Genomic DNA, 72089 nt, shown 5'->3' with positions numbered 1-72089 from the left:
ATTGTGGAGCTTGTTAACTCCGGCATTGAGGGTTCGTGTAATCCTACGCAATGGTGTTCATCATCCAACAAGAGAGTGTAGAGTATGCATTTATCTATTCTATTATGTGATCAATGTTGAGAGTGTCCACTAGTGAAAGTATGATCCCTAGGCCTTGTTCCTAAATACTGCTATCGCTGCTTGTTTACTGTTTTACTGCGTTACTACTGCTGCGTTACTACTGCTTGTTTACTGTCCTGGGCAAAGCACTTTTCTGGTGCCGTTGCTACTATTTATTCATACCACCTGTATTTCACTATCTCTTCGCCGAACTAGTGCACCTATTAGGTGTGTTGGGGACACAAGAGACTTCTTGCTTTGTGGTTGCAGGGTTGCATGAGAGGGATATCTTTGACCTCTTCCTCCCTGAGATCGATAAACCTTGGGTGATCCACTTAAGGGAAACTTGCTGCTGTTCTACAAACCTCTGCTCTTGGAGGCCCAACACTGTCTACAGGAAAAGGAGGGGGCGTAGACATCAATCCTCTACCGCGGTGAGTACGAGAATTTGGATGCATGTCCGGTGTGCACTGCATTGCGGTATAAGATCAGACGAGATGACCCTGGTGATGTTGAGGGCGAGTGCCTGATGGCGTGTAACTCACACGTTCGTTGGGAACCCCAAGAGGAAGGTATGATGCGCACAGCAGCAAGTTTTCCCTCAGAAAGAAACCAAGGTTTATCGAACCAGGAGGAGCCAAGAAGCACGTCGAAGGTTGATGGCGGCGGGATGTAGTGCGGCGCAACACCAGGGATTCCGGCGCCAACGTGGAACCTGCACAACACAACCAAAGTACTTTGCCCCAACGAAACAGTGAGGTTGTCAATCTCACCGGCTTGCTGTAACAAAGGATTAACCGTATTGTGTGGAAGATGATTGTTTGCAGAAAACAGTAGAACAAGTAATGCAGTAGATTGTATTTCAGTAAAGAGAATTGGATCGGGGTCCACAGTTCACTAGAGGTGTCTCTCCCATAAGACAAACAGCATGTTGGGTGAACAAATTACAGTTGGGCAATTGACAAATAAAGAGAGCATGACCATGCACATACATATCATGATGAGTATAGTGAGATTTAATTGGGCATTACGACAAAGTACATAGACCGCCATCCAACTGCATCTATGCCTAAAAGTCCACCTTCGGGTTATCATCCGAACCCTCCAGGTATTAAGTTGCAAAGCAACAGACAATTGCATTAAGTATGGTGCGTAATGTAATCAACAACTACATCCTTAGACATAGCATCAATGTTTTATCCCTAGTGGCAACAAGACAACACAACCTTAGAACTTTCTCACACGTCCCTGTGTCAATGCTGGAATGAACCCACTATCGAGCATAAATACTCCCTCTTGGATTTACAAGCATCTACTTGGCCAGAGCATCTACTAGTAACGGAAAGCATGCAAGATCATAAACAACACATAGATATAACTTTGATAATCAACATAACAAGTATTCTCTATTCATCGGATCCCAACAAACGCAACATATAGAATTACAGATAGATGATCTTGATCATGTTAGGCAGCTCACAAGATCCGACAATGATAGCACAATGGGGAGAAGACAACCATCTAGCTACTGCTATGGACCCATAGTCCAGGGGTAGACTACTCACACATCACACCGGAGGCGACCATGGCGGCGTAGAGTCCTCCGGGAGATGATTCCCCTCTCCGGCAGGGTGCCGGAGGCGATCTCCTGGATCCCCGAGATGGGATCGGCGTTGGCGGCGTCTCCGGGAAGGTTTTCCGTATCGTGGCTCTCTCGGTGCGGGGTTTCGTCACGGAGGCTTTAAGTAGGCGGAAGGGTAGGTCAAGAGGCGGCACGGGGGGCCCAAACCATAGGCCGGCGCGGCCAGGGGTGGGGCCGCGCCGCCCTAGGGTTTGGCCACCCCGTGGCCCCTCTTCGTTTCGTCTTCGGACTTCTGGAAGCTTCGTGGAAAAATAGGCCCCTGGGCGTTGATTTCGTCCAATTCCGAGAATATTTCCTTACTAGGATTTCTGAAACCAAAAACAGCAGAAAACAAAGAATCGGCACTTCGGCATCTTGTTAATAGGTTAGTTCCAGAAAATGCACGAATATGACATAAAGTGTGCATAAAACATGTAGATAACATCAATAATGTGGCATGGAACATAAGAAATTATCGATACGTCGGAGACGTATCAGCATCCCCAAGAAGAGGGTTCCTGCCAAGGTTATGTGGTATGCTCCTATAATACCACGGCTGAAACGCTTGTTCAGAAATAAAGAGCACGCTAGGTTGTTGCGATGGCACGAACAAGACCGTAAGAAAGACGTGATGTTGAGGCACCCTGCTGATGGATCCCAATGGAGAAAAATCGATAGAGAGTTCCCAAACTTTGCACAGGATGCAAGGAACTTAAGGTTTGGTCTAAGTACAGATGGCATGAATCCTTTTGGAGAGCAGAGCTGCAGCCATAGCACCTGGCCTGTGACTCTTTGTATATATAACCTTCCTCCTTGGTTGTGCATGAAGCGGAAGTTCATTATGATGCCAGTGCTCATACAATGCCCGAAGCAACCCGGGAACGACATTGATGTGTACCTAAAGCCATTGGTCGAAGAACTTCTACAGCTGTGGTCCCTAGCAGGTGTACGTGTGTGGGACGAGCACAAGCAGGAGGAATTTGACCTAAGAGCGCTGCTTTTCGTAACCATCAATGACTGGCCTCCTCTTGGTAACATTTCAGGACAGTCAAACAAGGGATACAATGCATGCACGCACTGTTTACATGAGCTCGAAGATGGTAAATCGATTGCTCCCGAGAAAAATGCAAAGTCATTTATAGCTCAATGCGGAGTGCTTGTTAGGGACCACGTCCCGATCACCGTTCGAGAATGGAACAAGCCGAAGGGACTAGTGCTGTCTGCAGAGGAAGAAGCTCAAGGTCTTTATATCGATGATGTAGCCAAAGACAACATTCTGACCAAGCTCATGGCACATTTCAACATAGTACCTCCAGAGGGGAATGCCGATGAAAAGGCAAAGATGGAGCAGGCCCTCCGCGACTTTGCCAAGAAGAAGATGGCCGAATTATTCAAGAACCACAAGAAAATATTGCGCGGCTTGATCAAGAAAGACAAGACTCCGGACAGTGAGAAGGTAAAAAATCACTGGGACGAATTCGTGAAGTACAGCATGGAGTCAGAAGAATTTAAGAAAAGGTCGGAAACAAATAAGGCAAATGCTGCGTTGAAGAAATATCACCAAGTTATGGGTCCAGGTGGATACAGGGCTAACCGTCCTAAGTGGCAGGCAGCTGAGGCGGAACTGACCAGGAAAGGGATCAGATTAGGGACACACGGTTGGACCGAACGGTCGAAGGAGTGGTTCTACGGGATTGGGGGAAAGTTGGATCCAGAAACAGGGAAGTGTATCTATAGGAAAGCTCATCTGAAGCAGCCCATTGAAGCCCTGGAAAAAGCAAATAAGGACGTGCAGGAGGGGAGGTTCCGGCCCGATAGAGAGGACGATGAGCTAACACGCGCCCTTGGGAACAAAGAACACGATGGATGAACACGTGGCACAGAAAGCTCCGTTCCGTGGAAGTATGGCTTTCCTCCGGAAAGAAAGAGATTTCCTGATAAAAGCCATGAGAGGAGAAAGGCAAGGGAAACAGACCGCATAGCGTGTGATGTCTACGCCCCCTCCTTTTCCTGTAGACAGTGTTGGGCCTCCAAGAGCAGAGGTTTGTAGAACTGCAGCAAGTTTCCCTTAAGTGGATCACCCAAGGTTTATCGAACTCAGGGAGGAAGAGGTCAAAGATATCCCTCTCATGCAACCCTGCAACCACAAAGCAAGAAGTCTCTTGTGTCCCCAACACACCTAATAGGTGCACTAGTTCGGCGAAGAGATAGTGAAATATAGGTGGTATGAATAAATAGTAGCAACGGCACCAGAAAAGTGCTTTGCCCAGGACAGTAAACAAGCAGTAGTAACGCAGCAGTAGTAACGCAAAGAAACAAGAAACAAGCAGCGATAGCAGTATTTAGGAACAAGGCCTAGGGATCATACTTTCACTAGTGGACACTCTCAACATTGATCACATAATAGAATAGATAAATGCATACTCTACACTCTCTTGTTGGATGATGAACACCATTGCGTAGGATTACACGAACCCTCAATGCCGGAGTTAACAAGCTCCACAATTCAATGTTCATATTTAAATAACCTTAGAGTGCATGACAGATAAACACGACTAAACCAAGTACTAACATAGCATGCACACTGTCACCTTCACACTATGTAGGAGGAATAGATCACATCAATACCATCATAGCAATAGTTAACTTCGTAATCTACAAGGGATCACAATCATAGCCTACGCCAAGTACTAACACGGATGCACACACTGTCACCATTACACCGTGCAGGAGGAATAAAACTACTTTAATAACATCACTAGAGTAGCACATAGATAAATTGTGATACAAAACACATTGCAATCATAAAGAGATATAAATAAGCACTTCACTATGCTACTCTGAATTACTCTCTGGCAAGATAACGAACACTAATTCATCATGTAGGCAAACCTTAAAGATGCATTCCCAAGTACTAATGAACACCCCACGCTGTCACTTTGAGCATTCACAGGAGGTACTAACACACCACAATTTCATAGAGACATCCAACTCAAATCATAACTTAGTGAATAAGTATTCTGTGAAATATAGCCTAAGAGACCCACACGGTGCACACACTGTCACCTTTACACACGTGGGACAAGGAGTCTCCGGAGATCACATAAGTAAAATCCACTTGACTAGCATAATGACATCTAGATTACAAGCATCATCATATGAATCTCAATCATGTAAGGCAGCTCATGAGATTATTGTATTGAAGCACATAGGAGAGAGATTAACCACATAGCTGTAGGATAACGTTGCATAGAAAACAAAAATTTTCCTACCGCAAACACGAAATCCAAGCCAAGATGCAATCTAGAAGACGGTAGCAACGAGGGGATTATCGAGTCTCACCCTTGAAGAGATTCCAAAGCCTACAAGATGAGGCTCTTGTTGCTGCGGTAGACGTTCACTTGCCGCTTGCAAAAGCGCGTAGAAGATCTTGATCACGATCGGTTCCGGCGCCACGAACGGGCAGCACCTCCGTACTCGGTCACACGTTCGGTTGTTGATGAAGACGACGTCCACCTCCCGTTCCAGCGGGCAGCGAAAGTAGTAGCTCCTCTTGAATCCGATAGCACGACGGCGTGGTGTCGGTGGCGGTGTAGAAGTCCGGCGGAGCTTCGCTAAGCTACGCGGGAGATATGGAGGAGAGGGGGGGCGGCTAGGGTTTGGGAGGGGGTGGCCGGCCACTTCAAGGGGGGCGGCCAGCTTGTGGTCTTGGGGTGACCGGTCCCCTCCCTTGGCCCCTCATTATATAGGTGGATCCCCAAGTGTTGGTGTCCAAGTCTTCGAATAAGACCCGAACCAAAAACCTTCCATAAGAGGGGGAAACCTAGCCCAACTAGGACTCCCACCAAAGGTGGGAGTTCCACCTCCCATGTGGGGGGGTGGCCGGCCCCCTAAGGGGGAGTCCACTTGGGACTCCTCCCCCACTAGGGTTGGCCGGCCATGGAGGTGGAGTCCCATGTGGACTCCACCTTCCTTGGTGGTTTCTTTCGGACTTTTCTAGAACCTTCTAGAACCTTCCATAGAACCTTCCGCGACATTTTATTTCACATAAAATGACATCCTATATATGAATCTTATTCTCCGGACCATTCCGGAACTCCTCGTGATGTCCGGGATCTCATCCGGGACTCCAAACAAATATTCGAACTCCATTCCATATTCAAGTACTACCATTTCAACATCCAACTTTAAGTGTGTCACCCTACGGTTCGTGAACTATGCGGACATGGTTGAGTACTTACTCCGACCAATAACCAATAGCGGGATCTGGAGATCCATAATGGCTCCCACATATTCAACGATGACTTTAGTGATCGAATGAACCATTCACATACTATACCAATTCCCTTTGTCTCGCGATATTTTACTTGTCCGAGGTTTGATCTTCGGTATCACTCTATACCTTGTTCAACCTCGTTTCCTGACAAGTACTCTTTACTCGTACTGTGGTATGTGGTCTCTTATGAACTCATTCATATGCTTGCAAGACATTAGACGACATTCCACCAAGAGGGCCCAGAGTATATCTATCCGTCATCGGGATGGACAAATCCCACTGTTGATCCATATGCCTCAACTCATACTTTCCGGATACTTAATCCCACCTTTATAGCCACCCATTTACGCAGTGGTGTTTGGTGTAATCAAAGTACCTTTCCGGTATAAGTGATTTACATGATCTCATGGTCATAAGGACTAGGTAACTATGTATCGAAAGCTTATAGCAAATAACTTAATGACGAGATCTTATGCTACGCTTAATTGGGTGTGTCCATTACATCATTCATACAATGACATAACCTTGTTATTAATAACATCCAATGTTCATGATTATGAAACTAATCATCCATTAATCAACAAGCTAGTTTAAGAGGCATACTAGGGACTTCTTGTTTGTCTACATATCACACATGTACTAATGTTTCGGTTAATACAATTCTAGCATGATATATAAACATTTATCATAAACATAAAGATATAAATAATAACCACTTTATTATTGCCTCTAGGGCATATCTCCTTCAGTCTCCCACTTGCACTAGAGTCAATAATCTAGATTACATTGTAATATACCTAACACCCATGGCATTCTGGTGTTGGTCATGCTTTGCCCTAGGGAGAGCTTTAGTCAACGGATCTGCTACATTCAGATCAGTGTGTACTTTGCAAATCTTTACTTCTCCATCTTCGATGTACTCGCGAATCGAGTGGTAACGCAGCTTGATATGCTTCAGCCTCTTGTGTGACCTAGGCTCTTGTACATTGGCGATGGCACCCATGTTATCACAGTAAATGATTAATGGGTCCAATGCACTAGGAACCACACCGAGCTCTACAATGAACCTCTTCATCCATACCGCTTCTGATGAAGCCTCTGAAGCCGCTATGTACTCGATTACGTTGAAGACTTCGCCACCGTGCACCGCTTCGAGCTTGCCCAGCTTCGCAGCACCATTCAATATAAACACGTACCCAGATTGTGACTTAGAGTCATCAGGATCAGTGTTCCAACTTGCATCGGTGTAACCGTTTACAACAAGCTCTTGGTCACCTCCATAACAAAGAAACATATCCTTAGTTCTTTTCAAGTACTTCAGGATATTCTTGACCGCTGTCCAGTGTTCCATTCCTGGATCACTTTGATATCTGCTAGTCAAACTAACAGCATGTGCTATATCCGGTCTAGTACATAGCATGGCATACATGATAGATCCTACTGCCGAGGCATAGGGGATATTACTCATCCTTTCTCTTTCTTCTGTCGTAGCCGGTCCTTGAGTCTTACTCAATACCTTGCCTGGTAACATAGGTAAAAACCCTTTCTTACTTTCGTCCATTCTAAACTTCTTTAGAATCTTGTCCAGGTATGTACTCTGTGATAGCCCTATTAGGCGTCTTGATCTATCTCTATAAATCTTGATGCCTAATATATACGATGCTTCACCAAGGTCTTTCATTGAAAAACTATTATTCAAATAACCTTTAACACTGCTTAATAGTTCTATATCATTCCCGATTAATAATATGTCATCTACATATAATATCAGGAATGCTACAGAGCTCCCACTCACTTTCTTGTAAATACAGGCCTCTCCATGACACTGTATAAACCCGAAGTCTTTGATCACCTTATCAAAGCGTCGGTTCCAACTTCTTGATGCTTGCTTCAGTCCATAGATTGAACGCTGAAGTTTGCATACTTTGTCAGCATTTTTAGGATCGACAAAACCTTTGGGTTGTACCATATACAACTCTTCCTCAATGTCTCCATTAAGGAACGCCGTTTTGACATCCATCTGCCAAATCTCATAATTGAAAAATGCAGCTATTGCTAACAAAATCCTCACAGATTTTAGCTTCGCTACAGGTGAGAAAGTCTCATCGTAGTCAACTCCTTGAATTTGTCGGAAACCCTTTGCGACAAGTCGAGCTTTATAGACAGTAATATTACCATCAGCATCTGTTTTTCTCTTGAAGATCCATTTATTTTCGACAGCCTTTCGGCTATCAGGTAAGTCTACCAAAGTCCATACTTTATTATCATACATGGATCCCATTTCGGATTTCATGGCTTCTTGCCATTTGTTGGAATCTGGGCTCATCATCGCTTCTTCATACGTCGCAGGGTCCTCATCGTTGTTATCCACAATCATGACATTTAGACAAGGATCATACCAATCAGCAGTGGCACGTTCCCTTGTCGATCTGCGAGGTTCAGTAGTTTCCTCGTTCGAAGTTTCATGATCATTATCATTAGCTTCCTCTGTTGCCGGTGTAGGCGGTACAGGTACAACTTCCGGTACTGCGCTACTCTGATCAACGAGTATAGATTCATCAATCTCATCGAGTTCTACTTTTCTTCCAGTCACTTCTTTAGTGAGACTCAAGAAAGGTTCCGTTCTTAGCAACAAAGATTTTGCCTTCGGATCTGTGATAGAAAGTGTACCCTATAGTTTCCTTAGGGTATCCTATGAAGACGCATTTCTCCGCTTTGGGTTCTAGCTTGTCCGGTTGTAACTTCTTTACATAGGCTTCGCATCCCCAAACTTTTAGGAACGACAGCTTAGGTTTCTTATTAAACCATAATTCATACGGTGTCGTTTCTACGGATTTTGATGGTGCTCTATTTAAAGTGAATGCGGCTGTCTCTAATGCATAACTCCAAAATGATAACGGCAAATCAGTAAGAGACATCATACTACGAACCATATCTAAGAGAGTTCGATTACGACGTTCGGACACACCGTTTCGTTGAGGTGTTCCCGGCGGTGTCAATTGTGAAAGTATTCCACATTTCTTTAAATGCATGCCAAACTCATAACTCAGATATTCACCTCCACGATCAGATCGTAGAAATTTAATCTTCTTGTTACGTTGATTTTCTACTTCACTTTGAAATTCCTTAAACTTCTCGAAAGTTTCGGATTTATGTTTCATGAAATAGATATACCCATATCTACTCAGATCATCTGTGAAGGTTAGAACATAACGATAACCACCGCGCGATGCTACACTCATTGGTCCACATACATCGGTATGTATGATTTCCAATAAGTCAGTAGCTCGCTCCATCATACCAGAAAATGGAGTCTTTGTCATTTTTCCCATTAGACATGCTTCGCATCTATCAAGTGACTCAAAGTCAAGTGATTCAAGTAATCCATCAGTATGGAGTTTCTTCATGCGTTTCACTCCAATATGACCAAGGCAGCGATTGCCACATATAAGTAGAATTATCATTTAATTTAATTCGCTTAGCATCAATGTTATGTATATGCGTATCACTACTATCGAGATCTAACAGAAATAAGCCATTCTTTTGTGGTGCTCGACCATAAAAGATATTATTCATAAAAATAGAACAACCATTATTCTCAGACTTGAATGAATAACCGTCTTGCATTAAACAAGATCCGAGATATAATGTTCATGCTCAACGGGTACAAAATAACAATTATTTAGGCTTAAAACTAATCCCGAAGGTAGATGTAGAGGAAGTGTGCCGACGGCGATCACATCGACTTTGGATCCATTTCCAACGCGCATTGTCACTTCATCTTTCGCAGTCTTCGTTTATTCTTTAGTTCCTGTTTCGAGTTACAGATATGAGCAACCGAACCAGTATCAAATACCCAGTGTACTAGAACGAGAACCGTTGAGATAAACATCTATAACATGTATATCGATATACCTTCTTTCTTCTTCTTGACAAGGCCGCTCTTCAGATCAGCCGGATACTTGGAGCAATTACGCTTCCAGTGTCCCTTCTCCTTGCGATAATAGCACTCAGCATCGTGCTTAGGGCCGTTCTTAGGTTTCATAGGAGGCGTGGCAGCTTTCTTGCCACCCTTCTTGAATTTTCCCTTAGACTTGCCCTGTTTCTTGAAACTGGTGGTCTTGTTGACCATCAACACTTGGTGCTCTTTCTTGATCTCAATCTCAGCAGCTTTTAGCATGCCAAAGAGTTCAGGTAACTCCTTGTTCATGTTCTGCATATTGTAGTTCATCACAAAGTTCTTGTAACTTGGTGGCGTTGATTGAAGGACACGATTAATCCCCGATCTATTAGGAATCACTATTCCCAAGTCACCGAGTTTCTTCGCATGCCCGGTCATGGCGAGCATGTGCTCACTAACGGAGCTGCCTTCTTCCATCATGCGGTGAAGAAATGTTTCGATGCTTCATAGCATTCCACGGCCGCATGAGTCTCGAATATAGCTTTCAGCTCATTCATCAACTCATGAGGATCATGGTGCTCAAAACATTTTTGAAGATCGGATTCCGCATCGCATAGGATGGCACACCGAACTTGAGAGTACCGAGTTTTCCGAGTCGCGTAAACAGCTTTTACTTCATCGGTTTCAGTTTCTGCAGGAGGGTCACCTAGCGGTGCATCAAGCACAAATTGCAGATTTCCGCCAGAGAGGAAGATCCTCACATGAAGGAACCAGTCGGTGAAGTTGCTACCGTTGCTCTTAAGTTTCTCTTTCTCTAGGAACTGATTAAAATTGATTGGGGACGCCATCTCTACAACATATATTTGCAATAGTTTAGACTAAGTTTATGACAAATTGAGTTCAAATTTTAATTCAACATAATTAAAAATCTAGGTGAACTCCCACTCAAAACAATATCCCTCGCATTGTCTTAGTGATCACACGAACCAAATCCACCGCACCTAAACCCGATCATCACGAGAAAAGGTGTGACTTCAATGGCGAACACTCAAAGTGTTCATCATATCAACCATATGATTCATGCTCTACCTTTCGGTATCACGTGTTCCGAGACCATGTCTGTACATGCTAGGCTCGTCAAGGCCACCTTAGTATCCGCATGTGCAAAAGCTGTCTTGCACCCGTTGTATGCACTTGTTGATTCTATCACACCCGATCATCACGAGATGCTTCAAACGACAAGTCTTGGCAACGGTGCTACTAAGGATGAACACTTTATTATCTTGAGATTTTAGTGAGGGATCATCTTATAATGCTACCGTCGCGATCTAAGCAAAATAAGATGCATAAAAGGATTAACATCACATGCAGTTCATATGTGATATGATATGGCCCTTTTGTCTTTGCGCCTTTGATCTTCATCTCCAAAGCACGGACATGATCTCCATCATCTTCGGGCATGATCTCCATCATCATCGGCGTAGCGTCAAGGTCAATGGCGCCGTCTTCATGATTGTCCTCCATGTAGCAACTATTACAACTACTTTGAAATACTACTCAACATGAAATTTAAAGACAACCATAAGGCTCCTGCCGGTTGCCACAATACAATAATGATCATCTCATACATATTCATCATCACATTATGGCCATATCACATCACCAAACCCTGCAAAAACAAGTTAGACGTCTCGAATTTGGTTTGCATATTTTACGTGGTTTAGGGTTTTCGAGAGAGATCTAATCTACCTACGAACATGAACCACAACGTTGATACTAATGTTTTCAATAGAAGAGTAAATTGAATCTTCACTATAGTAGGAGAGACAGACACCCGCAAAGCCTCTTATGCAATACAAGTTGCATGTCGAACGAGGAACAAGTCTCATGAACGCGGTCATGTAAAGTTAGTCCGAGCCGCTTCATCCCACTATGCCACAAAGATGCAAAGTACTCAAACTAAAGATAACAAGAGCATCAACGCCCACAAACCATTGTGTTCTACTCGTGCAACCATCTATGCATAGACACGGCTCTGATACCACTGTAGGATAACGTTGCATAGAAAACAAAAATTTTCCTACCGCAAACACGAAATCCAAGCCAAGATGCAATCTAGAAGACGGTAGCAACGAGGGGATTATCGAGTCTCACCCTTGAAGAGATTCCAAAGCCTACAATATGAGGCTCTTGTTGCTGCGGTAGACGTTCACTTGCCGCTTGCAAAAGCGCATAGAAGATCTTGATCACGATCGGTTCCGGCGCCACGAACGGGCAGCACCTCCGTACTCGGTCACACGTTCGGTTGTTGATGAAGACGACGTCCACCTCCCGTTCCAGCGGGCAGCGGAAGTAGTAGCTCCTCTTGAATCCGACAGCACGACGGCATGGTGTCGGTGGCGGTGTAGAAGTCCGGCGGAGCTTCGCTAAGCTACGCGGGAGATATGGAGGAGAGGGGGGGGCGGCTAGGGTTTGGGAGGGGGTGGCCGGCCACTTCAAGGGGGGCGGCCAGCTTGTGGTCTTGGGGTGACCGGCCCCCTCCCTTGGCCCCTCATTATATAGGTGGATCCCCAAGTGTTGGTGTCCAAGTCTTCGAATAAGACCCGAACCAAAAACCTTCCATAAGAGGGGGAAACCTAGCCCAACTAGGACTCCCACCAAAGGTGGGAGTTCCACCTCCCATGTGGGGGGGTGGCCGGCCCCCTAAGGGGGAGTCCACTTGGGACTCCTCCCCCACTAGGGTTGGCCGGCCATGGAGGTGGAGTCCCATGTGGACTCCACCTTCCTTGGTGGTTTCTTCCGGACTTTTCTAGAACCTTCTAGAACCTTCCATAGAACCTTCCGTGACATTTTATTTCACATAAAATGACATCCTATATATGAATCTTATTCTCCGGACCATTCCGGAACTCCTCGTGATGTCCGGGATCTCATCCGGGACTCCGAACAAATATTCGAACTCCATTCCATATTCAAGTACTACCATTTCAACATCCAACTTTAAGTGTGTCACCCTACGGTTCGTGAACTATGCGGACATGGTTGAGTACTTACTCCGACCAATAACCAATAGCGGGATCTGGAGATCCATAATGGCTCCCACATATTCAACGATGACTTTAGTGATCGAATGAACCATTCACATACTATACCAATTCCCTTTGTCTCGCGATATTTTACTTGTCCGAGGTTTGATCTTCGGTATCACTCTATACCTTGTTCAACCTCGTTTCCTGACAAGTACTCTTTACTCGTACTGTGGTATGTGGTCTCTTATGAACTCATTCATATGCTTGCAAGACATTAGACGACATTCCACCGAGAGGGCCCAGAGTATATCTATCCGTCATCGGGATGGACAAATCCCACTGTTGATCCATATGCCTCAACTCATACTTTCCGGATACTTAATCCCACCTTTATAGCCACCCATTTACGCAGTGGTGTTTGGTGTAATCAAAGTACCTTTCCGGTATAAGTGATTTACATGATCTCATGGTCATAAGGACTAGGTAACTATGTATCGAAAGCTTATAGCAAATAACTTAATGACGAGATCTTATGCTACGCTTAATTGGGTGTGTCCATTACATCATTCATACAATGACATAACCTTGTTATTAATAACATCCAATGTTCATGATTATGAAACTAATCATCCATTAATCAACAAGCTAGTTTAAGAGGCATACTAGGGACTTCTTGTTTGTCTACATATCACACATGTACTAATGTTTCGGTTAATACAATTCTAGCATGATATATAAACATTTATCATAAACATAAAGATATAAATAATAACCACTTTATTATTGCCTCTAGGGCATATCTCCTTCAATAGCTACCGGTACAGCCCCGAGCCTCGATGGAGAACTACTCCCTCCTCATGGGAGACAGCAGTGGTGATGAAGATGGCGGTGGTGTCGATGGAGAAGCCTTCCGGGGGCACTTCCCCATCCCGGCGGCGTGCCGGAACAGAGACTCCTGTCCCCCAGATCTTGGCTTCGCGATGGCGGCGGCTCTGGAAGGTTTTCTCTGGTTTCGTCGAACGTATCAGGGTTTTCGCGACGGAGGCTTTAAATAGGCGGAAGGGCAAGGTCGGTGGACTTCTGGAAGCTTCGTGTGAAAATAGGACCCTGGGTGTTGATTTCGTCCAATTCCGAGAATATTTCCTTACTAGGATTTCTGAAACCAAAAACAATGACAGCAAAGAATCGCCCTTCGGCATCTCGTCAATAGGTTAGTTCTGGAAAACGCATAATAATGACATAAAGTATGCATAAAACATGTAGATATCATCAATAATGTGGCATGGAACATAAGAAATTATCGATACATCGGAGACGTATCAGCATCCCCAAGCTTAGTTCCTGCTCGTCCCGAGCAGGTAAACGATAACAAAGATAATTTCTGGAGTGACATGCCATCATAACCTTGATCATACTATTGTAAGCATATGTAATGAATGCAGCGATCAAAACAATGGTAATGACATGAGTAAACAACTGAATCATAAAGCAAATACTTTTCATGAATAGTACTTCAAGACAAGCATCAATAAGTCTTGCATAGGAGTTAACTCATAAAGCAATAATTCAAAGTAAAAAGGTATTGAAGCAACATAAAGAAAGATTAAGTTTCAGCGGTTGCTTTCAACTTATAACATGTATATCTCATGGATAATTGTCAACATAGAGTAATATAACAAATGCAATATGCAAGTATGTAGGAATCAATGCACAGTTCACACAAGTGTTTGCTTCTTGAGGTGGAGAGAGATAGGTGAACTGACTCAACATAATAGTAAAAGAAATGTCCTTCAAAGAGGAAAGCATCGATTGCTATATTTGTGCTAGAGCTTTTATTTTGAAAACATGAAACAATTTTGTCAACGGTAGTAATAAAGCATATGTATCATGTAAATTATATCTTACAAGTTGCAAGCCTCATGCATAGTGTACTAATAGTGCCCGCACCTTGTCCTAATTAGCTTGGATTAACACTGATTATCATTGCATAACATATGTTTCAACCAAGTGTCACAAAGGGGTACCTCTATGCCGCCTGTACAAGGGTCTAAGGAGAAAGTTCGCATTGGATTTCTCGCTTTTGATCATTCTTCAACTTAGACACCCATACTGGGACAACATAGACAACAGATAATGGACTCCTCTTTTAATGCTTAAGCATTCAACAACAGTTAATATTCTCATAAAAGATTGAGGTTTTATGTCCAAACTGAAACTTCCACCATGATTCATGGCTTTAGTTAGCGGCCCAATGTTCTTCTCTAACAGTATGCATACTCAAACCATTTGATTGTGAAAACCGCCCTTACTTCAGACAAGACGAACATGCATAGCAACTCACATGATATTCAACAAAGAGTAGTTGATGGCGTCCCCCGGAGCATGGTTATCGCACAACAAGCAACTTAATATGAGATAAAGTGCATAAGTACATATTCAATACCACAATAGTTTTTAAGGCTATTTTGTCCCATGAGCTATATATTGCAAAGGCGAATGATGGAAATTTAAAGGTAGCACTCAAGCAATTTACTTTGGAATGGCGGAGAAATACCATGTAGTAGGTAGGTATGGTGGACACAAATGGCATAGTGGTTGGCTCAAGGATTTTGGATGCATGAGAAGTATTCCCTCTCGATACAAGGTTTAGGCTAGCAAGGTTATTTGAAACAAACACAAGGATGAACCGGTGCAGCAAAACTCACATAAAAGACATATTGTAAACATTATAAGACTCTACACCGTCTTCCTTGTTGTTCAAACTCTTTACTAGAAATTATCTAGACCTTAGAGAGACCAATTATGCAAACCAAATTTTAGCAAGCTCTATGTATTTCTTCATTAATGGGTGCAAAGTATATGATGCAAGAGCTTAAACATGAGCACAACAATTGCCAAGTATCAAATTATCCAAGACATTTTATCAATTACTACATGTAGCATTTCCCGTTTCCAACCATATAACAATTAACGAAGCAGTTTCAACCTTCGCCATGAACATTAAAAGCTAAGAACACATGTGTTCATATGAACCAGCGGAGCGTGTCTCTCTCCCACACAAGCATTTATTCAAACAAAAACAAAAACAAAAACAAACAGACGCTCCAAGTAAAGTACATAAGATGTGACCGAATAAAAATATAGTTTCAAGGGAGGAACCTGATAATTTGTCGATGAAGAAGGGGATGCCTTGGGCATCCCCAAGCTTAGACGCTTGAGTCTTCTTGAAATATGCAGGGATGAACCACCGGGGCATCCCCAAGCTTAGACTTTTCACTCTTCTTGATCATAGTATATCATCCTCCTCTCTTGACCCTTGAAAACTTCCTCCACACCAAACTCAAAGCAAACTCATTAGAGGGTTAGTGCATAATCAAAAATTCACATGTTCAGAGGTGACACAATCATTCTTAACACTTCTGGACATTGCCCAAAGCTATTGGAAGGTAATGGAACAAAGAAATCCACCCAACACAGCGAAAGAAGCAATGCGAAATAAAAGGCAGAATCTGTCAAAACAAAACAGTCCGTAAAGACGAATTTTAAAATGGCACCAGACTTGCTCAGATGAAAATTCTCAAATTGAATGAAAGTTGCGTACATATCTGAGGATCACGCACGTAAATTGGCAGATTTTTCTGAGTTACCTACAGAGAATTAGGCCCAGATTCGTGACAGCAAGAAATCTGTTTCTGCGCAGTAATCCAAATCTAGTATCAACCTTGCTATCAAAGACTTTACTTGGCACAACAATGCAATAAAATTAAGATAAGGAGAGGTTGCTACAGTAGTAACAACTTCCAAGACACAAATATAAAACAAAAGTACTGTAGTAAAATAAAAACATGGGTTATCTCCCAAGAAGTGCTTTCTTTATAGCCATTAAGATGGGCTCAGCAATTTCAATGATGCACTCCCAAGAAATAAGAGTTGAAGCAAAAAAAGAGCATCAAGAGGCAAATTCAAAACAAATTTAAGTCTAACATGCTTCCTATGCATAGGAGTTTTGTAAATAAACAAGTTCATGAAGAAAAAAGTAACAAGCATAGGAAGATAGAACAAGTGTAGCTTCAAAAATTTCAGCACATAGAGAGGTGTTTTAGTAACATGAAAATTTCTACAACCATATTTTCCTCTCTCATAATAACTTTCAGTAGCAACATGAGAAAACTCAACAATATAACTATCACATAAAGCATTCTTATCATGAGTCTCATGCATAAAATTATTACTCTCCACATAAGCATAATCAATTTTATTAGTTGTAGTGGGAGCAAATTCAACAAAGTAGCTATCATTATTATTCTCATCATCAAATATAGGAGGCATATTGTAATCATAATCAAATTTATTCTCCATAACATGCGGTACTAAAAGACCAATATCATTATAATCATCATAAATAGGAGGCAAAGTATCATCAAAGTAAATTTTCTCCTCAATGCTTGGGGGACTAAAAATATCATGCTCATCAAAGCCAGCTTCCCCAAGCTTAGAACTTTCCATATCATTAGCAACAATGGTGTTCAAAGCGTTCATACTAATATGTTCCATAGGTTTTTTAATTTTCGCATCAAACCATCCATGTCTTAAATCAGGAAATAGAATAAGAAGCTCATTGTTGTCCATTATGCCAAACTAGTGTAAACAAGAAACAAAAAGATGCAATTGCAGGATCTAAAGGAAATAGCTTCGAGCACATACACAACGGTAACAGAAAAGTACTTTACCTGGGACCGGAGTATGAGTGCCTTTTACCTTTCCTCCCCGGCAACGGCGCCAGAAAATAGCTTGATGTCTACGCCCCCTCCTTTTCCTGTAGACAGTGTTGGGCCTCCAAGAGCAGAGGTTTGTAGAACAGCAGCAAGTTTCCCTTAAGTGGATCACCCAAGGTTTATCGAACTCAGGGAGGAAGAGGTCAAAGATATCCCTCTCATGCAACCCTGCAACCACAAAGCAAGAAGTCTCTTGTGTCCCCAACACACCTAATAGGTGCACTAGTTCGGCGAAGAGATAGTGAAATACAGGTGGTATGAATAAATAGTAGCAACGGCACCAGAAAAGTGCTTTGCCCAGGACAGTAAACAAGCAGTAGTAACGCAGCAGTAGTAACGCAAAGAAACAAGAAACAAGCAGCGATAGCGATGTTTAGGAACAAGGCCTAGGGATCATACTTTCACTAGTGGACACTCTCAACATTGATCACATAATAGAATAGATAAATGCATACTCTACACTCTCTTGTTGGATGATGAACACCATTGCGTAGGATTACACGAACCCTCAATGCCGGAGTTAACAAGCTCCACAATTCAATGTTCATATTTAAATAACCTTAGAGTGCATGACAGATAAACACGACTAAACCAAGTACTAACATAGCATGCACACTGTCACCTTCACACTATGTAGGAGGAATAGATCACATCAATACCATCATAGCAATAGTTAACTTCGTAATCTACAAGGGATCACAATCATAGCCTACGCCAAGTACTAACACGGATGCACACACAGTCACCATTACACCGTGCAGGAGGAATAAAACTACTTTAATAACATCACTAGAGTAGCACATAGATAAATTGTGATACAAAACACATTGCAATCATAAAGAGATATAAATAAGCACTTCACTATGCTACTCTGAATTACTCTCTGGCAAGATAACGAACACTAATTCATCATGTAGGCAAACCTTAAAGATGCATTCCCAAGTACTAATGAACACCCCACGCTGTCACTTTGAGCATTCACAGGAGGTACTAACACACCACAATTTCATAGAGACATCCAACTCAAATCATAACTCAGTGAATAAGTATTCTGTGAAATATAGCCTAAGAGACCCACACGGTGCACACACTGTCACCTTTACACACGTGGGACAAGGAGTCTCCGGAGATCACATAAGTAAAATCCACTTGACTAGCATAATGACATCTAGATTACAAGCATCATCATATGAATCTCAATCATGTAAGGCAGCTCATGAGATTATTGTATTGAAGCACATAGGAGAGAGATTAACCACATAGCTACCGGTACAGCCCCGAGCCTCGATGGAGAACTACTCCCTCCTCATGGGAGACAGCAGCGGTGATGAAGATGGCGGTGGTGTCGATGGAGAAGCCTTCCGGGGGCACTTCCCCGTCCCGGCGGCGTGCCGGAACAGAGACTCCTGTCCCCCAGATCTTTGCTTCGCGATGGTGGCGGCTCTGGAAGGTTTTCTCTGGTTTCGTCGAACGTATCAGGGTTTTCACGACGGAGGCTTTAAATAGGCGGAAGGGCAAGGTCGGTGGACTTCTGGAAGCTTTGTGTGAAAATAGGACCCTGGGCGTTGATTTCGTCCAATTCCGAGAATATTTCCTTACTAGGATTTCTGAAACCAAAAACAGCAGAAAACAGCAACTGGCCCTTCGGCATCTCGTCAATAGGTTAGTTCCGGAAAACGCATAATAATGACATAAAGTATGCATAAAACATGTAGATATCATCAATAATGTGGCATGGAACATAAGAAATTATCGATACGTCGGAGACGTATCAGCGTGCTTAGAGAGTTCTTTTAGCGTCATGCAAACCCAATTGGCCAAAGTAACCGAAGTACTTACATCTCAGATGGCTCAGGGGCAGGCTATAGATCCTGCATTGCTCGATGCTATCGTCCCGCTGCAATCTCAACACCGGAAAAGCAGTGTGGCTTCCACTCAGCTGGATAATGATGATGATGACCAGGTGGTCAAGACTCCTCGCTACCCCCCCCCCCCCCCGTGGATGATCTCACTGAGAGACGTCCTTGTGAGCTGCATGTTAAAGTTTTCAACCTATCCTTCAAGGCGGCGGTCGGCATTTTCTTACCTACAAGGACTTACCATTGCCGTCCGGTCCAAGACGACTTTGCTGTTGTCATGGTGGATGAAGTGTTCAGAGATTATGAGGAGTTGGTCTTGAGCACCCTGCAGGTGAAGATGGGGAAATCAAAGAACTGGGAGAAGCCCGTAGAACCACCGTGCAATGGCGGAAAGAGAACATTGTGTTTCCAGGTGAGAAGCCACCAAGCAGGCCACCTCGTCCGCCTCCTCCGCCACCTGTGCAGTCTCCTCCGCGTGATGATTCTCCTATGCGCGATGATGATTCCCCTGTGCATGAGCAGTCTCCACAGGCGGCTCCCACGCGTGACAATACTAGTCCGCCGTCTCCTCCTCCTCGTCAGGAGACTCCGCCGCCTCCACCTAAGCAAAAGAGGAAGCTAACCGCAGCACCTCCTACAGCTCCGAAGAGATCATCAACTCCGATGAGGGCACAGACTCCAGAGTTGTTACCACATGAGCAGACTGATGAGCAAAAGGCGTTTCTTGCGCCGAAGAAGATGTTTATTCCACCGCATACAGTGAAGCACTTTGCCGAGACGAGAATGAAGAGAGCTGAGCTGAGAACTGATTATGACCGCTCTCTTGGACAGTCCTCTAGAGCGAGCAGAGCGAAAAATGTCGCCCAGCTTGGACAGCAGGACATTCAGTCTGCTCCCCACTTTGTCGTGCAGTCCTATGATGATCCAGAGACGGCATCTATGATCGAACGGGAGGCTAGAGGTCAGGGAGCAGATGTTCAGTACCAAGATTACTATCCAACGGCTCAAGTCGTAAACAAGTATAGATATGGATCTGATCTCGTCAAACCTGGCGAGCTCGCGCGTCTAGGGACTCAGATGCGAAGGTTGCATGAATGGTACCTGAGAGCCAATCGAAGAGGTGATCGCTACCTCACGGTGTATCTTAGATATGAGCATTACTTCCGGGGGCGGGAGGAGATAAACCTTGAGTTAGAAGAACTATTTCAGTTATTCAATCAAGACGCCCTCGACAAAGCTATCATCAGTTGCTACCGCCTGTAAGTGATTTATTTATGTAATTAAGTCTGTAGCTCAGCTCATTCATTTGCACTAACAATTATCCTCACTATATTCTTTGTGTACGCTATATATTAATTATGCAGAATGAAGAAGCTCGAATGCAAAAGAGGCAAGCTCCACAAGCTGGGGTTCATTGACCCAGACACAGTTCATGAAGTTACGGTTCGACAGTACCCCAAGGACACAGAGGACAACATGCTAATGTTTTTAGTGAAGCAAGCGGACAAAGAGGATATATTCTTTCCCTACAACTTCAAGTGAGTGTTATAACATACATTATGCTCGTGCAACTTCCACTTTATTCTCTTAATCATTGAGCTATGCTTGTGCAGATTCCACTTTATTCTCCTAATCATTGATCTTCACAAAGGAGACGTAATAGTCATGGACTCGAAATGTAAAGAACATGCGGAATGGGCGAACATGGCTGCCCTGCTCCAGAGGTAATTTCAATCAATTTCGTATCGGCATCTTTTCTAATTCGACGATATCATCAACTAATCAATAACTCATTTACTCATTTTTCCTTTGCCGGGCAGGGCTTGGAAACGGTTCATCAATACTGTTCTGGGTAAATGGAAACCAGAGCTTACATTTAACGATTACCCTGTAAGTAGTACTATATATATAGCTATGTCCGTGAAACTCTATGATATTTTCTTTCAATACGATACTTGATTATTAGTTTGATCTAACTATTTTTTCGTAAAGTGTATGAGGCACGAACCCGGGAATAACTTATGCGGATACTACGTCTGCGACTTCATTCGTGAGATGGCCTGTCACAGGGATGCGGAGGATGCTATACACCACACTCGTGTACGTGAACAATATTTCACAATTAATCTTATTACCATCAAGTGTATTGAGTTCCATTCATATATATTGATCTCCTTTTTAATATAGATGATACGCCTACGGGACACTCTCATAACGGAGGATCGCATACGAGCAATTCAAGAGGAAATCGCGGGATTCTTTCTTAACGAGGTCATTGCCCCAACTGGCGAGCACTATCGGAAGGTCGTAGCTATATGTTGAACAACTTCGTAAAGGCAAATAGATTTAGTAAAGAGATCCGACTTTATATTGTAAATATATATGCATTACGTGTACTGTTGACGATGTCTATATATATTCACGACGATATTTTGTGGTTTCTTGAATGATATATGCATTGCTGAAACTCTGTCGCGGCAGAGAAACGCCCTGTTTCTCTGTCGCGGCAGAGAAACGCTGCTCCACCCTAAACCTGTGCCGCGGCAGAGAAACGGCAATTTTCTGCCGCGGCAGAGACCCTCTAGTCCCGGTTCGTACCACGAACCGGGACCAAAGGTCCTCCACCACGAGCCCCCTGGCCGCACCACGTGGCGGTGCCTTTAGACCCGGTGCAACTTTAAACCGGGACTAAAGGGTGCCTCGTTGGTCCCGGTTTGGAAACCGGGACTGAAGGCCCAAATGAACCGGGCCTATAGCCCCATTTTCCACTAGTGTTGTTCCTTTTTTTTCTCCTTGTCAATGTAGATGACACCCTCCCTAAGAAGTGATCTTACTATCTAAGGGCATCTCCAGTGGCATGATCCAAAACAACGATCTATTTGATTCGATTCGGTCTGTTTGGGTCGCACCGTTAGCCTATCAGGTCAGTGCACTCAGCGGTGCGCCTCAGCTGGTCCACGATAGCCATTTTGGCATGTTGGCCGAAGACAACAAACTATTTAAATTCAAATAAAAGCTAAAGGTGTCCGAAATTTTGGAAAAAAATTCATTCATTCAAACATAATTTACATAGTGAATAACAAAATTACTAAACCTAGCTACGACTTCTGCCCTACAAGTGCGTCGACGGCGCCACCGCCTACTCGCCTTCATCATCCTCGATGGGGTCGATGAATAGGGGCGGTGTCCATGGCCCGTGTTGCGGCACGCAAGAACTCCGGTGGCCGTTGGCCGTCTTATTCAGACACGGCATCATCTTCATGGGTGTAGGTGGTGGAGGTGGTTTGCTGGCAATAGCGATGGTCGTGGGGACGAGAGACAGACACATGGCCAGTTTAAGTAGCCCTAGCCATCAATGCCTGCGTAGCTCCCAACGACATCAGCATCAATGCCAATCCAAGTTGAGGCGGCGGCAGAAGTGGTTAGCGACGACTTTGATGGCCATGGTTGCTGTCTCCGGTCAACCTTCTGTCATCGAGTCGCTGCCATGCCAGCCCGCGAGACGCGCTGGAGGTAACACGTGTTGTCTGCCGGCGCGTCCGCATAGACCCCAAATTTGGTGGACCGATGGGTCGCATCAGACGAGTTAGTTCGTTTGGGTCAGGCTGCTGGAGCGTGCGTGCATGGTCCTCCTGTTTGCGCGGACCGGTTTGGACGCGGCATGACCGTTTGGGTTGCCCCGCTGGAGATGCCCTTAGGGCATGTTCAATGGGTGACATCAGTCTTCCCTTAGGGCTGCCACATGAGGTATTTGCTAAGTTGGAGGAGAGAGAATAGATAAAGAGAAAGTTGTCTTTACTTAGCTAAGCTAAGGATGATTCTTAGAAAATAAGAGAAGACGATTTGCCCCATTGTATCCTGTGTCTTACTTTAGCAACATAATTTCCAACTAAAATTTAATTATTTTTCATTAATTGCAAGTGATAATAATCATAATAGATAAAACATAGTACATGTTATAGTCATTTCCTTTCCAGATGATGACGTGGAGGGCTAAGAAAGGCGTATCTTAGTTCTCCACCATTGTAAATTCCCTTAGACTTTTCATTCGACGAGGAGATTTCCTTCCCTACGTTAATGGTGGTGTAATGGTGTTGAAAGGTTAAATTTCTCAATTATGATTTTTCAGATTCGTCAAATCGGTTTTGAACTCTTTCTCATGGTACTTGTGGGAAGATTTTCTTCGCAATATTTTTGTCTCGGTTACTACATCCTGGACAGCGGTCATTCGTACTCTTAGCTTCCGACGACGTCAGTCAGGATTTTTGGTTGCGTTCCCTGAAATACTAGTGTTAGTTCTTTTCACGATGTTGGTTACTTCATTGTCACGATCCTGGACAGCGGTCATTCGTACTCTTAGCTTTTCCGACGACGTGTGCGCAGCCTTGCATTGCGTCTAAAAAATTATGAGAAAACTCTCATAGGTCTGTGGTTTCCTATTTATGTCCTTTTTATAGGGTTGCTTCTCAAAAATGAGTTTGTGCCTTGGAAGAGTTTAAAAACATTGAATATTACTTTTATATGACTTCAATTTATAATGGATGGGACGGCTAATTGTCAATAAAATCTCGAATGGACACTTAGACAAGATCTCAGCTGTGTTTTCGTGTCAAAATCAAGGAAAAACAGCAAGTAGTTTGGGGCTGCCGGCACGTATTTGGGGACTGTGTACGGCAATGTCATGCAGGAATACATAGCACAGTGGGAGTGTGACAATCCAAGGAATGGATGCAGCCTGCAGGAAGATACTACGACTCTACTAGTACGATGGGAAGGGTACAGACGTACAATATGGTGTAACACTGTACGCTTATACATGTCGGCAGGCTATACCTATATATACACGTGCAGTAAATGTTGACTCCTCGAGAGGTAACAAGCCTGCTGAAAGATTCATCGACCGATCGGGACACAGGCCAATCACTGGATCTCACAATCTCCCAGGAAAAGACAGATCGAGCAGGACTTCTGCCGAGGGGGAAAGGGTCCACACAAACTTGTCATGTGACTGAAGGGATATCAAGCAGATCAGTGACGAGTTGAATATCTCTGCATCATTGCGCTTCAGTGTATATAGCATTTGGCAACAGCAATAAAGTGCAGAATACATGGAACTTTCGCGAGTAAATCTAATGGCAAAAGCAGACCGCTAGACCAGACCGACTGCATTCTGTTTTGCCCCAGGGGATCTCCCAAGTGTTCTTGTTCACTGTGAGGGGCCCCCTTCAGGATTCCATATATGGATCACAGCTAGGTTTACAGTACTGACGGAGGCTCCGCTGAATCAAGAGAACTAAGAAACGCAAAAGGTATCGACAACTGCCTGCTTTTAGCTCCCTAATTGCAGCAAGATTCGAGAATCATAGTGATAACTTTTTCTTCTTTGATGTTTTGTTGAGCTTGGACTCTTTCGCAGCCTGCATGAGGAAATCATTCATCAGATATAGGAAGGCCTGTCTGTAGTACAGGTATGGTCCGTGTGACGACTAGAAAAAAAACATGGATATTCCATATGGGTGGTAGACGAAGATGTTGAAACACAATTTAGGTAACATAAATATATCATGTAAAAACACTGCAAGGAGATCATGGACCATTAATATCAGGTTTTATGCTGTGAACAAAGGTGGCTGTGCCTATATTGCATAACGGCTTTAGTTTTTAAAAAACTTTTAGGGATGAGGATTGCTGAACGCATTTCTGTCATATTATCTAGTATCTTACCCAATAATTCCTTTGGAAAAGGATAAACGGAACCAAGGCATCCACTACACTATAGTATTACCTATGTTTCAGTAATACTACTAAGATAGTATTACCTTTGTTTTTCTCTTGTTCTTCTTTTTCTTCTTTGCCTTCCTCTGCTCCTCTTGATCAGAAACCTCAGAGGAATCCTCAAATGATGGAACATGCCGTACTACTCTCCCAGAAGTCGAGGACTCACCTACATTGGCAGGACAATGTAGGTCAAATTTGGTCTGGTCTGGAAGAGATGTAGGTAAAAATAGGTTTCTAGGGGATGGGGATGTTGGTCGAATTTGCTAGTTCAAAGATATATAGAGTAAAATTGTCAACATCAACAAGCAAAGCTCAACCACAAAAATATATCTATAGCTAGTTCAGTAATCAGGCAAAGCCCAGACATTAATGGAATGAGTAGAATCAACCAGCATACAAAAAATCAACTACTAAAGTTATCATTAGTGCCTCAATCAATCTATAGCTAGAAACTGCATGGTCCTAAAACAGATGGCACTATCCTTCGAATTTTTTGACATGTTATATGGCAAAAACAGGCAAGACTTCAGAAATGAAATGGTATAAAATAGAAGTACCAAATGGCACCTATAAGGAAATCTATATCACTACTCATTTCGTTGCTAAAGAAGCTTTCATAAATGATAAAACTCATGCGGTACATGCATTTCAAGGACTACAGATGGGTGAAGTGACAACTCGTACCCTTGCTAGCCTTAATAGTTTCCTTCGCATTTTTCACAGCCAAATTTACAAGATCAGGATTCAGAGAATCCAACCCATCAGGTTGCTGAAGTTTTCTCTCGAGGAACTTCGCTAACGCGGCAGCCTTGTTTGTAGTTAGTGGTCCTCCAGGATGGGCCATCCTATTCGAAAGGAGATGAAAGCATTTCAAGATAATGTCGTGTGTGTAATCCAAAAACAGTACTCATGTAAACTGTATTTTCTTTAGCAAGCACGTGCAAACATTCAGAAGGAATTAACTCTACTGATAATTTGTGATGAGACAAAAAAAATACTGTGCTCTATCACAATTATATCATACCAAAGTAAAGCATTGCCTTACATTCTATGAAACACCCATCGGGCATGAACGTTATGTTTTTTATAGCATAGAACTAAGATTACACTGACACAAGCAAACATAGAAGCAATAACCCTACTTAATTCAAAATCAGAAACTCGCAACGCAGTGACTCACTCATGACCTCTGCAGCACGGATGCCTAGCCAGATGCTCGTGTGCGTGTCGGATACAGTATCCGATACCAATGCCTCCCTGATACCCCTTCAATATGTATTGGCAACGTATCGGAACATAAACCACTTAAAACAATTGGTGATACCTTTCCGATATGTATTGGCCCCAATTCGATACCAGCCAGCCCAGGTAGGCATGGATTACCTACATTGTTCCCCTCCTCTCCCGTTCTCGCTTCCCCCACCGTGTCCCTGACCTAGCCAGCAGCTCCCTCTTGAGCGGCCAGCCAGATCGAGCAGCCGGCGGTGGCGACCCAAGCAGCACATCGCAAGTCAGCCAGCTGCAGGCTAGCAAGATACAGTCCTTCCTCAGTTCCTCCTCTCCAGTTCTCTTTGGTTTTTTTTTTTTTTTTTGGTATTGCTACCTAATGGCACAGCAATCTACAAACCTTAAGGCTACACTATGGAATCATGTTACCATTTTAGAGAAATCAGCAGATGTGGGCAATACCAAAATTGAAATGCAATTTCGATGATCATGTTGGCACCTCTAGCTACTCGAGAGTGCAGGCCCATTTGTTGAAAACATCAGAGTATTAAAATGTATTCCCGTATTGGCGCTTTTTCAAAATGCTGTATTTCCATATCCGTATTGGCCCGGTACCCGTATCTGTATCGGTCCCGCATAGCTCATGACAACCACCAAAACTAAAGCACCCCATCGATATGAATTTTGAATCACATAGTAGACTCGGTCTTTTTTGGCTCATGCGAAGCAGAAGACGCACCGTGAACAAAACAAGTGTTGAATACACAATCCAAATCTGGGACAATTTTCTCATCCAGTACAGTGCTGCAAACCTGACCATTTAATCAGCAGCACTGCGGCACAGTAAAACGGCCAGAAACTACTAGAAATCAGTTTATCGTGAGACTTCAATCACACAATATGACTTCAATTAGAATTAATTTCCTTACGCTCCCATCAGGCAATCAAAGAGCAAAATGACGAAGCCCTAATCCACAGCCCCAGAGCGTGCTTCAGCTCGACCAATTCGTCTCTAAAGCCAATTAAGCAAACAGTCGCACGCATAATCGAAACGCAAGCCGTCCCACTAGAACGGCGAGGCTACAGACACGGTGCGCTTGAACCACCAAATCGTAAGCTACTTACATTAGTGCATCTGGAGGCAGGCACTGGAGAAGAGGCGAGGCGACGCTACCTTGGATTGGGGCGGGAGGAAGGTGGCGGCGCCGGGAGGGGCGCGAACTTGCTCCCGCGGAGCGCGCGGCGCTCCTCGTCGGTGAGGTCGCCGCCCGCCGCCATGTCTCCGCCGCGCCGTAGGCCGAGGAGGAAGATGACTTGTCTGTTGGGGTAGGTTGCTCTCTTGGGTCTGGCCCGGTTGAGTCGGACCAGGTCATCTGGGTTGGCCCGTACGCACTCGGTCGGACCAGGTTGGCAGCCCGACCGGACCGTGCAATCGAGTCAAAAGTGGCACGGTATGACATATGGGCCCGTGTGTACAGATGTTGAGTCATTCCAAGAACAACTCAAAGTGGTAAAAATAAAGAAATTATATCGCCATGAAAATCTCAAAATAGTCAGTAATTCGGAGAATATACTGCGAGGCTATGAACGTGTACGGTATGCTAGCATTTCACAGTTTTAGCTGGTGTTTCCGCGTCTATTTGCAACCACTTCGCAACGGTGGCAGGGGTTAGGATGGAAGGGGGTGGCGCATCATGTTCAGGCGAACCTTTGGCACGGCGGAGGTGGTAGAGTGGAAGAATCTATGCAGGATTTTTGACCTACACCCCCACTCCATGGGGAGGACCAGGTCCCTTGGGTCCTGGAGCCGTCCGGGATTTTCTGTACACACTCTTTGTACCTACGCGTGTCGCAAGGGGCGACAGACACATTCTTTAAGGAGGTGTGGGCTACTAGGGTTCCCCCGAAGATCAGAGTGTTTCTTTTGGCAGCTCATTAAGGGGAGGCTCCCGTCTGCTGAACAGGTGGCCAAGAGACACGTTTCCTCAGACGGGAGATGCGCGTTGTGTGGCATGTTGGAGGATTATGACCACATTTTCTTCAACTGCCACCTCGCGAGATTTTTGTAGGCGGGAGTTAGGGAACTCCTCTCATGTAACTGGAATCCGGCAGGGGTCGGTGACTTCATTTCCTTAGTTCAAGGCATGTCCGGCCCCATGCGTAGGCTAGCTAGCCTGGTTTGCCTTTGCGGTGTTAGGTTGGATGATTTGGAATACGCGCAACAAGCTAGCTTTAGAGGGGAAGGTGATCCCACATCCGGCTGACGCATTGTTCAAAATATCTATACACATGCAACTGGAGGGGTCTTCTGGACGGGACGCTAAGAGAGCTTAGGCGACTTCATGCGAGGACGAGAACCAAAGCGGGACAAGAGGCCTCGACTTAGATGCTTTTCCTTTTTATATTCCTGCTGAAGGTTGTCTGTGGGGCTTATGTATGGATTTCTATCTTAGTTGGTGTGGGTGTGATCGGTCTCAGACGTTACTAGTTTATGACTTATTCGTTGTCATGAGAGCTTTATATATAAAGTCGGGCCAAGGGCCTTATGTTTACAGTTTCAGCTGCATTCCAGTGCTCGTAAGAAAGATCACAGGGTGTACGCTGTATACACTATCCAATGTTCATCTCCAGCTGATATTTGCTCATAGAAAATTTGCTACAGGGCAAACAAAAACATTGCCACACAATCGGACTCTGTGTCCTATAGCAAATTTTCCCATGCTCAATCCTCATAAGGTGACAATGAACTTATTGACCCAAGCAAAGAATGTTCAAACTCCGATTGTAGATTGCAGTGATGCCTATCATGAACTGAAGTCTGAAGGTAATGTATTTACATGTTCACCCAAGCCCCGGAATTCAGAACGGTGGCAGCTAGCTTGTTCGGCCGGCCACCATCTTTACATCGCCTGATAACTCGGCGACACTAGCAGACATCCAAAAAGAACAGACAAAAATAAATTACACTAATGTGTTTCAGCGCATGGACCAGAACCACACGCTTACTCGCATCTGCTGCAAAACTCTGCAGTTCCTCCCTAGACATAGTAGATCATGCCGACCTCGATGAGGCTGATGTGGGGTATGTGCAGCGTCACCGACGGCCCCCTGCAGTTCTTCCTGAGGAAAGAGTAGGCGTAGTTGATGGCAAAAGACTTGAACAAGTTGGAGTTCTTCCTCGCCTTGACGTAGGAGTGGCCGATGATGTAGGCCACGCCAGCCTCCTTGGCCTCCAGGAGGTCTGATAGCTCGTCCCTCACCTGTGGGTTGATCTGCTCCTCCTGCTCGATCTGGAAGCGAACCCTGCGGCGGCTGATGCCGCCTGACTCCTGCTCGTAGATAGACTGCAGGCTCTGGAGGGTCTCTGACTTGCTGCTCCTGGTCAAGGAGGTGCCTGCTGCACTGTCGTTGGAATCTCTCATGATCAGCCCCGTTCCAGCTGCGTCAGTGGTGTGTATGACCGCCATTCTTCCTTCGTTCGATGACTCATAGCTTCCTGAAGAGGCTGATTCCTCCGCTTCCATCTGGATGAACTTGGCGATGCTCATCACCAGGTGGTTCTCAAAGTTCTCATCGTCCTTCTGCACATCTTTGTAACCATACCTCACAATGCACCGGTACATCCGGTACTGCCTAGGGCCAATGCGCCCGATGAGGTATCGCTCTTCAGCTGCAACATAAGGCACCGGCACTGACTTCACACAGACAAAGACCAAAACCTGGTGAAACGCAGGCAGGTTGGTGACGAAATGTGAGAAGATGGCAGGCACTCCGGTCACCAGCTCTGTGTATATGAGGCCAATCCCAGGCACGCGCATGATTCCGAGGCTTGGGCCAAGTGTAAGGATCCATTTCATCGAAACCTTGTTTTGAAGATCAAACAGGTACTTCCGCCTCGTGCCGTAGTGCCTCTGCCCGGGCGTTCGGTCTGTTCGGTTTGCTCGGTCCGGTCTTTTCGGTCTTAACAAATTTCGGTCATCCAGAAATGCTACCCAAAATACCTTCGGTCTTTTCGGTCTTTCTGTATTCGGTCTTCGGTCTTTTCGGTCCGGTCTTCGGTCATGACCATATAGACCAAATTAAAAAGTGCGACAGATGTATATAAGAAATGGAAGCACAACACATATTTTACGCATTTTACTTCACAATGTAGAGCACACGAAAAAACAAGCACAACATGGAAGCACACGTATATAAAAACTGGAGCACACAGGTGGGAAAACTAGCAGTAGTGTAGCACAACTGCACCACATGTTACGGTAGAGCAACAGAATATGGCAGTAGCTCACAGTCATCCGGAAATCAAATAGCAAGTCTCAATCTCATGGTTTCATACTCATCCTCATGAACATACTGGCTCAGCTCATCCTCGGATTCGGATGCCATCTACAAACAGAAACATGAAAAGTACATATCAGTAAAAGAATGCATAACTAACAGTAGAATTAAACAGAAATATTAGTCCAAACAGACACCAATGCTTCAAAAATCTGTAACTATATTTTGTAGTAGTAGATGCAGACCAGTCTCACACTATATTTTACAGCAGTCTAAATACATCAGTCTAACAGTAGCAGTATATTTTACAACAGCTAGTATAGTGGGCAGTACTGACATACGGAGATAAAGCCACAAATGATAATACCAGGATCTAATGTTTTATGGACGTGTTGGAGACCAAGCAATAGAAATAGAATACAGAGATCTGCAAATACTAGACACTAGCACTAGAAGATGCAGAGCTGTCTCACAGAGAAGATTAAAGAATATTAGACACATGGAGATGTTCTTTCTTACCGTGTCGCTCTCCGCGTCGCCGGATCCCAGAGGTCACGTGGTGCCGGCCGGTCGCGGAGTTGGAGATGGGGCGAGGAAGGAGATGCTGCTGGAGTGCTGGCCGGTCGGCCGGACTACCGGACGGTGGCGGCAAGGTGGCGTGGCGGCGGCGTTCGCAGTTCCAGGCGGCTGGGGTTGAGGATGAGGCGGCGGCGCGGCCTAGGGCAGGTCCGGCGTCCTGCTGTCGAGGGTCGAGAGGAGTGGAGAACGAGTGGCCGAATGGGGAAGGAAGCCAGAGTGAGAAGTTGGGCTGGCGTGGAGGGTGGAGCTAGCAAAATTCTAGATGGGCTGGGCCTGAAACTATCGGTCGCTTCGGTCGCTTCGGTTCCTCGCTGTCAACAACCGAACGGTACCAGATTATTTCGGTCACCTGGTTACTAAGACCGAAGTGATGACCGAAGACCGATTTAGCATGTATTTCGGTTTCGGTCTCGGTTATTTCGGCTTCGGTCTTCGGTTTCGGTTTTTTATGCCCGGGCAGAGTAGTGCCACACGTACATGATGAACATGAACACAAAAGCAAATGCAATCGAAGTCCATCCTCCCTGTGGAACCTTTATGAATGATGATGACAGATATGCGCCCTCGATTGACCCGAAGAATAGGAGGAACAACAAGGCAAGCAGGATATTCTTTTGCCACACAAAAATGATGATCAATGCCATCAGCCATGTCGTAATAAACATCACCGTGATGCACGCAAGACCTAAGATCATGCAGAGGAAGGGAGCAAAAGTTAGTCCTGGCATATAATGCATAAATAACTCATGAAAAAAGTCAGATAATCAACAGTATCACAGATAAATAAGGAAAGATGCTAGTGACCAACTGACTATACACCTCGGAAAATAACATCAACTTACAGCCTACCTAAGAAAGACTATTCACCTAAAATATGAGCATCACATTTACAGCCTATCGAAGAAAATTTGCAGCTGGTTGACAGAATTTGCCAACATCCAGGACATATGTATCATACATAATTTCGAAAATTTTAAATTCGTTTTTTATGTCACCCAATTATTAATTCATAGCTGCCATTTTGGTTGAACCAAAAACAGTAACTTTGAATGTGCATGATAGCAATTAATTATCAACAGGATGAAATTGCAGGTTCTGAAAGAAATGAAATACATGAGGAACCATCTGGTTCAAATAGATAACTCAAGTGTTCCACGGGAGGGCATAGTTTTGTATTGCTGAAGTGGCCAGACTTACCATAAGCATTTCCTATAACAGTTACATCACGGAAGCCAATTGTCACAGCTAAACAAAGGACCATCAGAATCCAATTTATCTCAGGTATGTAAATCTGGCCATAGATCCACCTTGATGTATGCACAACCTTCACTCGGGGAAAGCATCCCAAAGAAAGGCACTGCTTAACAATAGAGAAGGTTGCAGATATAATTGCTTGGCTTCCCACAATTGCAGCAAGTGATGCCAGGACAAACATGGGCCAAAACACAGTACCTGGAAATATGATGTGATATGATTTAATATTATTTTCAGCAATAAGTTAAGCAAGAATTCTCAAGCATACTTTGGTCTTCTTAAACTTACGTGGAATTGATAGGTAAAAACTTTCATGTACATCTGACATGTTTTTGGAAAGATATGCAGCTTGCCCCATGTATTGCAGAACAAGACACGGATATATGACACCAACAAAAGCCAACTAAAAAACAAGGTGAAGAATTGGAGTCAGTAAGCATGAATTTCTTCTATCAGTCTAGCCTTAATAACATAGGTCAGAACTCATATATGAAGTTCTGCATACCCTGATAGATGCAGCAGTGAAGTGGCCAAGATCAGCAAACATAGCTTCAGTGCCTGCATGTGCTCACAAATTCTTAACACAAACTCCTTATTTAAAATAGAACAAATAATCTTAGCTACTTCCTCCGATCCAAAATAAGTGTGGGTGACTTAAATAAGTGTGGGTGACTTAGTACAAACTTTACACTAGATTAGTACAAAATTCCTGACACTTATTATGGATCTGAGGGAGTAGATAACATATCTACTTGAATTCACCTGTCACAGCAAGAAGTACGCCTCCTAGAGCAATCCAACCGTCTTTTCCTGTTGTCTTAAAAAACTTCACAATATAATGTGGGGAAAGAGCAAGACATATTCTGGGATTCCAGTGGATGATATTATAGAGACCAATGATACCAATGCTCAAGAGCCATAGTACAACAATCGGGGCAAACATGAATGCCACCCTATGAGTACCTCGGTGTTGTAGCGCAAAGAGGCCAACAAGCACTACACATGCAATAAATACCACCCAACCTGTAAACCAGCAAGTTAGTCAATATGATGAAATCCATTGCTAACAGAAACTACAGTAATGCAAGATATGTTTCTTAAGGAAGAAATCAATGGCATATTTCCAATGAAAGGGAACAAAAACCATGTACTCTTCAAAAGATATACCAGGTTGTGAAGTCATAAAAGGAGCTGATGGAGATTTAAGACCGGATCATAAATTCATAATGCAAACAGAGGGCCTTGAAATTTATCTACTTTTCAGTCACATCAAGTCGAAATACAATACTAGCAAACAGCACAATGTATGTGTGACTGCAAACTGAGTGGACCTCAAGTTATAGGGCCTTAGGGTAGTGCTGCCAGACTTGGGATGTACACTAGTTCTCTATCATGTAACCGTGGTCTCTTAGGAGGATTGTAACAAACTTATACCTTCAATGAAAAAGAAACGAAAAGTCCCTTTGCATTGTCTCGAAAAATAGATGTTCCCTGCAATGTGTTCAGACACCTAAGTTCTAAAAAATTCACATAAACGAATCACGTTTTTTATTCATTCAAATTTTGATTCGCTTGCAGGTAAGTTTAGCTACAACTTAGATAGGTTTTTCCTCTCATTTTAAAAATCACACATGACAGATAGATATTAAACATTGAAGTGGATAAGATTTCAGCATATTAGCAGATTAAGAACAACCAAAAGTGTATTATAACAGATAGCTTAACTGGCACTTGGAAAACAGGAAAGCTGCTAAATAGAATTTGAGTGTACTCAACACAATACCCAAATATAAGAGATTAATCAAGAGATGTATGGAGATGCTTGTTATTTAATTCGATCCCAACAAATGAAACTGCAGCTACCCCAAGTGAAGCTATGAAGTAAGACTAGATAAAATATATATGTAATGATCCGATGATTAGAGCTTATTTGTGGTACATAAAAAACCATTATGCGGTAGAGGGAAAATAAGGAAGATGTTTCACATACCATTTCCTAATCCACCTGTTCCTGGGTCTTGTAATCCAGATAAGGCTGACAAAACTGCAACAAGCACAGCATGATATGTGACAATTGACAGGAGCAAACGCATGTGTTCCATAATTAAAGAAAGAAAGAGAGAGCAAAACAAGGACATGCCATACATACCAGAGATGGTGGGTGTAAGGACGCCATCACCTATCACCATACATGCCCCAAAAAGAACAAAGAGAAGCAAACATGTCCGCAGCTTCTTGTGCTTCTCCAGAAACCTTTTGAATGGAGAAGAAACAGCAGCCCGATCAGTCCCAGGCTGATAGTATGTTGACAGCTCTTCATCTGCCGCTTGCTGGTTTGGAAGCAGACTCAACTTTGCATGTCTGCAGAGTAGTGAATACAAAGCAAATGTCCCACCTGGAAAACACATTTACTTTATTCAGTAACCATGTGCAGTAAACCATGTGCAGTAAAAAAATCTACTCCCTCCGTCCCAAAATATAAGGCACCTAAGGATTAGTCAAAAGTCAACGTTTTTTAAATTTGACCAAGTTTATACACAAAAATATAAACATTTACAATACTAAACCAACATCAATAGATTCTCCATCAAGTATATTTTCTTAATATGTCCATTCGATATTGTAGATGTAAATATATTTTCCTAAATATTTGGTCAAAGTTTGTAATGTTTGACTTTTGACCCATCCTTAGACGCCTTATATTTTGGGACGGAGGGAGTACTACCTGAAAAACAGCAACTAGATAGCTCAAATCACCACTCTGCTGTAAAGGAGAAGGAACACAAGTTCATCTACTGGAGAAAGAAGAAATATCTATGGCCATAATATCTGTTGCTTGGCATGCTTACAATCTTATTAGTAAAAAATGTAGCTAAAAACAGCAACTGGATAGCTCAAATCACCACTCTGCTGTAAAACATCAGTTGCTTGGTATGCTTACAATCATATTTTTAAACTTCATATTTTCTACTACCTCTATCTATAAATAGATGTCTAAATTTGGATGTGTGTAGACACTATTTAGTGCATAGATACATCTAAATTTTGACAGATCAAAGACATCTATTTATAGATGGAGGGAGTATATTCCTCTTGGCCTAGCAGAATTAATGTGTGATCTAAGCTAGGCTAACACTTGCTCAAAACTGAACTAACCAAAATTAGAACATTGGGAGAATATTTGTACTCCCTCCATCCCATGGAACATGTCGAAAATTTATCTAAATTTAGATGTACCTAGGCACTAAATAGTATATAGATACATCCAAATTTTTGATGAATCAAAGACATTTTTCGTGGGACGGAGGGAGTAGTTCAATTAGGAAAACGGTACCACAATCTAGTAGAAGCAAATTACTCACCCTCGCCATTATCGTCAGCAGCCAAGACGATTATGACGTACTTGAGCAATGGGACGAGTGTCAAGGTCCAAAATATCAACGAAAGCAACCCAAAGATGGTGGTCTCATCTTCGTAATTGTGCAGGTTTCCAGACATGGCGCTTTTGAAGACATAGAGAGGCGACGTGCTGAGGTCCCCGTACACCACGCCGAAGCTCTGGAACGCTAGCAGGGAGAGAGCCTTGTACTGGTGTTTCCACTGGCCCTGCGAAACAACGACCATCAGCAAAGAGCAAGGCTGAACAGCAACTACAGGGAACTGGTCGCTGAGTCAATGAGCATCTCTCTGCCTAAACCAGTACCCAAAACAAAGGGCCAATGGAGTGGTAAGCAATGACGTTGGCCGAAAATGGATAAACCAACAGCTGAAACAGCAGCTTTTGTTGTACTTGTACCAAGAGTTGCCAATACTATGACCTCTGGTGGTTTGGAATTTCGAGAGTGAAAACTGTACTAGTAGAGAACTGCGAGGAGGATGAATCATGGGTGGTTCATGGACAGCCGTGAACATTGAGCAGGCACAGCCGGAACAGTTGACCAGATTCAGTTACATGATACTGATGTTTAAAAAAAAAATCAATCACATGACACTACGGATGAGTTTAATTTTGTAGAAGGGAGCAAAATTGGACCTAACGAGTCAAACTATAAGCAATCGACGAGGAAAACTGCGCCGCCGCACATGTCGTGTCTGGTAATTTTCCGCCTCCGCAAGGAATCGCGAGATCGAAATCGAACTGAAGGCAATTCGCCCGAGTACTATCAAGTAAAACCCAAACACAGCCACCATCTAGATCACTCGTTGAAATCGGAGCGCCCGAGGAGAAGGTAGTACGGAGCAAGTTACCTGGCGCGCGGCGGCGCTTGCGATCTCCTCGTCCATTGGGGCCAGTTCCCGCCCACCACCACCGGAATCTCGCGGCGGCGGCAGCACCAGGCGGAAGCTAAAAGCGAAGTGGAACCGCCAGCACGCACGCTAGTGGCGCAACGGGCCCTGGGCTGCCTCGCCGGGGCAGGAGGCCCTGGGAAAACGACGGGGGTGTGGTGGGGTTTGGGTAGGAGGAGGAGGAGAGACGCTTCCCTTCCTCTCGTCTGGAGTAGTAGTTTTGTAGGCGCGGACGACGACGAGAGGGAGAGGAGAGCTCGCGACCGGGGGAGGGGAGAGCCGGGAGAGCTTGGCGCTTGCTCACGTCGCCGTCGCCGTCTCGGCTGGATGAGGACGCGTAGGAGCAGCGTGGGCGCGGCGGCGGGCCTTGGGGCGGGAGGTCGCTGGCGGGGTGGGCCGGGGTGCCAGCGGAGGCGGGTTTGCACGTGGGATCCGGGGCGTGCGCGGCGTGGTGGAGAATGGAGGGCCGGCGATTTGCACAAAAATAACCCAAAAGTGAAAGAAAAGCACAGACTGACCCTCCGGCGAACTATTTCACCAATCTAACCCTTTTGTGTGGCGCCCCTCTCATCGGCGCCACACATGCCAGTGTGGCGCCCCTCCTGCCGGCGCCACTCTCCCAGCCGACGTGGCGCCCTCGACGCTGAGCTGGTCTGCCGATCCGACGTGGCAGCATGTGTGGCGCTCCTCCCAACGGCGCCACACATGCACTTGTAATTGCCCAAACCATATTGTGAGACAATTCGTCTGGGACTTAGCCGTTTTGCGAGGCTCTATGTGTGGCGCCGATGCCACGGGCGCCATACTAGCACGTGTGGCGCCGATGCCGCGGGCGCCACACAAAGAACCTTGCCAAAACGGCTAAGGACTTATCGTCCGGAGCCCCTGGATGTTTTCGACCCAATAGTTGATATAGGCTGGCATGTGTGGCGCCGATGCCACGGCGCCACAGCATGCGGTGTGACGCCACTGTGGAGGGCGCCACACATTGACTTGTGTTAAAAACCTGAAAAATCATACCAAACTCCAACAGTTTTGAGTACAACATTGGACACAACAAGTAGCAATTTCAGAACATACACATATAACACTTCATAGCTCACATCGTAGCAAGTAGATTCAAACAACAAGTAGCATTACAGACATGGTTCGAAATGACATAGGGTTCACAACTCGATACTTATCAAGATATAGTTCACAACAACACGGAGCACATCCTAGTGTCGTCCTCGACGTGTCGTCCTCACGGGCTGCTTCCGGACGGCCATCCTCTTCGCCCGCTGCCGTGGCTCTTGTTGCTGCTGCTCCTCCTGCTCCTCCTCCTCTGAAGATAAGGGCTCGTCGTACCTCATCCTCCTCAAAGATGATCTCCGCGGCGGCGCCTCATCCTCCTCAATGACAACATTTTTTCCTCGGTTGACATAATCTTCCAGAGTGTACCGGTTTGGAGCATTGCCCCTTGGCTTGAACTGGTAAGCAGACCGTGGGGCTTGCTTGGAGGTATGCTTTGAAGGTATGCTTTGACTCAGAATTTCGTCGTCGTCAGGAATCTTCACAAACAAGAACACATGAGATTACAAAACTTGAAATTAGTAAGAACATGTTTGATAGCAACAAAATAGTCCATACCTCCCGCTCTTCAGAAGAGGAGGATGTAGGAATTTCGCCTTCGCGGCAACCTAGCAAGCTGGCTAACCGCCGCATCTTTCGTGCAGTGTTCTGCGTCATGGAACTCATGGTTACAAAGCCACCACAACATAATAGCGTACATTCAAAGTTGGTGATCATACCTTAATGAAATTCCGCAACGGTCCGACAGGCTTTTCATCTCTCCCGCTCTGCTCCCACACAATCTCGCACTCGTGAGCTGTTTTTTGGATCTCCTCCCGCTGTGACAAACATAGCATACACAATTGAAGCGAGCACATGGCAATCTAGATGATGTACTAGTTAGTGAGAGAATCCATTACCACGAAGTTCAGCTCCGAAGCAATAGAAGTCGATCTCCCTCTGCGAGCAAAGGTGTCGTGCTGGCTTTGCGCAACCTCATCGAACTCGATGGGGTCGTCCAAGATGTCCTCAGCATACGCGTGCTTCACTAACTCGATACGCGTGTTCTCATGGAACCACTCGAGGTATTTGTTGAAAGCGGCCAAGTCGTGAGGCACAATCTCCTCAGGGCCAGCATTCCGTGCCGCTTCCAAACAGTGTTGGAACGCTGCGACGTGGCCGCTATGATGGACTGGCCAATTTGTGATCTTCCTCTGCCGCTGCCTATCAAGCCTGCAAGAATCAAGAAGTTAGTTGGTACCTCTTCTATCAAGAATCTTCCATCGCATGATTTCAGAAGTTTACCTATGAAGCGCCTTGTCCGTGTCTTGCCACAATGGTGGGCACTCCTGATACAGCCCAAACTGTCTCATCACTCTTTGCGGCTGGTGGTGTTCAACAAGCCACATGCATATGAGTGGGCAGCGCATACGCCAGAACCGCGCCTCCTCCATGCACTTATGGTTGAGGTCAGGCATCCCCGCGCCAATACGGTAGTAGGTACCATATGGCTCCCATTCCACCTGCAGAAAACAAATAGTTCAGAATTTACAACATGCCAGTAGAATCAATGAAAACTAGGATTGCAAAAGAGTTACCTGCTCAGCGGTAAGAGTGTCCAACTCTGCAGTGTACTGCCTGTACATGATCTTTGGATCGCTCGTCATCTCCGAGACATTGTCCCAAAGGTATGCCCAAGTCGGCTCCCGATCAGGGTTGTTCCGGTAATGAGGCCAATGTGACTCCTGGAGTACCCTAGGCCGCCCAACTGATATGCGGTCCCAGCTCCATACGGAAAGTAGGAGCAAGCATCCACCAATACCGCCGCTCCCAGTCCTGCTCCCAGTCCTGCGACAAGCTTCGTCCAACTGCGTACATAAGACATTTGGTTACTACTTTGTGTAGCACACTACTATAGGAAAATAGTACATAGAACAAGTCATCACCTGCCGGTAGAGGTAGGCAAGTGCCGCTGTTCCCCAACTCCACCGGCTGTCCAACACGATGAGCGCCTTCACCAACACCAATGGGCCAGCCTTCCCCCACCGTCGGAAAGAGAGTCCTCGAAATCATGTACCATAAGTACACGCGGGCGTACGTCCTCCGAGTGTCCTCGTTGGCCCCTTCCGGCATTCTGCAGTTAGTCCCGATCCAAGAGAAAGACGCGCCGGCGGGAACTCTCTCCTTTGGATTTGCCGGCGCCGGAGGAGCCACCGCCAATAAGGTCCTCCATCCTGTCCGCGCCACCCATCAGAAGCTGTGTTCATACACAGTGGGTCGCCCTGAATAGGTAGTCCAAGGATCATGGAAACATCCTGGAGAGTAGGGGCCATCTCGCCGGCCCTCAAGTGGAAGGTGTGAGTCTCCGGCCTCCACCGGTCGACAAGGGCGGTGAGTGCAGAGGGGTTCATGTTCGGCCCCCCACGGCTTACAAGGGATATGAATGGCATACGACCGGTAGGCTGGATGAACTCCGTGTACCTCTCGTCATACGGTATATCCACTGTGCCATGGTAACGAATCTTCAAAGGGTGAAGATCCGTTCCCCTCTCCGTCATATGAACAGCCCGGTGCTCCCTGTCGTACTCTTCATCCAGAAGCCACACCATCCTACATGTTTACACAACCATGTTATGAGTCATTCCACTAACAAAAATGAGCAACACATACATCAGAATATATCTAACTTTCGAATCACCCATACATACACACATTTGAATGCAACAAATTCACCACATACATACGTATGTAAGACAATATATCTAACTTTCGAATCACCCATACATACACACATTTGAATGCAACAAATTTGAATAGGCATTTGCTAGGCATATGTAACAAATTTGAATGCATTTGCTAGGCAAATATTAGACATTTCAACACATACATACATAGGATTTCAACACATACATGTAAAATTTCATATCTAGGGTTCCAACAAATCTTTGGTTCAAACACATATACTACAATGTAGATTCCACCAACATTGATTTCCATATCAATGGTTCATATCCAAATCCACCAACATAAATTTCCATGTCTAGGGTTCATACCCAAATCTACCAAATCCACCAATACTAGTGGATGAATCGGAGGGAATCGAAGGGGAATACCTTGAGGAATGGAGGAGGAAGAAGTTGGCCGGATAGATCTGACGATTCCTTGGTCGATTTGGTGGGGGGCGAAGGGGAGGCGGGCGGCGGCGGCGGTTTCGTGGGAGCAGAGAAGAAAGAAGAGAGAAGATGAGGTCTGGTCGGGCTGGGGCGGGCGCGGGCGCCACACTTAAGTGGATGTGTGGCGCCCGTGGCATCGGCGCCACACTTGCATGTGTGGCGCCCGTGGCATCGGCGCCACACGTACAGGCTCGCAAAACGGCTAAGTCCCAGACGAATTGTCTCACAGTATGGTTTGGGAAATTACAAGTGCATGTGTGGCGCCGATGTGAGGGGCGCCACACATGCTGCCACGTCGGATGGGCGCACCAGCTCAGCGTTGAGGGCGCCACGTCGGCTGGGAGAGTGGCGCCGGCAGGAGGGGCGCCACACTGGCATGTGTGGCGCCGATGGGAGGGGCGCCACACAAAAGGGTTAGATGGGTGAAATAGTTTCGCCGGAGGGTCAGTCTGTGCTTTTCTTTCACTTTTGGGTTATTTTTGTGCAAATCGCCTGGAGGGCCCTGCCCAGCCGATATATTTCGATGCGGACCGCTGGGATCTGCTGCGGTACGCGCAGAGTTTGTTGCGGAGAAGCGCGCGCGTCTGCGGGGAAATTCTGTCTTTGCGAGGTCACGCTTCGTTGCTGGAAAAACGGGTTTACCGTTTGTTCAACTGTGTTGGGCTCACGTAATAATAATCTGCTGAAAACTAGTACAGTATTAGCAACAAGTATAGAAAAATAATTGGTTCTTTTCGGAGGACGAATGAGTTTGATTCACGACACGGACATCAACTTATTGTATACTATCTTAAATATGTCGGTAGGTCTGAAGAATTTTTTTTTTGACGTAAGAACACTTATATTATAAAAGTAGCAGGCCGCCTCATTAAAAACCTTCCAGTCCCCTTAGGTACCCTGGTAAGGAAAAGAGTTGAAAGGACACGGATGTCGCCTAGAGGGAGGGGTGAATAGGCGGTTTAAAACTTTTACGAGATGGGCTTAACAAATGCGGAATAAAACTAGCGTTAACTTTGTCAAGCCCAAAGCCTATATACTATGGTTCACCTATGTGCACCAACAACTTATTCTAAGCAAAGGTTCACCTATGTGCACCAACAACTTAAGCTAATCAATACAAGCAAGTATGTGATAGCAAGATATATATAACTTCAAGCACGATGGCTATCACAAGGTAAAGTGCATAAGTAAAGAGCTCGGGTATAGAGATAACCGAGGCACGCGGGAGACGATGATTTATCCCGGAGTTCACACTCTTGCGAGTGCTAATCTCCGGTGGAGAGGTGCGGTTGCTTAGTGCTCCCGAACGCCACAAGAGGCTCACCTTGAGGTGTGGTTGCTCGATGCACACCAACGCCACAAAGGCCTCACCCCAAGATGCGGTACTCACACCACACACCGAACGCCACGAAGGCGCCTCACCTAAATCTCCGGTGACCCTCGCCACAAAGGCCTAGGTCACGGTTCCACTAAGGGATTTCCTTCGAGGCGGAAACCGGGCCTTACACAAAGATTGGGGCACACATCCACAACTTAATTTGAGGCTCCCAACAAACCACCACAAAGGCCTAGAATCCGTCTAGGGTTCCAAGAACCCAAGAGTAATAACTTTCTTGCTTTCACCTCCACGAATCACCGTGGAGAACTCAAACCGATGCACCAAATGCAATGGCAAGAACACCACAAAGATGCTCAAGTCCTTCTCTCTCAAATTCCAACAAAGCTACAAAAGCTATTGGGGGAATAAGAGAGGAAGAACAAAAGAATTCACAAAGAACACCAAGATCTAGATCTAGAGAGTTCCACTCACAAAGAGATGGATTTGATTGGTAGAAATATAGATCTAGATCTCCTCTCTCTTTTCCCTCAAATGGGGGCAAGAATCATGGAGGGATTGAGAGATAGTGCAAGCTTCTCTAGTTCAACAATGGAGGAGAGAGAGAGTGAGAGAAGCTACAGCCCAAGGAGGAAGAAGGGGGATATTTATACCCCCCAAGAAAATCGAGCCGTTGGGCAAAACCAGGGCCGGATAATCCGGCCTAAGTAAGGGCCGGATAATCCGCCCCCCCCCCGGATAATCCGGCCTCTGGGACAAAACCTGGTCAAAATCCGGGCAAATGTCCGGCCCCTATACTGAGCAGCAATTCCTGAGGTCCTTAGCCGATTTCGAGGGGGCCGGATATTTCCGGCCCGGATATTTCCGAAATATCCGGCCTAAGCAAACTGCAGAAACACCAAAACTAAAACGGACATAACTTTTGCATCCGGACTCCGATTTCGATGATCTTGGGCTCGTTGAAATCACAACAACGAGCTCTACAACAATATGCATAGAAACATCATAGTCCAGCAAAGGAGGATAGAAACAAATGATGAAAGGTTTGACCTATCTCAAAAAGACATACCGGTAAAACCTCCAATCTTGAAAATGCAACAAGTTGCCCATGGAAAAACCATTCTCAATGAACTAGAGCTTGTCATGAGAATAAGCACAAGCTCTAAAACATCACATGGATAAGATCCAAATAAAACCAAGTAAGATGATGAACCAAACTCGAAAACGCAACAAGTGATCTATGCGAAATCCGTTTTCGATGAACTAGAGCTTGTCATGAGAATAAGCACAAGCTCTAAAACATCACATGGATAAGGTCCAAATAACAACCAAGAAAGATGATGTAAGGATGCAAAGGTTTGAGCTCTCTCCGAACGATACGATCGAGTTACTCACTCGAGAGCCCTCTTGATAGTACGGCAACTAAACTATAAACCGGTCTCCAACTAAACTATGAGACCGGTGAGAAAGAAACCCTATCAAGACCAAACCTTATACTTGCGCATTCCACTTGAGCTTGATGACGACAATCTTGACCTCAATAAGATGGAACGCCTTTCTTGCTTGTGCTTGCTTGACGAAGTCTTGTGGATTGCTCCCCCATAATCCACCATGGGAGAGCTTCTTCTTCGGCGCATCTTCACATAACCATGACCACCATGTGGATTGCTCCCCCATAATCCACCATGGGAGAGCTTCTTCTTCGGCGCATCTTCACATATCCATGATCACCATATGGATGGCAAGACTCAAGCAAAGGATCTCTTCGAGATGGCTCATCTTGAACTTGCACTTCATTCTTCATTCTTCATCATGTTGATGTCTTGAAGTAACTTGAGGGCTCACTTCATCTTCATCTTCAAGACATACTTGACACTTGATATCCTTCAACAAATTCTTCTTATTGCAACCTTGAAGCCAACAAATGGTTCAAGAATTGCCTATGGACAACTCCTACAAATATAACTCAATGCAAACATTAGTCCATAGGGATTGTCATTAATTACCAAAACCACACATGGGGGCTCCATGCACTTTGGACAAAAACACCAAATAAACCAAGAGACAATGGTTGTCCAAATTATATCAAAGAATCAAATCAACACAAGATTGACTTCAAGGACTTATCTCATTATAAGAAGCTAATTAAACCTAAACACAAAGGAATGAGATAACCAACTCCCAAGAGAGCAAGGTTCCAACAAATAAACCAAACCCTCGACACTTTTTATGATGGCACAACGTACCAAAAAGAAAATTTTATGTCTCCCAAAACCAAATTTTTGATAATGATCAAGAGATGTTAAGCATTCTAATAAATATAGAAGAGCTCCCCCAATATTGGTGCATTATCTAGGATTTTTCATATGAATACAAAATGCACAAAACTAGGATCATCACGCTACCTATATCTAGTAAAATGCTAAGAAAGTTTGAATAGACAAATTAGATCTATAAGATGCAAGGAAGACACATGGGAGTAAAAGCACAACACATTCATGGCAATAAATAATACAATTTAAACACAAGAGCCAATGTAAATATGATCAATAAATTTCTACCTCATAATAGATTGCCAATTGTCCTAGGACACAAGGTATTAGGAAATATTTCCCGGTGGTAGTTTGTAAGTATATGTAAGATCATATCTACACCAAATAAAGCATATGGTAAAAGATAAGAGTTAACCATCATGCAAAGAGAGTTTCTTGATAGCTTCAATTAGTCATACCATCATGCAAAGCAATTAATAGTATTCATACCAACATGCAAAGCAATTAATAGTATTCATACCAACATGCAAAGCAATTAATAGTATTCATACCAACATGCAAAGCAATTAATAGTATTCATACCAACATGCAAAGCAATTAATAGTATGACTTGAAGCATATGGTTTTCCAAAAATGTATTGAGGGACACATTGTGAAAAACCATGCTAAGGACCACTTTCACAAATAAGATCCACAAAGATATTAGCAATGAAGCCATTTAAGCAAATTGGAACTTGTTTGAGAAAACATGTCACATATGAGAGATAATTTACAATATCAATTCTATGTGACACAACCTCAAATGTTCACATTTCCTAGGCTTGTAATATGCACAAAGCTTATTACTCCCCCATAAGCTGATAAGGAATTTATTTTCACAAGAGGCAAATAAGATCCAACTAGAGATATTAATGAACATTAGAATTTGAATTTCTCATGAAGATGACATACCACATAGAGACTAGATAATCTTGCAATATCAATTCTAAGTGATATTCCTCATGTACACACATTGTTAGGATTGTGAAATTCCTAAAGGCATATCACTCTCCCAAAATGTTATAGTCCATTAATCTCTCATAAGAGCCATATAAGATACAACAAGATGCAAAGAGGCTCCAACACAAGCACAAATACATGGTGTGCAACCTAACATACATAGACTTGATTTCTCAAGAAAAACAAGTAGGATGCACAACATATACAAACACATGTTAGGAACAAAACTAACACATGCAAAGGGGCGAGTAACTTTCAATATAAATGAGTTGAGCACATGTTACCGCAAGAAGGAACATTGGGTATATGATAGAAGTAAGATAACCAAAAGACTTGGCTTGAGATAATATAAATGATGAAGATCCCTGATGCGTGTGGTTGGCACGTCCGTTGGGAACCCCAAGAGGAAGGTGTGATGCGCACAGCGGCAAGTTTCCCTCAGTAAGAAACCAAGGTTTAATCGGACCAGTAGGAGTCAAGAAGCACGTTGAAGGTTGATGGCGGCGAGATGTAGTGCGGCGCAACACCAGTGATTCCGGCGCCAACGTGGAACCTGCACAACACAACCAAAATACTTTGCCCCAACGAAATGCAGAGGTTGTCAATCTCACGGCTTGCTGTAACAAAGAGTTAACCGTATTGTGTGGAAGATGATTGTTTGCGTAAAAACAAGAGAACAAAGATTGCAAAGAGATTGTATTTCAGTAAAGAGAATTGGACCGGGGTCCACAGTTCACTAGAGGTGTCTCTCCCATAAGACGAACAGCATGTTGGGTGAACAAATTACAGTTGGGCAATTGACAAATAAAGAGAGCATGACCATGCACATACATATCATGATGAGTATAGTGAGATTTAATTGGGCATTACGACAAAGTACATAGACCGCCATCCAACTGCATCTATGCCTAAAAAGTCCACCTTCAGGTTATCATCCGAACCCCTTCCAGTATTAAGTTGCTAACAACAGACAATTGCATTAAGTATGGTGCGTAATGTAACTAGTGACTACATCCTTGAACATAGCACTAATGTTTTATCCCTAGTGGCAACAAGACAACACAACCTTAGAACTTTTGTCACACTGTCCCAGTGTCAATGCAGCATGAACCCACTATCGAGCATAAGTACTCCCTCTTGGAGTTACAAGCATCTACTTGGCCGCAGCATCTACTAGTAACGGAGAGCATGCAAGATCATAAACAACACATAGCATAACTTTGATAATCAACATAACAAGTATTCTCTATTCATCGGATCCCAACAAACGCAACATATAGAATTACAGATAGATGATCTTGATCATGTTAGGCAGCTCACAAGATCCGACAATGATAGCACAATGGGGAGAAGACAACCATCTAGCTACTACTATGGACCCATAGTCCAGGGGTAGACTACTCACACATCACACCGGAGGCGACCATGGCGGCGTAGAGTCCTCCGGGAGATGATTCCCCTCTCCAGCAGGGTGCCGGAGGCGATCTCCTGGATCCCCCGAGATGGGATCGGCGGCGGCGGCGTCTCCGGGAAGGTTTTCCGTATCGTGGTTCTCGGTACTGGGGTTTTCGTCACGGAGACTTTTTATAGGCGAAAGGGCAGGTCAAGAGGCGGCACGGGGGCCCCACACCACAGGGCCGCGCGGCCAAGGGGGGGGCCGCGCCGCCCTATAGTGTGGCCCCTCCGTGGCCCCTCTTCGTCTCTCCTTCGGACTTCTGGAAGCTTCGTGAGAAAATAGGCCCCTGGGCTTTGATTTCGTCCAATTCCGACAATATTTCCTTACTAGGATTTCTGAAACCAAAAACAGCAGAAAACAAAGAATCGGCACTTCGGCATCTTGTTAATAGGTTAGTTCCGGAAAATGCACGAATATGACATAAAGTGTGCATAAAACATGTAGATAACATCAATAATGTGGCATGGAACATAAGAAATTATCGATACGTCGGAGACGTATCAGCATCCCCAAGCTTAGTTCTCGCTCGTCCGAGCAGGTAAAACGATAACACGTATAATTTCTGGAGTGACATGCCATCATAATCTTGATCATACTATTTGTAAAGCATATGTAGTGAATGCAGCGATCAAAACAATGTATATGACATGAGTAAACAAGTGAATCATAAAGCAAAGACTTTTCATGAATAGCACTTCAAGACAAGCATCAATAAGTCTTGCATAAGAGTTAACTCATAAAGCAATAATTCAAAGTAGAGATATTGAAGCAACACAAAAGAAGATTAAGTTTCAGCGGTTGCTTTCAACTTGTAACATGTATATCTCATGGATATTGTCAACATAGAGTAATATAATAAGTGCAATAAGCAAGTATGTAGGAATCAATGCATAGTTCACACAAGTGTTTGCTTCTTGAGGTGGAGAGAAATAGGTGAACTGACTCAACATTGAAAGTAAAAGAATGGTCCTCCATAGAGGAAAAGCATCGATTGCTATATTTGTGCTAGAGCTTTGATTTTGAAAACATGAAACAATTTTGTCAACGGTAGTAATAAAGCATATGCATCATGTAAATTATATCTTATAAGTTGCAAGCCTCATGCATAGTGTACCAATAGTGCCCGCACCTTGTCCTAATTAGCTTGGACTACCTGGATTATCACCGCAATACATATGCTTTAACCAAGTATCACAAAGGGGTACCTCTATGCCGCCTGTACAAAGGTCTAAGGAGAAAGCTCGCATTTGGATTTCTCGCTTTTGATTATTCTCAACTTAGACATCCATACCGGGACAACATAGACAACAGATAATGGACTCCTCTTTTAATGCTTTAAGCATTCAACAACAATTAATAATTTTCTCATTTGAGATTTGAGGATTGTTGTCCAAAACTGAAACTTCCACCATGGATCATGGCTTTAGTTAGCGGCCCAATGTTCTTCTCTCACAATATGCATGCTCAAACCATTCAACTCAGTGTAGATCGCCCTTACTTCAGACAAAACGAACATGCATAGCAACTCACATGAAATTCAACCAATGAATAGTTGATGGCGTCCCCAGTAAACATGGTTATCGCACAACAAGCAACTTAATAAGAGATAAAGTGCATAATTACATATTCAATACCACAATAGTTTTTAAGCTATTTGTCCCATGAGCTATATATTGCAAAGGTGAATGATGGAATTTTAAAGGTAGCACTCAAGCAATTTACTTTGGAATGGCGGAAAATACCATGTAGTATAGGTAGGTATGGTGGACACAAATGGCATAGTGGTTGGCTCAAGTATTTTGGATGCATGAGAAGTATTCCCTCTCGATACAAGGTTTAGGCTAGCAAGGCTTATTTGAAACAAACACAAGGATGAACCGGTGCAGCAAAACTCACATAAAAGACATATTGAAAACATTATAAGACTCTACACCGTCTTCCTTGTTGTTCAAACTCAATACTAGAAATTATCTAGACCTTAGAGAAACCAAATATGCAAACCAAATTTTAGCATGCTCTATGTATTTCTTCATTAATGGGTGCAAAGCATATGATGCAAGAGCTTAAACATGGGCACAACAATTGCCAAGTATCACATTACCCAAGACATTAATAGCAATTACTACATGTATCATTTTCCAATTCCAACCATATAACAATTTAACGAAGAAGAAACTTCGCCATGAATACTATGAGTAGAAACTAAGGACATACCTGTCCATATGCTACAGCGGAGCGTGTCTCTCTCCCATAAAGTGAATGCTAGGATCCATTTTATTCAAACAAAACAAAAACAAAAACAAACCGACGCTCCAAGCAAAGCACATAAGATGTGATGGAATAAAAATATAGTTTCAGGGGAGGAACCTGATAATGTTGTCGATGAAGAAGGGGATGCCTTGGGCATCCCCAAGCTTAGACGCTTGAGTCTTCTTGATATATGCAGGGGTGAACCACCGGGGCATCCCCAAGCTTAGAGCTTTCACTCTCCTTGATCATGTTGCATCATACTCCTCTCTTGATCCTTGAAAACTTCCTCCACACCAAACTTAGAACAACTCATTAGAGGGTTAGCGACAATAAAAATTAACATATTCAGAGGTGACACAATCATTCTTAACACTTCTGGACATTGCATAAAGCTACTGGACATTAATGGATCAAAGAAATTCATCCAACATAGCAAAAGAGGCAATGCGAAATAAAAGGCAGAATCTGTCAAAACAGAACAGTTCGTATTGATGAATTTTAAAATGGCACCAGACTTGCTCAAATGAAAATGCTCAAATTGAATGAAAGTTGCGTACATATCTGAGGATCATGCACGTAAATTGGCTTAATTTTCTGAGTTACCTACAGGGAGGTGGACCCAGATTCGTGACAGCAAAGAAATCTGGAACTGTGCAGTAATCCAAATCTAGTACTTACTTTTCTATCAACGGCTTAACTTGGCACAACAAAACACAAAACTAAGATAAGGAGAGGTTGCTACAGTAGTAAACAACTTCCAAGACACAAAATAAAAACAAAGTACTGTAGGTAAAAACATGGGTTGTCTCCCATAAGCGCTTTTCTTTAACGCCTTTCAGCTAGGCGCAGAAAGTGTGTATCAAGTATTATCAAGAGATGAAGTGTCAACATCATAATTTGTTCTCATAATAGAATCAAAAGGTACCTTCATTCTCTTTCTAGGGAAGTGTTCCATACCTTTCTTGAGAGGAAATTGATATTTTATATTACCTTCCTTCATATCAATGATAGCACCAACAGTTCGAAGAAAAGGTCTTGTGGAGCTCTTTCCGTGTGCCATTCAGAGTAGTTGATCATCATATTATCAAGAAGCTTTGTTGCTTCACCAAGAGTGATGGACATAAAGGTACCTCCAGCAGCTGAATCCAATAAATTCCGTGAAGAAAAATTTAGTCCTGCATAGAAGGTTTGGATGATCATCCAAGTAGTCAGTCCATGGGTTGGGCAATTTTTAACCAGAGATTTCATTCTTTCCCAAGCTTGAGCAACATGTTCAGTATCTAATTGTTTAAAATTCATTATGCTACTCCTCAAAGATATAATTTTAGCAGGGGGATAATATCTACCAATAAAAGCATCCTTGCATTTAGTCCATGAATCAATACTATTCTTAGGCAGAGATAGCAACCAATCTTTAGCTCTTCCTCTTAATGAGAAAGGGAACAATTTTAGTTTAATAATATCACCATCTACATCTTTATATTTTTGCATTTCACATAATTCAATAAAATTATTAAGATGGGCAGCAGCATCATCAGAACTAACACCAGAAAATTGCTCTCGCATAACAAGATTCAGTAAAGCAGGTTTAATTTCAAAGAATTCTGCTGTAGTAGCAGGTGGAGCAATAGGTGTGCATAAGAAATCATTATTATTTGTGGTTGTGAAGTCACACAACTTTGTATTTTCAGCGTTGGCCATTTTAGCAACAGTAAATAAAGCAAACTAGATAAAGTAAATGCAAGTAAACTAATTTTTTTGTGTTTTTGATATAGCAAACAAGATAACAAGTAAAGTAAAACTAGCAACTAATTTTTTTGTATTTTGATTTAGTGCAGCAAACAAAGTAGTAAATAAAACTAAGCAAGACAAAAACAAAGTAAAGAGATTGAGAAGTGGAGACTCCCCTTGCAGCGTGTCTTGATCTCCCGGCAACGGCGCCGTAAATTTGCTAGATGCGTGTGGTTGGCACGGCCGTTGGGAACCCCAAGAGGAAGGTGTGATGCGCACAGCGGCAAGTTTCCCTCAGTAAGAAACCAAGGTTTAATCGGACCAGTAGGAGTCAAGAAGCACGTTGAAGGTTGATGGCGGCGAGATGTAGTGCGGCGCAACACCAGTGATTCCGGCGCCAACGTGGAACCTGCACAACACAACCAAAATACTTTGCCCCAACGAAACAGTGAGGTTGTCAATCTCACCGGCTTGCTGTAACAAAGAGTTAACCGTATTGTGTGGAAGATGATTGTTTGCAGAAAAAGCAAGAGAACAAGTATTGCGGTAGATTGTATTTCAAGAAAGAGAATTGGACCGGGGTCCACAGTTCACTAGAGGTGTCTCTCCCATAAGACGAACAGCATGTTGGGTGAACAAATTACAGTTGGGCAATTGACAAATAAAGAGAGCATGACCATGCACATACATATCATGATGAGTATAGTGAGATTTAATTGGGCATTACGACAAAGTACATAGACCGCCATCCAACTGCATCTATGCCTAAAAAGTCCACCTTCAAAGTTATCATCCGAACCCCTTCCAGTATTAAGTTGCTAACAACGAGACAATTGCATTAAGTATGGTGCGTAATGTAACTAGTGACTACATCCTTGAACATAGCACTAATGTTTTATCCCTAGTGGCAACAAGCACAACACAACCTTAGAACTTTCTCACATCGTCCCAGTGTCAATGCAGGCATGAACCCACTATCGAGCATAAGTACTCCCTCTTGGAGTTACAAGCATCTACTTGGCCAGAGCATCTACTAGTAACGGAGAGCATGCAAGATCATAAACAACACATAGCATAACTTTGATAATCAACATAACAAGTATTCTCTATTCATCGGATCCCAACAAACGCAACATATAGAATTACAGATAGATGATCTTGATCATGTTAGGCAGCTCACAAGATCCGACAATGATAGCACAATGGGGAGAAGACAACCATCTAGCTACTGCTATGGACCCATAGTCCAGGGGTAGACTACTCACACATCACACCGGAGGCGACCATGGCGGCGTAGAGTCCTCCGGGAGATGATTCCCCTCTCCGGCAGGGTGCCGGAGGCGATCTCCTGGATCCCCCGAGATGGGATCGGCGGCGGCGGCGTCTCTGGAAGGTTTTCCGTATCGTGGTTCTCGGTACTGGGGTTTTCGTCACGGAGACTTTTTATAGGCGAAAGGGCAGGTCAAGAGGCGGCACGGGGGCCCCACACCACAGGGCCGCACGGCCAAGGGGGGGCCGCGCCGCCCTATAGTGTGGCCCCTCCGTGGCCCCTCTTCGTCTCTCCTTCGGACTTCTGGAAGCTTCGTGAGAAAATAGGCCCCTGGGCTTTGATTTCGTCCAATTCCGACAATATTTCCTTACTAGGATTTCTGAAACCAAAAACAGCAGAAAACAGCAACTGGCACTTCGGCATCTTGTTAATAGGTTAGTTCCAGAAAATGCACGAATATGACATAAAGTGTGCATAAAACATGTAGATAACATCAATAATGTGGCATGGAACATAAGAAATTATCGATACGTCGGAGACGTATCAATCCCTTAATTCTTCATGATGTAGCCAAGTCTCCAATGCCCTCCAACAAGCACCTATTGATCAAATTTTGGATTGTTGGTCCCCAACTAAGTTGGGTCCTAAGAGGTTAGTCACAATAGGCTTGGCAACCCAAATGGTTCTTTTCTTGACACCACTTTGAGCACCAACATATTTGGCAAACACATTGCCACCCTCATCCTTACGAAGAGAATAAACATCATCAATGGTGATAGAGTTGGATGAGGTACCAATAGTGCACAAGGAGGAGATGTGGCCCTTCTCACGGCATATGTAGCAAGTTCTTTTCTTCTCCTTCTTCTCACTAGATTTCTCCACAATGGGAGCATTGGCTTGTATCTTCTTGAGAAGTGGCATTTCTTCAACTTGAGGTTGAATATGAGTTTGAGCTTGAGGCTGCTTCCCTTTTTGCTTCTTCTTCAAAGGACAAGATCTAACATGATGCCCTTCAATTTTGCACTTGAAGCAAACAATCTTCGCCGGGTCTTTGACTTGTAATTGGCCCTTCTTAATCTTGTTGCTCTTGGACTTGTTCTTGTTGTTGGAGTTGAATCCAAGTCCACTCTTGTCATTGGGGGATTGTTGCACACTCAACATCTTGTCAATTTTGCATTTCCCTTCATGACTCTTTACCAAGTCGTTCTTCAAAGAAGTGACTTGGGCCTTGAGCTCTTTGATTTCCTCTACATGGTTAGTAACAACACAAGTACTAGAGGAAGTAGAACCTTCATTGTTAGAGCAACAAGGCAAGGAAGATAATTCATCACAAAATTTAGCAATACTATGAGTGGATGAATTACAAGGACTAGCACATGGCAATATAGCATTTTGAGTAGTAGTGGTAGTATCCACATGAGGCTCACAAGGTGTTGCCTTAGATATGATAGCCTCATGAGCTAACTTTAGCCTATCATGAGAGGCTAGAAGATCCTCATGGGAGCTAGAAAGCTTTCCACGATTTTCTTCCAATTTCCCATAATTGCAAGTTAGCAAATCAAGTTGAGCCCTTAGCTCAACATTATCCTTCAAGATAGATGCTTCACAAGAAGTAGAGTTAGTAGCACAAGCATCATCACAAGACATATCAAGAAGAGAGGGTAACATAGCATGCTCTTTTAAATATGAAGCTTGTAGTTGCTCATATGACTTGGTGAGGATAGAGTGTTCGCTCTCCAAGGCCTTGTGGGCCTTGTCTAGATCATCTAGATCCTTAACAAGTTTATCATGACCAACACCAACTTTGAACTTTTCATTTTTAAGCAATTTTAATTTAGCCTTAGCATGGTCTCTTTCTTTAGTGAGTTTAGCAAATATTTCATTTTGAGACACCTCAAGGGTTTGAAGTTGCTCCTCAAGAGAGGCTACGGTCTCTTGTTCTTCTTCAAGATCATTCTTTAATGATGCTACATCATCGGCATACTCTCGTTCAAGAGCACCCTTTTTATCAATGGTGTTCTCATGCATCCAAATAAGTTTTTGGCTCTCAATAGCGGTAGTCAAGATTTCAAACAAGTGAGAGCTAGCAATTTTATCTTTGTAAAGAACCTTGAATACACTCTCACCTTTATCGCGTAGAGAGACAACCCAATCCTCTTCTTCATATTCATCCTCATTCTTATCACCACGAGACATATTAGGTTCCATGGTAGGAGGTACCGTGGAACCCTTGACCATAAGGCATATATGAGGACCGTGAGATAAAGATGAGGAGTTACTTGAGGCTCCTTTCAAGATCTTCTCTTGACCAATAGAATCTTTGGTTTCCTCTACATTGTTAGACACACAACAACTAGAGGAAATAGAATCATTTTTATCATGGCCACAAGACAATGCAAGCATATCATCATTAGATTTTTTCAAGCAACTTACACATGATATGCAAGGACTATCAACACAAGCATGTAAATCATTTCTAGTGCTAGATGTGTTTAAGTCCAAAGATGAAGCATTGCAATGAGATAGAGATGAAGAATCATCAATAGTAAGCTCAATATCAATATTGCAATTTTCATCACCACTCACCATATCATTACCTTGTGTCTTACCACACTTTGGTGAAGTGGATGAAGATGAGAACTCATCACGGCCGGAAGTGGAAGCAAAACAATCATCCTCAATGATAGTGGACACATCATATTTATCTTGAAGCTTTGTCCATAATTCATGAGCGCTCCCAAAAGGCATGATTGAAGAAGTAACTACATTGCTCACAACAATGGAAAACACATGAGAAGCAAGAGCATCGAGACAAGAGTTTTTCTCCTCCTCAAGAGATAAATTTTGAGGATCCTTAGGAGAAGAAAAACCTATGTCAAGAAATCGCTCCATGTCCGGGGACATACGCCGCAAAATATTAAGCACATAAATTTTCCATAGATCATAATTTGTGCCATCAAATATAAACAAGTTATTGTGCGCTAATCCCCTAACCGACATCTTTACTCTCAAGGCGGTGAAGCCTAACAATGAGAGACCTTGCTCTGATACCAATTGAAAGGGCACGGATGTCGCCTAGAGGGGGGGGGGTGAATAGGCGCTTTAAAACTTTTACGAGATGGGCTTAACAAATGCGGAATAAAACTAGCGTTAACTTTGTCAAGCCCAAAGCCTATATACTATGGTTCACCTATGTGCACCAACAACTTATTCTAAGCAAAGGTTCACCTATGTGCACCAACAACTTAAGCTAATCAATACAAGCAAGTATGTGATAGCAAGATATATATAACTTCAAGCACGATGGCTATCACAAGGTAAAGTGCATAAGTAAAGAGCTCGGGTATAGAGATAACCGAGGCACGCGGGAGACGATGATTTATCCCGGAGTTCACACTCTTGCGAGTGCTAATCTCCGGTGGAGAGGTGCGGTTGCTTAGTGCTCCCGAACGACACAAGAGGCTTGATGACCCACAAGTATAGGGGATCGCAACAGTCTTCGAGGGTAGTATAACCCAAATTTATTGATTCGACACAAGGGGAGGTAAAGAATACTGATAAGCCTTAACAACTGAGTTGTCAATTCAGCTGCACCTGGAAAAGCACTAGCAACAGGGGTGATGTGAAAGTAGCAGTAATATGAGAGCAATAGTAATAGTAACACAGCAGCAGTAATAGCAATATGAGAGCAATGACACCGGAAAATAGTTGATACTACTTCCAATGACATGTAGAACAAGTATATAATGATGAGAGATGGACCGGGGTTCCCAGCGATCTACACTAGTGGTAACTCTCCAATAACAAGTGTTGGGTGAACAAATTACAGTTGGGCAATTGATAGGAATCAAAGCATTAAGAAAGAACATCAGGCTTATTAATTATGTAGGCATGTTTTCCGTATATAGTCGTACGTGCTCGCAATGAGAAACTTGCACAACATCTTTTGTCCTACCAGCTGGCAAGGCCGGGCCTCAAGGGAAACTACTGGATATTAAGGTACTCCTTTTAATAGAGTACCGGAGCAAAGCATTAACACACCGTGAAAACATGTGATCCTCACATCACCGCCATCCCCTCCGGTTGTCCCGATTCTTGTCACTTCGGGGCCTTTGGTTCCGGACAGTGACATGTGCATACAACTTGTAGATACAATCTAAGCAATAATTATAGAGCTTAAATCTAAGATCATGCCACTCGGGCCCTAGTGACAAGCATTAAGAATAACAAGATTGCAGCAACAATAACTTCACAAACTTTATAGATAGACTAATCATAATGTATCATCCATCGGATCCCAACAAACACAACACCGATTACATCAGATGAATCTCAATCATGTAAGGCTGCTCATGAGACCATTGTATTGAAGTACATGGGGGAGAGTATACCGACATAGCTACTGCTAGAACCCGTAGTCCATGGGGGAACTACTCACGGAGCATGGCGGAGGCGGTGGCGTTGATGGAGATGGCTTTCGGGGGCACTTCCCCGTCCCTACAGGTGCCCGGACGAGTTACGTCCCCCGAATTGGAGTTTCGCGACGGTGGCGGCGCCCCTGGAGTCTTTCTGGAGTTTCGTCAATTGGTACTGCGTTTTTAGGTCGAAAGGGATTTTATAGGCGAAGAGGTGGCGCAGGGGGGCACCTGGGGGCGCCACACCCTAGGCCGGCGCGGCCAGGGTCTGGCCCGCGCCGCCATGTGGTGTGGTGGCCCCCTGGCCCCTCTCCGACTCTTCTTCGGTGTTCTGGAGCCTTCCGGGAAAAATAGGAGGTTTGGCGTTGATTTCGGCCAAGACCGAGAATATTGCCCGAAAACCCTTTCAGGAACCAAAAGCAGAAAACAGAATCGGCACTGTGGCATCTCGTTAATAGGTTAGTTCCGAAAAATGCATGAAAACATCATAAAGTGCAAGCAAAACATGTAAGTATTGTCATAAAACAAGCATGGAACAACAGAAATTATGGATACGTCGGGGATGTATCAGCATCCCCAAGCTTAGTTCCTGCTCGTCCCGAGCAGGTAAACGATAAAAAGAATAATTTCTGTAGTGACATGCTACTTACATAACCTTGATCATACTATTACAAAGCATATGAAATGAATGAAGTGACTCAAGGCAATGATCTATAGTTGTTAACAAGTAGATAACATATAGCAAAACTTTTCATAAAGAGTACTTTCAAGACAAGCATCAAAAGATTGCACAAGAGTTAACTCATAAAGCAATAGATTCAAAGTAAAGGCATCGAAGCAACACAAAGGAAGATATAAGTTTCAGCGGTTGCTTTCAACTTCCAACATGCATATCTCATGGATATTGTCAACATAAAGTAATATGATGAATGCAAATATGCAAGTATGTAAGAATCAATGCACAGTTGACACAAGTGTTCGCTTCTAAGATGGAAGGAAGTAGGTAAACTGACTCAACATAAAGTAAAAGAATGGTCCTTCAAAGAGGAAAGCATCGATTGCTATATTTGTGCTAGAGCTTTGGTTTTGAAAACATAAAGAGAGCACAAAAGTAAAGTTTTGAGAGGTGTTTGTTGTTGTCAACGAATGGTAGTGGGCACTCTAACTACCTCGCCAACCGGACTTTCAAGAGCGGCTCCCATGAATTATTTGCATATTTATGTGGCACTCCTTCCAACCTTTCTTACACAAACCATGGCTAACCGAATCCTCGGGTGCCTGCCAACAATCTCATACCATGAAGGAGTGCCTTTTTATTTTAGTTTTATTATGATGATGACACTCCCCCCAACCTTTGCTTACACAAGCCATGGCTAACTGAATCCTTCGGGTGCCGTCCAACAATCACAAACCATGGAGGAGTGTCTATTTAGGTTAATTAATTTGGGACTGGGAATCCCGTTGCCAGCTCTTTTTGCAAAATTATTGGATAAGCGGATGTGCCACTAGTCCATATGAGAGTCCGTCAAAAGTAAATGACAAGGTTGAAAGCTAAACACCACATACTTCCTCATGAGCTATAAAACATTGACACAAATTGAGAAGCATTTTGAATTGTTTAAAGGTAGCACTCAAGCAATTTACTTTGGAATGGCAGGAAATACCACATAGTAGGTAGGTATGGTGGACACAATTGGCATAGTGGTTGGCTCAAGGATTTTGGATGCATGAGAAGTATTCCCTCTCGATACAAGGCTTAGGCTAGCAAGGTTGTTTGAAGCAAACACAAGTATGAACTGGTACAAAGAAACTTACATAAGAACATAACGCAAGCATTATAATACTCTACACTGTCTTCCTTGTTGCTCAAACACTTTACCAGAAAATATCTAGACCTTAAGAGAGATCAATTATGCAAACCAATTTCAACAAGCTTTACGGTAGTTCTCCACTAATAGGTTTAAACCACATGCAAAAAACTTAATCATGATCTACTTGAGAGCTCAAAACAATTGCCAAGTGTCAAATTATCCAAGACATATGAGGCATTTTCTTTTCCCAACCAAATAATAATAAGTGCTATAGCTTCCAACTTTTATCATTGAACATTAAAAGTAAAACGAAGAACAAGTGTTCATATGAAAAAGCGGAGCGTGTCTCTCTCCCAAACAAGGATTGCTAGGATCCAAATTTATTCAAACACAAACAAAAATAAAAGCACATAGACGCTCCAAGTAAAGCACATATGATGTGACCGAATAAAAATATAGTTTCAGGGGAGGAACCTGATAAGTTGATGAAGAAAGGGATGCCTTGGGCATCCCCAAGCTTAGACGCTTGAGTCTTCTTGAAATATGCAGGGATGAACCACGGGGGCATCCCCAAGCTTAGACTTTTCACTCTTCTTGATCATATATCATCCTCCTCTCTTGACCCTTGAAAACTTCCTTCACACCAAACTTCTCATAAACTTCATTAGAGGGGTTAGTACTCAAAAAATTTGAATCCACCTTGGTCCTATAGTGGCACATTGCAAGAACTCAATAAAACATCAGCTACAGCTCTCTACGTCTAGAAAACCTCGCTTAAAGTCCACAAGAGACAATGCAAAAAACAGAGACAGAATCTGCCAAAACAGAACAGCCAGTAAAGACGAATTTTAATAAAATACTTTCGTTGCTCAAATCAGAAAACTCAAAACTAATGAAAGTTGCGTACATATCTGAGGAACACGCACGTAAATTGGCATAATTTTCTGAGTTTCCTACAGAGAATTAGACCCAGATTCGTGACAGATAGAAATCTGTTTCTGCGCAGAAATCCAAATCTAGCATCAACCTTCGATTAGAGGCTTCACTTGGCACAACAAAACACAAAACTAAGATAAGGAGAGGTTGCTACAGTAGTAAACAACTTCCAAGACACAAATATAAAATAAAGTACTGTAGCAAAATAACACATGGGTTATCTCCCAAGAAGTTGCTTTCTTTATAGCCATTAAGATGGGCTCAGCAATTTTAATGATGCACTCGCAAGAAATAGTATTTGAAGAAAAAGAGAGCATCAAGAGGCAAATCCAAAACACATTTAAGTCTAACATGCTTCCTATGCAAAGGAATCTTGTAAATAAACAAGTTCATGAAAAGCAAAGTAACAAGCATAGGAAGATAAAACAAGTGTAATTTCAACAATTTCAGCATATAGAGAGGTGTATTAGTACCATGAAAATTTCTACTACCATATTTTCCTCTCTCATAATAATTTTCAGTAGCTTCATGAACAAACTCAACAATATAACTATCACATGCAGCATGCTTCTCATGATTTCCAAACATATAATCTTTATCAAGTTCAAGAATAGTGGAATTAAAACTTTCAAACTTACTTTTATTAATAATATAACAAGGTAGTTGATCAATCTCAAGAGATATGGGACACATAGATAAAGTCAATAACTCTCCAATCCCATTTTCATTAGTAGTACAATTAATAGTATCAAGTAACATAGGACCATCATCTAGAGCTTTATCATAAACATTTGCTAAGCAAAATTCTTTAGTACCATGCATTTCGACACCAGGCACAAACAAAGCATTATCATAAGATTTATCAAAGTAGCATGGATTATCATATATAACAGTAGCATAATTATTCTCACAAGTTTTACTCGTAGGTACTATTTCAAGAGAATCCACAGGAACATAACATTCAACCTCTTCCGGTAAGCATGGAGGACAATCAAATAGTGTAAGAGATAAAGAGTTACTCTCATTAGAAGGTTGGCATGGGTAGCTAATCCATTCTTCCTCCTTTTGTTCGTCGCTCTCCTCTTCCTTTTCATCCAATGAGCTTTCAGGTTCATCAATTTCCTCCTCTTTTTCATCCAATGAGCTTTCAGGTTCATCAGTTTCTTCTTCCACCGGTTCCTGCAAATTGTGAGTGCATTCTTGTGCATTAATGTGTCTCTCTTTATAATCAAGGATATAAGGATTCCTACTGTAGCATTCTATGCAAGAATTAAGGATAGTAGAGACATAATCTTTAAGGTCCTTACAAATAGCACAAGTTTCATAATTCTCAACCATGAAGGATTCTATCTCGGAGGCTCCCATAAATAAGACAAATTGTTCTACCTCTTCGAACCCATAATGAATATAGCAATTCCGATTATAGCTCTTAATAAAATATTCCTCACTAAAGCCACATTGAAATTTAAGATGTTTAGTATCCTGTTGAGAGCAACAGTTTATATCATGGCGTCTAAGCAAGATTCTAGCAATTGTATTCAATTTTTCTATCATAGCACTCATTACTTTACCAGTTCTTGATTCTCTATAACAATTATAACATTCCATAAGCTCCTCCAAGTAGGTTGTTGGTTCTCCCATGACAACAGTTTTTAATTTTTCGGTTTTTCAAATTTTTATGGATTTTTGGGTATATGAGAAAAATAAAACAAAACTGAAATAAACTAGACAAAAGTAAACTAAGCAAAGTAATACTAGACAGAAATAAACTAAGCACAAGTAAACTAGGAAAAAGTAAACTAAGCAAAACGAAATAAAATAAAACAGAGAGAGAGGTAGAGTGTACTCCCCAGGTGAACTTATGAGTAGAGCTATGCCTCCCCGGCAACGGCGCCAGAAAATAGTCTTGATGACCCACAAGTATAGGGGATCGCAACAGTCTTCGAGGGTAGTATAACCCAAATTTATTGATTCGACACAAGGGGAGGTAAAGAATACTGATAGGCCTTAACAACTGAGTTGTCAATTCAGCTGCACCTGGAAAAGCACTAGCAACAGGGGTGATGTGAAAGTAGCAGTAATATGAGAGCAATAGTAACAAGAATACAGCAGTAATAGCAATATGAGAGCAATGGCACCGAAAAATAGTTGATACTACTTCCAATGACATGTAGAACAAGTATATAATGATGAGAGATGGACCGGGGTTCCCAGCGATCTACACTAGTGGTAACTCTCCAATAAGTGACAAGTGTTGGGTGAACAAATTACAGTTGGGCAATTGATAGGAATCAAAGCATTAAGAAAGAACATCAGGCTTATTAATTATATAGGCATGTTTTCCGTATATAGTCGTACGTGCTCGCAATGAGAAACTTGCACAACATCTTTTGTCCTACCAGCCGGTGGCAGCCGGGCCTCAAGGGAAACTACTGGATATTAAGGTACTCCTTTTAATAGAGTACCGGAGCAAAGCATTAACACATCGTGAAAACATGTGATCCTCACATCACCGCCATCCCCTCCGGTTGTCCCGAATCTTGTCACTTCGGGGCCTTTGGTTCCGGACAGTGACATGTGCATACAACTTGTAGATACAATCTAAGTAATAATTATAGAGCTTAAATCTAAGATCATGCCACTCGGGCCCTAGTGACAAGCATTAAGAATAACAAGATTGCAGCAACAATAACTTCACAAACTTTATAGATAGACTAATCATAATGTATCATCCATCGGATCCCAACAAACACAACACCGATTACATCAGATGAATCTCAATCATGTAAGGCTGCTCATGAGACCATTGTATTGAAGTACATGGGGGAGAGTATACCAACATAGCTACTGCTAGAACCCGTAGTCCATGGGGGAACTACTCACGGAGCATGGCGGAGGCGGTGGCGTTGATGGAGATGGCTTCCGGGGGCACTTCCCCGTCCCGGCAGGGTGCCGGGACAGAGTTCTGTCCCCCGAATTGGAGTTTCGCGACGGTGGCGGCGCCCCTGGAGTCTTTCTGGAGTTTCGTCAATTGGTACTGCGTTTTTAGGTCGAAAGGGATTTTATAGGCGAAGAGGCGGCGCGGGGGCACACAGGGCGCCACACCCTAGGCCGGCGCGACCAGGGTCTGGCCCGCGCCGCCATGTGGTGTGGTGGCCCCCTGGCCCCTCTCCGACTCTTCTTCGGTGTTCTGGAGCCTTCCGGGAAAAATAGGAGGTTTGGCGTTGATTTCGTCCAATTCCGAGAATATTGCCCGAACAGCCTTTCTGGAACCAAAAACAGCAGAAAACAGGAACTGGCACTGTGGCATCTCGTTAATAGGTTAGTTCCGGAAAATGCATGAAAACATCATAAAGTGCAAGCAAAACATGTAAGTATTGTCATAAAACAAGCATGGAACAACAGAAATTATGGATACGTCGGGGACGTATCAAGGCTCACCTTGAGGTGTGGTTGCTCGATGCACACCAACGCCAGAAAGGCCTTGTCACACCCCAACTTTTGCAACCTGGTTTAGTTGTCCTTAGTGCAAAAATTAGGGGGAACAAAAACTTTTTCTATAGACTAATTTGATGAATTGCCTTGATCTGTTTGTTATGATGAATTGCTTTGACCTGTTGGTAGATGGATTGTCTTGTTTTGCTTGTTGAGTTTTGTCTTGAGCTAACCCAAAGAACAACACCTCTAGTGGTCAAACAAACAACTCACCAAAATAAAACACATATGTGAATTAGGAAAACTTGTTTTCCTTCTTACTACATCAAACCTCTCTCCTGATGACAACATGGGTGTGCCATCTTGATTTTTCTCTTTGTGGTACAAGATAGCTCAATCATCCTTAATTCACAACTTGGTGATCTCAATGCATGGATCTCATATGTGCATCTCCCTCTTCAATTTCCACATCCTGCATGTCTCATTCTACCCTTGCATCACATATATTCAACTTGATCTTATACCCTATCCAATGATTCAACTCTAGATCACTTCCTTCACTTTTACCTCTTGTTTTTATTCAAGTTTAATCTTCTCAAAACCAAGAGTGGGAATGATGGATACATTTTGTAGCCACCATATACCCTTGAGAACACTCCTCCCTAAATTAGTTTCCCTCCTCAAAAATCCTACAGTTTTCCTTCTCTAGTTTTGATCACCAAACTACTTCTAGTTTTATTAAAACTTTCCAAGATTTCTCTTCAAAGAAAACAAGGAACTGAAATGGGTTTTGTTTTTCATCCCATTTCTACCAAGTAGTGATTTATAAAACATTATTTCTATTTTGCTTTGTTTTAACAAAAAGCTTGTTTATGGTACGTATACCATTTCTTGTTTCCCTCTTGATTATTTTACATTTGAGAAAAACTCTACCTAACTTGAGAAAGCAAGTAGAATATTTTGAACTCCTATGTTCCAACTAGTTTTCTCTCAACCTTTTCAAATTCCATTTCCACTTGGGTTCTTTCCCAATTGTCTCTAGACAATTGAGGTGTGTCCCATACCTTTCAATTAAACTCTTTTTCAAATGGCAACTCTTGCACATCTTATGCACATCTCTGATCCACCACATTGTATCCCCTCCATCCTCCAATTTTTGATCAAATGGATGATCATTTGATATTTTCAAATCACTCCCAATTTACCTCTTATTTGAAGAACAAGTTATATCTCATCATACCCATCTCAATCCTCTATTCTTTTCCATCATCACCCTGACCTCATGAATTGGTGATTTCTGCCACCATATTCATCCTTGTGAGTACATGGTTACTTCACTCACCATGTCTCTTAGTCTTGCTCTATAATTGTCTAAACCACCATCACCATCCCATTTACCTTGACATGCACATGCATTGTTGCATGTGGTCCATCCCAATCCTTCCAAAATTAAATTCTTATAAAAGCTACTAATCATCAAATATACCTTGGGAACTATCTTCATCATAAGTTGGTCTCAACCAAAGTGGTGGAGATTATTCTCATGGCACATGTCACCTTCATACTCCTTTTTATCTATATGTATCTACTCCTATTTTTATCATCATCAAAGTCACTCTTTGACATTTTCTCCTCAATATCATGCACATATCTATTCACATGGATGTTGTGCCTCTCCCTCACATTGTTCACTTGTATTTGGCAAGAATGGAGCCGGCCAATTATGTTGGCATGGCAATTTCGGCCAGCCACTTTCCTCCTCACTTTCTTCTCTTGCAAGACTTGCCTCTCAACTACCCCAACAATTAAATGGGCAGCTACCCATCCTAGCCAATCAAAAAGGAGGCAGCCAACCCCCTCTCCCTCTATAAAAGGCCCTTGGCCGGCCACCTCCACTCCTCTTGCTCTCATTTTTCTTCTCTCCACTCACTCCTCCACCTTATCTACTCCCTCACACTCTTCTCCTACTCTCCCCCACGAAAATGCAGCTCCACCTAGCTCCCATGGCCGGCCATGGCCATGGAAAGAACTCCAAGATGAAGCTCCCTCCTCCCTCAAGCTCCTCCTCACCATGAGAGCCTCCCTCTCCTTCTTCTCCCCAATCCTAGATGGTTTTCTCTCCTCTTCCTCTTCCTCCATTGCTAAGATTGGATCTTGATGCAGGTGCATGTTGGTCCAAGCATGGAGAAGCTTGAGCTATCCTCAGATCTGAAGTTCTTGAACAAAGTTCGTCCAAATCCTTGCAGTAATTTCTGCTATCTTGCTGTTTCAGATTCTGGTACGAACTTGTAAAATCCACCAAATCTCGTGCGCAGATCCAAATCGAGTGATTCAAAGTTCCGCAGATAGATACGGAAAATATCTACAACTTGGCGTTGGTCTCATCCTCAAATTCGTTACGGATTGTCCGTGGTAAATAAAGTTCTGTAAACATGCAGATTCACTGTTTGTTAGATTTGTTCCGTTTTACGAAACCTTTTTGAGCAAACTCAACTGTAGGTGAAAGCCCTCTTCAATACCTTCATTTTGGCGGTGGTTTCACTTCGATTGACCTACTGAAACTGAAATGGTTCACAGATCAAGATCTGGTCAGATCTGACTTGGTCGAATTAAATCAGGAGCTTGGGAACGAATTTTTGAATGAAACAAACTGGGTAAGAACCACCTTTTCAATACCTTTCAGATGCAACTGACCTCATATTTTTATGAATCATGTACGATTTGTGGTGAATTAAACTTGTTCTGTGTGTTCTGCAGACATGGCTGTTAGTTTTTAAATCACCAAAAATCCATCTTTGAACCTAATTGAGTGATTCCAACTTTGTAGGACTGCTGTATGTTTTCTTAATCATCTCCAACAAGTTTCAAACATTTATCTGTTATGAAAATCCAGTTGTAAAGAAATTGGTAAAGACATACAGTAACCTTGTTAATCTATTTGTGAGAGTTTCAGAAACTATTTGAACCCAAATCCAATTGTGTATGCATCTCTGTTTAAATATCTTTCAAATGCCAGTGGTCTCATATTTTTAGGATTTTTCTACGATTTATGGCTTACAGATCTTGTTTTCTGTACAGCCAGATTCAAACGAATTCCTAAATTTGTAGGTTTAATATTTTTGAGTGAATCCAATTGGGTTAGTCTTGTATTAGTACTGGCCATCTAGGAAAAATAGTGTTAGTCTCTGTTCATGCATATTTCTTACTGTTACTAATGTGTATGTGTGACATGGATTGTTGAACCAAAACTCTTTGGTTTATTTTTAAACCTTTGCCCACTCTTTTATTTAAAAATTGGTCAACCAATGTTTTATTCTTGCAAAACAAAACCTCTGCAACTTAACCTTAGTTCTATTGTTTGGCTTAAGTCTTCAAATGGTGTGGCATATCATTTACTTCCTATTCTTGTGTAGTGTTGTGTAAGCTTTACAAAATAGAGAGAATGATTTCCCGCTTTTCCAAAAATGTTTCAAAAAAATAATATGAATGTTTGTAATGCCCAACTAATGCACTTGTCCTCTTTATGATGTTATCTACCAGGGGATACTTAGTTGTGCCATGGTGATACCGAGAGAGGCAACTGCTAAGTTATGATACTCTCATACCTTTACTAGGTAAATAAAATGGGTTCTCTTTTAGTTGCTTTGTAGTATCTATAAGTTCTTTGTATGTTAGCCCATAGTAAGGTGGTTAGCTATTGCTTGTTGATTGTTGAATGTTGCATGCTTATTATGATTGGTGCAATGTGATTGATTGTGTTCCTTTTATATTTTCCGACGATAGATGCGAACGATTCCGGAGAAGAAGAAGAAGTGGTTCGGACAAGGATTTTATTTATATTGACGGGATTCTTATATTGATGAAGTTGAAGAAGTCCAGGGACAAATAAGCCAAGGCAAGCCATCTTTTGATCTCTGATATGATGTCTCTTTGGATGTCATCTTGTGCTATCAATAGCATCTTGGTTCTATGTGTGATGATCTCCATATTGTTGTCATCTATGCTTGGATGCAAGCATGGTACCTCTAGTAGTTTTATCTTGTCAAGGTCTTGGTAATTGGTTGGGTGTATGGTATAATGGCCATTGCTATCCAACTTGCTTTCTATATTTAGCTTGAATATGTTCCACCTCGGGACAAGATTCATACTACACCCCCTTCTAGTGTAGATGTATCAATACCATGCTTTTGGTGTATTCTCAAATTGTGATGAGTATGCCTGTTTTCCCTTAATGGTGTTGGTGTTGGTCAATTCTCATCCCTATCTATCTATTGATTGGGTTAGATAGCACCACAAATCTGAAAGTATATTTCCTCTTGTGTTGTCATAATACATGCTTAGCTCAAGCAAGTATGATCCACTCCAATACCTCTTTTTCATACCCTCAATGGCGTGATGACCCTCATCTCGACCATAGTGTTGTATTAGTTCAACTCATGAAACTTTAGATTGGGAACCCCTCAAGGTTTACCTTGTTGTAAATGTTTATGAAAACCTTGGGTGAGGCAATCTTACCCAAGCGTATGGTTTATGAAAGGAAAGGATCTTGACAAAGATGGTTGGAAAGAGGAAGGTGTGTGTGACTTGGGTTTTTGAGAAAAAACGACACATGGTTCTTTGTATTTGCCCGGAACAACTAAACAAATGCAACCATAGCTACTCCAACGTGGGCACGGGGCTTAACTTGACGTTTGTTCTTCTTAGCATGAGGCACCGCACAACTATACAAGGGTACGGTTACCCCCGAGTCCGGGTTGTCATGGTTGGGACCATAGTATAACGGGAGGCCTTCGGGGCTGACCCGTCCGGAAGACACTATGGGTCTCCTGGCTTGGCGGTGGAGCCACGCTCTAGAGGAGGTGAGCTGCCACGGTGCCGGGGAGGTACATACTCCATAGGGTAGGACCTCGTGTTAAGTCGAATGGGCGAAAGGTTATGTTCGGGTATCCGTCGTGGCATATGTCGTTATGCGGGGATGATGCCCACACGATAGGTATCCGGATAGTTGTGGTGAAAGTGTGCAAACTCTGCAGAGTCAAAACTATTCGAATAGCCGCGTCCGCGGTCATGGACGGTTGGGATGGCCGTTACAGAGCTGTGTCGAGTTTTGGTTTTGAAAATGATTTCCAAAGGAAATGTGTGTTGGAAGTACCGGAAGGGTACGGGAAAGATGGTGTGCCGACCATGTGGAGATGGTCGAGGAAAATGAAACAAAAGAGGGTGACCCTTCCTAGTGTTTCATGTAGAGGAACTCTGCTTTAACAAAGATATAGAGATGTCATAGGACTTTCTTAGTGTCCCCTTCAACTGTGATGTGGGATGCTATATCCACAAGAGAAACTGATTCTCTTTCACATGCTATATCCACCAGAGAAACTATTCTTCCTCTCTTGTCTTCTTTAGTTAGAATTGTTATCACCTTCTTGATGGTTTGCGAGTACAATTCAAATGTACTCACGGCTTTGTCCCTGGCTATTTACTTGGCCAGACCTGGAGGACTTCGACAGATGAAGAAGGAGTTGATGACGTCTATGCGAGCTAGGAACGTCTTCCCGCCGATTTGCACAGTAGGGTTAAGGCAGATGACTTGGGCTCTATTCTTGAAGTGATTACGCTACTCGATGATTAGATTAGGCCCTTCGAGGCTATCTTGTAAAGATGGGTCATGTGACTTTATTGTAATTTTCTTATTCCGTTTTGTAAAGGATGATGTAATTTGATATCAGTTCGGTTATGTGTTCACGGCACACTGATCATGGGAACGTGAACTGTATACATAACAGGGTATTTCGGACAGCTAGTCCGGGGTCCCCACAGGCCTCACCCCAAGATGCGGTACTCACACCACACACCGAACGCCACGAAGGCGCCTCACCTAAATCTCCGGTGACCCTCGCCACAAAGGCCTAGGTCACGGTTCCACTAAGGGATTTCCTTCGAGACGGAAACCGGGCCTTACACAAAGATTGGGGCACACATCCACAACTTAATTTGAGGCTCCCAACAAACCACCACAAAGGCCTAGAATCCGTCTAGGGTTCCAAGAACCCAAGAGTAATAACTTTCTTGCTTTCACCTCCACGAATCACCGTGGAGAACTCAAACCGATGCACCAAATGCAATGGCAAGAACACCACAAAGATGCTCAAGTCCTTCTCTCTCAAATTCCAACAAAGCTACAAAAGCTATTGGGGGAATAAGAGAGGAAGAACAAAAGAATTCACAAAGAACACCAAGATCTAGATCTAGAGAGTTCCACTTACAAAGAGATGGATTTGATTGGTAGAAATGTAGATCTAGATCTTCTCTCTCTTTTCCCTCAAATGGGGGCAAGAATCATGGAGGGATTGAGAGATAGTGCAAGCTTCTCTAGTTCAACAATGGAGGAGAGAGAGAGTGAGACAAGCTACAGCCCAAGGAGGAACAAGGGGGGTATTTATACCCCCCAAGAAAATCGAGCCGTTGGGCAAAACCAGGGCCGGATAATCCGGCCTAAGTAAGGGCCGGATAATCCGCCCCCCCCCCCCCCCCGGATAATTCGGCCTCTGGGACAAAACCTGGTCAAAATCCGGGCAAATGTCCGGCCCCTATACTGAGCAGCAATTTCTGAGGTCCTTAGCCGATTTCGAGGGGGCCGGATATTTCCGAAATATCCGGCCCGGATAATCCGGCCCGGATATTTCCGAAATATCCGGCCTAAGCAAACTGCAGAAACACCAAAACTAAAACGGGCATAACTTTTGCATCCGGACTCCGATTTCGATGATCTTGGGCTCGTTGAAATCACAACAACGAGCTCTACAACAATATGCATAGAAATATCATAGTACAGCAAAGGAGGATAGAAACAAATGATGAAAGGTTTGACCTATCTCAAAAAGACATACCGGTAAAACCTCCAATCTTGAAAATGCAACAAGTTGCCCATGGAAAAACCATTCTCAATGAACTAGAGCTTGTCATGAGAATAAGCACAAGCTCTAAAACATCACATGGATAAGATCCAAATAAAACCAAGTAAGATGATGAACCAAACTCGAAAACGCAACAAGTGATCTATGCGAAATCCATTTTCGATGAACTAGAGCTTGTCATGAGAATAAGCACAAGCTCTAAAACATCACATGGATAAGGTCCAAATAACAACCAAGAAAGATGATGTAAGGATGCAAAGGTTTGAGCTCTCTCCGAACGATACGATCGAGTTACTCACTCGAGAGCCCTCTTGATAGTACGGCAACTAAACTATAAATCGGTCTCCAACTACACTATGAGACCGGTGAGAAAGAAACCCTATCAAGAGCAAACCTTATACTTGCGCATTCCACTTGAGCTCGATGACGACGATCTTGACCTCAACAAGATGGAACGCCTTTCTTGCTTGTGCTTGCTTGACGAAGTCTTGTGGATTGCTCCCCCATAATCCACCATGGGAGAGCTTCTTCTTGGGCGCATCTTCACATAACCATGACCACCATGTGGATTGCTCCCCCATAATCCACCATGGGAGAGCTTCTTCTTCGGCGCATCTTCACATATCCATGATCATCATATGGATGGCAAGACTCAAGCAAAGGATCTCTTCGAGATGGCTCATCTTGAACTTGCACTTCATTTCTCCATGGCAAGCTTCAACCTTATGAACTCTTCGAGTTGGCTCATCTTGAACTTGCACTTCATTCTTCATTCTTCATCATATTGATGTCTTGAAGTAACTTGAGGGCTCACTTCATCTTCATCTTCAAGACATACTTGACACTTGATATCCTTCATCAATTTCTTCTTATTGCAACCTTGAAGCCAACAAATGGTTCAAGAATTGCCTATGGACAACTCCTACAAATATAACTCAATGCAAACATTAGTCCATAGGGATTGTCATTAATTACCAAAACCACACATGGGGGCTCCATGCACTTTCAAGAGTGCGTAAGAAACCTGCTGCCCAGAGATTACACAGTGTTCATACAATCCGCAGTGATCAGATCCCGAACGCAGTCAGGGACTGAATCACTCATACAACCCGAAAAGCCAGATTTTCCTAATTGTGCTAGAACATGAGCAACACCATTCTGACTCCGATCTACTTTAGCTAAGGAGATGTCGCTGAAGATCTTCAACAGTTCACGAGCCTCTAAAATCGTGGCCCAGTCCGGAGCATGCACCACCGCATCATCCATAATCACATGCACCGCCCAAGAACAATCAGACTCCAAAGAAGCAGGCCAACGACGAATGGCCGTCAGGTGTCGGAGACCTTCTAGGCATGCAATGACTTCCGCCTCTTGTGCACTTGCGCAGCCCGTAATTGGCTTCCAATCAGCAAGGATAGGCTGTCCCAGGTGGTTGCGGATAATGACACCAAGGCCCGCCATTTTTGACATAGAATCCCAACCTGCATCAACATTAACCTTGATAGAGCCAAATGGCGGGGGTGACCAGGACACCGCCTTAATCGCCTCATCCCCAACCCCTGTAAAAGAGCGATGGTAATTCACTAGGTACGGTACAGAGGCTGAGACCGATGCCTTTCCATCCCCGTGCACAATATTATTTCGATGGTGCCATACCCGCCACAGCAGGAATATTATCTTGGGTCGTTGGTCCTTAGTGGCGTTACCCAGGAGCGTGAAGATCCATTCATCATGATTCACTTCAAAAGCGGATTCATCAGGGAGAGACCAGTGCACACGCAGCTCATCTCGGAGAGCCCGAGCCAGGGTACATGCAATCAGCGCATGGTGTGAATCTTCAGTCTTACAGCCGCATAGCGAGCATGTCGGAACCACCGTAGCAATACGCCGATTTAGATTCTGTTTAGTTCCCAGAGAGTCCGAAGCGACCTTCCAGGCAAAGACCCTGAGCTTCGGCGGAACAACAGCTTTCCAAACGAGGTCCCAAATTTTCCGTTCACCAGTAGGCCCGGCACTTGATTGTCCGCCAGAGAGAGAGGTAAGCCTAGCCTGCAGCCCAATACGATACGCAGATCGA

The 72089-nt window shown here is 43.4% G+C and overlaps 2 protein-coding genes and 2 long non-coding RNA genes across 4 annotated transcripts; 1 reads left to right on the top strand and 3 right to left on the bottom strand.

Moving 5' to 3' along the window:
- Window positions 1–24592: 24592 nt before the first annotated feature.
- On the bottom strand, window positions 24593–27892 carry LOC127331648 (uncharacterized). Its single transcript, XM_051357824.2, has 4 exons — window positions 27740–27892; window positions 26023–26183; window positions 25380–25504; window positions 24593–24977 (listed from the first exon to the last, which is right to left on the bottom strand). The coding sequence occupies exons 1-4, from the start codon at window positions 27841–27843 to the stop codon at window positions 24921–24923; spliced, it is 447 nt and encodes a 148-aa protein (XP_051213784.1). The 5' UTR covers window positions 27844–27892; the 3' UTR covers window positions 24593–24920.
- A 1438-nt stretch (window positions 27893–29330) lies between these two features.
- Window positions 29331–37283, bottom strand: LOC127331646 (potassium transporter 7). The gene is made up of 10 exons (XM_051357823.2): window positions 36925–37283; window positions 36039–36282; window positions 34826–35071; window positions 34667–34720; window positions 33439–33699; window positions 33182–33234; window positions 32965–33079; window positions 32620–32874; window positions 31891–32107; window positions 29331–30474 (listed from the first exon to the last, which is right to left on the bottom strand). Exons 1-10 carry the CDS (start codon window positions 36958–36960, stop codon window positions 29604–29606), a joined length of 2352 nt encoding a protein of 783 aa, XP_051213783.1. The 5' UTR covers window positions 36961–37283; the 3' UTR covers window positions 29331–29603.
- Window positions 30739–31883, bottom strand: LOC127331647 (uncharacterized). The gene is made up of 2 exons (XR_007869913.1): window positions 31363–31883; window positions 30739–30951 (listed from the first exon to the last, which is right to left on the bottom strand). It is a non-coding gene; the product is annotated as an uncharacterized lncRNA (long non-coding RNA).
- A 27702-nt stretch (window positions 37284–64985) lies between the features above and the next one.
- On the top strand, window positions 64986–67680 carry LOC127329854 (uncharacterized). The gene is made up of 5 exons (XR_007869036.2): window positions 64986–65324; window positions 65414–65510; window positions 65598–65752; window positions 66639–66712; window positions 66882–67680. It is a non-coding gene; the product is annotated as an uncharacterized lncRNA (long non-coding RNA).
- The last annotated feature ends 4409 nt before the right edge of the window (window positions 67681–72089 follow it).

Source organism: Lolium perenne, chromosome 2 (genome assembly GCF_019359855.2).
Source record: "Lolium perenne isolate Kyuss_39 chromosome 2, Kyuss_2.0, whole genome shotgun sequence".
Taxonomy (NCBI): Eukaryota; Viridiplantae; Streptophyta; class Magnoliopsida; order Poales; family Poaceae; genus Lolium; species Lolium perenne.
The sequence above is the reverse complement of the archived record's forward strand: the minus strand, read 5'-3'. Positions and strand labels throughout refer to the sequence as shown.

Excerpts from the sequence above, each read along its gene's own strand:
- LOC127331648 (XM_051357824.2), bottom strand. The coding sequence starts at position 27,843 with ATGGCGGCGGGCGGCGACCTCACCGACGAGGAGCGCCGCGCGCTCCGC. Across the intron at positions 26,184-27,739 it reads TCCTCCCGCCCCAATCCAAG|GATGGCCCATCCTGGAGGAC; the intron begins GTAGCGTCGCCT and ends CCTTTCGAATAG. Across the intron at positions 24,978-25,379 it reads AGAACAAGAGAAAAACAAAG|GCTGCGAAAGAGTCCAAGCT; the intron begins GTAATACTATCT and ends TTCCTCATGCAG.
- LOC127331646 (XM_051357823.2), bottom strand. The coding sequence starts at position 36,960 with ATGGACGAGGAGATCGCAAGCGCCGCCGCGCGCCAG. Across the intron at positions 33,080-33,181 it reads TCACTGCTGCATCTATCAGG|TTGGCTTTTGTTGGTGTCAT; the intron begins GTATGCAGAACT and ends CTTGTTTTTTAG. Across the intron at positions 30,475-31,890 it reads ATGTTCATCATGTACGTGTG|GCACTACGGCACGAGGCGGA; the intron begins GCACTACTCTGC and ends GCCCGGGCAGAG.